At 34.2% G+C, this 69587-nt stretch overlaps 8 protein-coding genes and 4 non-coding genes across 20 annotated transcripts; 7 read left to right on the top strand and 5 right to left on the bottom strand.

Annotated features, from left to right (window-relative positions):
* Window positions 1–539: 539 nt before the first annotated feature.
* Window positions 540–8749, bottom strand: LOC25484052 (uncharacterized). 3 transcript variants are annotated; one of them, XM_024778696.2, is made up of 15 exons: window positions 8606–8749; window positions 7660–7771; window positions 7146–7273; window positions 6896–7043; window positions 6629–6738; window positions 6369–6452; window positions 6237–6285; window positions 5618–5709; window positions 5008–5140; window positions 4791–4861; window positions 4293–4546; window positions 3267–4214; window positions 2068–2169; window positions 1028–1944; window positions 540–825 (listed from the first exon to the last, which is right to left on the bottom strand). In XM_024778696.2, the coding sequence occupies exons 2-14, from the start codon at window positions 7750–7752 to the stop codon at window positions 1427–1429; spliced, it is 2730 nt and encodes a 909-aa protein (XP_024634464.1). In that variant the 5' UTR covers window positions 7753–7771; window positions 8606–8749; the 3' UTR covers window positions 540–825; window positions 1028–1426. The 3 variants fall into 3 exon arrangements, with proteins under 3 accessions (XP_024634464.1, XP_013468255.1, XP_024634469.1); XM_013612801.3 differs by having other exon boundaries at window positions 3267–4211; XM_024778701.2 differs by having other exon boundaries at window positions 4791–4855.
* Window positions 8750–13842: 5093 nt separating this feature from the next.
* Window positions 13843–15412, top strand: LOC112420093 (protein MAIN-LIKE 2-like). Its single transcript, XM_024778723.2, has 2 exons — window positions 13843–14508; window positions 14592–15412. Exons 1-2 carry the CDS (start codon window positions 14062–14064, stop codon window positions 14595–14597), a joined length of 453 nt encoding a protein of 150 aa, XP_024634491.2. The 5' UTR covers window positions 13843–14061; the 3' UTR covers window positions 14598–15412.
* A 1868-nt stretch (window positions 15413–17280) lies between these two features.
* On the top strand, window positions 17281–23316 carry LOC25484051 (probable LRR receptor-like serine/threonine-protein kinase At1g67720). The gene is made up of 15 exons (XM_013612800.3): window positions 17281–17772; window positions 18449–18980; window positions 19201–19712; window positions 19992–20124; window positions 20297–20368; window positions 20455–20523; window positions 20600–20671; window positions 20879–20947; window positions 21033–21187; window positions 21271–21506; window positions 21623–21749; window positions 21833–21901; window positions 21995–22181; window positions 22277–22412; window positions 22791–23316. Exons 1-15 carry the CDS (start codon window positions 17697–17699, stop codon window positions 23118–23120), a joined length of 2775 nt encoding a protein of 924 aa, XP_013468254.1. The 5' UTR covers window positions 17281–17696; the 3' UTR covers window positions 23121–23316.
* Window positions 23317–26169: 2853 nt separating this feature from the next.
* On the top strand, window positions 26170–36553 carry LOC25484050 (E3 ubiquitin-protein ligase UPL4). 5 transcript variants are annotated; one of them, XM_024778687.2, is made up of 18 exons: window positions 26170–26327; window positions 27450–28107; window positions 28192–28302; window positions 28446–28562; window positions 28662–28820; window positions 28935–29096; window positions 29917–30069; window positions 30148–30269; window positions 30354–31497; window positions 31659–31739; window positions 31861–33072; window positions 33178–33408; window positions 33501–33605; window positions 35295–35375; window positions 35485–35553; window positions 35655–35783; window positions 35881–35964; window positions 36077–36553. In XM_024778687.2, the coding sequence occupies exons 2-18, from the start codon at window positions 27484–27486 to the stop codon at window positions 36140–36142; spliced, it is 4650 nt and encodes a 1549-aa protein (XP_024634455.1). In that variant the 5' UTR covers window positions 26170–26327; window positions 27450–27483; the 3' UTR covers window positions 36143–36553. The 5 variants fall into 5 exon arrangements, with proteins under 5 accessions (XP_024634455.1, XP_024634447.1, XP_039683593.1 ...); XM_024778679.2 differs by having other exon boundaries at window positions 35482–35553; XM_024778682.2 differs by having other exon boundaries at window positions 26230–26429; window positions 35482–35553.
* Window positions 36554–38687: 2134 nt separating this feature from the next.
* On the top strand, window positions 38688–39987 carry LOC25484049 (riboflavin synthase). The gene has a single exon (XM_013612796.3). It carries the CDS (start codon window positions 38767–38769, stop codon window positions 39592–39594), a length of 828 nt encoding a protein of 275 aa, XP_013468250.1. The 5' UTR covers window positions 38688–38766; the 3' UTR covers window positions 39595–39987.
* A 5383-nt stretch (window positions 39988–45370) lies between these two features.
* Window positions 45371–45455, bottom strand: LOC112418748 (small nucleolar RNA SNORD36). The gene has a single exon (XR_003008838.1). It is a non-coding gene; the product is annotated as a small nucleolar RNA SNORD36 (small nucleolar RNA).
* A 590-nt stretch (window positions 45456–46045) lies between these two features.
* On the bottom strand, window positions 46046–46130 carry LOC112418745 (small nucleolar RNA SNORD36). Its single transcript, XR_003008835.1, has one exon. It is a non-coding gene; the product is annotated as a small nucleolar RNA SNORD36 (small nucleolar RNA).
* Window positions 46131–46687: 557 nt separating this feature from the next.
* Window positions 46688–46772, bottom strand: LOC112418747 (small nucleolar RNA SNORD36). The gene has a single exon (XR_003008837.1). It is a non-coding gene; the product is annotated as a small nucleolar RNA SNORD36 (small nucleolar RNA).
* A 78-nt stretch (window positions 46773–46850) lies between these two features.
* On the bottom strand, window positions 46851–46935 carry LOC112418746 (small nucleolar RNA SNORD36). The gene has a single exon (XR_003008836.1). It is a non-coding gene; the product is annotated as a small nucleolar RNA SNORD36 (small nucleolar RNA).
* Window positions 46936–48145: 1210 nt separating this feature from the next.
* LOC25484046 (pentatricopeptide repeat-containing protein At3g09650, chloroplastic) lies at window positions 48146–50580 on the top strand. The gene has a single exon (XM_013612793.3). The coding sequence runs from the start codon at window positions 48247–48249 to the stop codon at window positions 50404–50406; it is 2160 nt and encodes a 719-aa protein (XP_013468247.1). The 5' UTR covers window positions 48146–48246; the 3' UTR covers window positions 50407–50580.
* A 1821-nt stretch (window positions 50581–52401) lies between these two features.
* LOC25484045 (uncharacterized) lies at window positions 52402–55813 on the top strand. The gene is made up of 2 exons (XM_013612792.3): window positions 52402–52585; window positions 52699–55813. Exon 2 carries the CDS (start codon window positions 52712–52714, stop codon window positions 55496–55498), a length of 2787 nt encoding a protein of 928 aa, XP_013468246.1. The 5' UTR covers window positions 52402–52585; window positions 52699–52711; the 3' UTR covers window positions 55499–55813.
* A 6256-nt stretch (window positions 55814–62069) lies between these two features.
* Window positions 62070–68112, top strand: LOC25484044 (uncharacterized). Of its 3 annotated transcripts, none has more exons than XM_039827642.1 (13): window positions 62070–62281; window positions 62386–62544; window positions 63201–63470; window positions 64122–64156; window positions 64247–64333; window positions 64418–64555; window positions 64588–64678; window positions 65638–65672; window positions 65773–65859; window positions 65990–66143; window positions 66267–66919; window positions 67159–67618; window positions 67708–68112. In XM_039827642.1, the coding sequence occupies exons 1-12, from the start codon at window positions 62158–62160 to the stop codon at window positions 67609–67611; spliced, it is 2286 nt and encodes a 761-aa protein (XP_039683576.1). In that variant the 5' UTR covers window positions 62070–62157; the 3' UTR covers window positions 67612–67618; window positions 67708–68112. The 3 variants fall into 3 exon arrangements, with proteins under 3 accessions (XP_039683576.1, XP_039683574.1, XP_039683578.1); XM_039827640.1 differs by having other exon boundaries at window positions 64415–64555; XM_039827644.1 differs by lacking the exons at window positions 64122–64156; window positions 64247–64333; window positions 64418–64555; window positions 64588–64678.
* The last annotated feature ends 1475 nt before the right edge of the window (window positions 68113–69587 follow it).

Here is a 69587-nt window from a genome sequence, read left to right as displayed (position 1 = left end):
TGATTCTTTTCTTGTCCATTTGAATGGATACGCGAGTAAGAAGGTAAGATACAGGTAAAGGACAACAAAATATGTGGTTGTCTCTCCGCTAATTATCAATATGGAGGGAGAAAAATTCAAGATTTAAACTTATTAATTTAAAAACTGTAGAAAAATCTTGGCAGCTATAATTGCGTAATGGAATTTGAACTGAAGCTCTACTTTATTTTCCTGCTAAAACTACTACCTTAACAACATCCTATAAGACAACCACTGATAACTGATTACCATACACTTGAGATACGAGAAAATGAATGGCAACTTGCATACTCGGATTGACGAGTATTTAATAATTTAAAATTTTTGGGTTAAACTGTTATACGTCCACCCTGTTATAAGCTGTTATTAGCCCCAGTACTTAAAATTTGTTTTATTTGATCATTAGAAGGCATAGGATTGGTAAACAAAATTGAGGGAAGGATTGGTAAATTTTTAAGTACTGGGATTTGGTGCAAATATTGACTTGCCCTAAGTATCAACGGATCACCTTCTCATATAGATATATATTAAACTCTATTTGGTAAAAAGTTGGTACTTCTGTAAAACCAAAACTAACTTTGTACATACCACAGTATTAAAGTCATATTTGTTGCATATACTAATCAGTGAATAACCGAATACCGAGTTTGGAAACAAATTCTGAACAAAAAATTTCAGGCATGAAGAAAACGTCAAATCTAGATCACCTATTTCACCATTCATAGCATGAATTTCCCACCAGTAAGGCCTATAACTTCGATTGTAGTTTCTTTCGTTTGATGACAGATTTCTTGTAACCCAGTTTAACTGCAAAAATAGAGTAGCGAACAAGTTGTATCAGAAACTGATCATATAAAAGGCAAAATTTAAGGTAAATGGAGCAATCTTAGGGCAGCGATTTCAAAAGGAAAAGTACAGGTGGATTTCACAAGTGCTGGCTCCATCCTGCTATGTATGTTAGCACACATGCAAATTAATGATATTGTGAAATTACCAATTTAAAACTCACCATAATAACCGCCAAGGTCGGCTCTCCTGACATTTACCCCATAGAAAAAGTTGACACCGTTTGCCGGTTATGTCTGACAACCGTAACGCATAGGACCCAGATTCCAGTGCTTGGCAGTGAAGCTAAGCAAACAAGAGTGGGTGAGGATTGCCGTTGACCATTTGATGGCATAATTGTGATAGAATTTCAGGGTACTCAAATTCCAAACAGATTTGAAACAAGTCTCAAGGTACAGCCAGACTGCCATAGTAAAACACAATTTCAGCCACATAAAGGGATCTTTTAACATTTTGAGACAGGTTTGATCCACACACTGCCATCTGAGAGCCTATTAGTGCATTGAAGGGAAATTGAATTATAGTTGAGACGCAATCTCCACCATGAATATTAGTTGTTCAGTCAATTCAGGTGCTTAAACTTGATATTCTCATAACTAGGCATGAAATTGTTGAATCCCCCTATTTCATTATTCAATACTTCAGACATAGACAGGCCACTGAAATAATTGGAATCATTCCAACTTCCCCACTGGTTATTTGAACCAAGAATATTACTACTGAACTGTTGAGAATGCAGTTGTTCAGAAAATGGTGTGTTAGACTGAAATTGATCAAGAAACCTCGAATTAGTTCTATAAGCATCACTTTGAGGTGAAAACCTATTTCCAATATGATCTGAAAGTCTTAAATTCTGCGAAGCTGTAGATTGTTGTTGTATTAACAGCTTAAGTCTAGCATCATCTTCATTGCGATTGAATTGAGGAAGTAAAGTTTGCCCCAGGTTAAAAGGTGTACTATTCAGCCTTTCTTCCACTATTCCCCTACTAGGGTCCAATACCATAGGATTCTTGAACTCAACATTTCCTATCCTGCTGATATTTACAGATGGAGGAGCATACTGTGGCTGCAAATGTTCAACTGAAAAATAAAAGATTTATGAGAAATTTCTCTATAACATGTACAAGATGTAGCTAAGAAGCAGAAATACACAAGAAAAAGTTAAAATAAGTTAAGTAATTGCTAAACCATGAAGAGTTATACCAGAACTATTACAACTCTGTTCTACTCTCCCGCGTGAAAACCCAGGAGGTATTCTGTCCGACATTGCAAACCCAGGTGGACTTGAAGCATGAGCTTTTGCCACTGATGAAAGACAGAGGAAAAATATCAGTTTGATCAAGACTTATTTCAACAGAGAAGAAAAATCAACAACGATGAAGTATATCATGTTAAAAAGATACTTGATATGTCACAGACACAGGAGTAAAGTATTATTTCAGATTTAGTCGTAAACATTTCATGATACACCAAGGGACAAAACTTCTACTATTACCAACTAAGAACCTCGGCTTTATTCTGTCAAAAAAAAAAAAAGAACCTCGGCTTTATTAAAGATGCATTAAATACAAAATAATTAATAGCATGACTGAAACACATGACATTTATGATATAAAAAATAATATTTTTAATTGATAAATTTATCCAAATGTTCTTTATATTATATTTGCACTTTTTAATAGGTTAGCACTGTACAGTTGAGATCCTTAATTGGCTAGTTTTAAAGCATAGCTCCTTAATTCACAATCACCGTAAAGCTAAAGTTCATGCACACCACTATTCTGATTGCAGCATTGTCTTTTTTTTTACCAAAGATTGCAACATTGTTGATTACAATTAAAACCAAATAACTTCAAAAAGACATCCAAAACATATATACAGGAATAACAACCACATAATAAAATAAAACAGAACTACAGAAGAAAAAAATACCATCATATTCCATTTACAGGCAAATAACAGAAATCCTATGAACGTGAAATATTGATAAATCCTAAATTAATGTCTTAGCCTACTTACTAACAATGAATGACTACCTCTAAAAGAAAAAAACTAATCACTATAAACAAAGCCATCGACTATGAATGTGTGTCAAGTGCTCAAATTACCATTTTCTCCATCAACTAAGTGAACGAGAAAGATAAAGGTGAGAAGAGATTCTCCGGATTTTTAAGGAAAAATCCAATTAATTGAGCAAGCAGGATGCTACAAGAAAACTGGCATCATGATATATGCATATAATGTATAAACTCAATAAAGTAGAAGCAACTATGACAGCAGAGAAAACCTGATTGGAAGGAAAACACTTATCCTCCATACTCAAAGATGAAGTGCTTAAGTATGTTACTGATTAACACACACTGGAAAATTCTTAAAAAAAAAACAAAAACAAAAAAACTCACTGGAAAATTTAGAGGGCGCCAGAGACAGACTTCCATCAAATTTATCTGATAGCACATAATTGCTTGATGGGAAAGTGTATGGGTGTTTTACAGCGAACATGTCTTTGTTTCCATTACAACCACCAGATGCATAATTCCCTTTAGGATCATGTCCAGCAACCCCAAATGATTGCTGCAAATCAGAGGTTTTATTCAAGGAATCATTTTGTCTGGCAAAGGAAAACCTGGACTGATTATTGTCTTGGATTTTGCGCGAAGCAGGTGCTTTGAAGGATGTGTATGGCTCATCACTTTCATCCAACAACTTAACTATTGAATCTTCCCATGCATCTAGTTCCAAAGACAAAATGTTAGATATGATGTTGTTTTCTCCGACGTCTGAAGAAACCTTGTTATCAACATCGGAACCAGTACCCTCACTCTTCACGGTCTTCTCCAATCCTGCCCCCAAGGGTTCAGTAAAATATTCAGAAGGCTTCCCCAAATGATTCTGGTTACAAATTTGATTTTCCTGCTTCAGATGATGGCTTGATTGGCTTAGATTCTGAGGACAATGAGGTGAATAATGCCTGGATGCTAAATTATCGCTGCCTTTGCAGTGTTGCTGTTGATCACAGTCTTTGTTTAGCATATCATCCACAATTATATCTTCCCAAAAAGCTGGTGTGGTTGAATGATCTTTACAATACTCATTATCTTGATGCAAATGCTTCCCTGAAGAGGGATCGGTCGAGTTAGGAGTAAAAAGTATTCTGTCCGAATCACGGGTGAAATATGAATCTTCAACATGACTGTTGATGCTAACAGATGATAACTCCGAACATGAGCCAGGCACATCCCGATTTGAAACTGCCTTGTTAGTATTCAAATCATGTGGTCCGGTGATCTCCAGGAAGCTTGTACTCACAGAAGGTGCAGCCTTTTCTTGACCAAGGCCCACGGAAGCTGCTGAATAAGTTTCACAGTTAGACAAAATAATGCCAGAAAGTTTCTTCACAGTAACCTCATTGATAACAATTGACTCACATGTTTGAGAATTTCCACCAATGTGATGTTTGTTCAACTCTGAAGGTACAGATACACTATTGGTGGAATGCACGTCAGAGCTGTCTTTAACTTCCCCTGATTTTTTTGTATCACGAATAGACCTTTCGGTGCAAGCAACCCCTGGCAGGGCTTGGGAATCAATAGATGCTTCAATCTTTCTATTGACCAGATTACCAGCACGTAATGAAGATGAACTAGTATCCTTTGGAAGACTGCCAGATACACACCTTGCCCTAGTACAATATACCGAAAAGTCAGCGTTCACACTAAAAAAAATGCTAAAAGCGAATTTATGGTGGTTAGCTAACTGCCATAAAAATATAGCTGGTAGTGCAGCCTAAAGCAGAAGCATGTGGCTACTACACTATTTTTTTAAAAGAAAAAACTGTAGATGCTGTGACCACCATGAAAATAGCAGCCGTACTGCCATGCAAAACAAATTAATGTGATCATACCAAACATTCATAAATTCATTACCAAGAGTTGGCTGCAGGAAGTGCTGTTGAATTGGCAGCTCCATTGCTTGAACAGGATTCTTTAATCTGGTTCTTAATTGTCAAGATGGATAACAGACAAGTGAGTTAAATAAAAATGTCAGTTCACTGCCTAAAAAAACAAAATAGTAGAAAATTGAAGTATCATATCTCCCACAATAAATAAGTTTACCACAGAAGTAATGTTCATTAATACTTACATCTAAAGAACTTTTGGAAACTACTTTGGTGGCTGATGACACATGTTTAGGATCATCTGGTGGTGGAGGTAAAACACTCCCTGAAGGACGATTCAAATTATTTGTAGCACCAATGATTTGTAAGACCCTACTCCTTTAACACACAAAAGACAAAACCAAAACTACTATCAAAGAAAATATAACAATCAACATAAACATAGAATAGCATACTAAAAAATAAGAGTATGTCTAACTAGAAGGAAGAGAATGCAATCCAAGACAAATAAAAAGAGGTCATACAGAAGGAAGGTAAAAATACTAATGAACCATGATATACACATAATTGTTTGACATATTTGTGGAAATTATGGAGAAACCTAAAAGACTGTGTTATGCAAGATGTAGGTTTTTTTTTACTATATGAAAACTGAAAGCAATCAAACTTAAGAGGATCCAACACCAGAGAAGTAAAAAGACATTGATGTGTAACCATTAAAATTTGAACTACCAAATGAATACACAATATGGTCAAAAGACAACAACTAGCTGAGGCTTATATAAGCACGACAGCAAATTCAAAAAATCAATCAAAATGGAGAGACGGTGTACATGAGTTGAGAACCAATCATACCTTGCAAATGCTAATACTAATTCATCTTTGGTAAAGCTATCTTCGTGAGCACCATGATCATGTAGATACAAACAATCTCTATTGCTGCAAGGCTGGACCAGCAAGATAATTTATATAGTATGTGAGGAACCTATTACTATGGTCTATATTAGGATACAGCGGAAAGGAAATCAGGGAGAATTGAATAATTAAGTAGCAGATTGCATGGGAAACAACCAAGATACACCTAGTGTAGTGATTTACGTAAGGAAATAATTTAGTGGTTCAGGCGACAAAACAAAAAGGGAATCCGGGCTGGGGGCATCATTGACCTCTATTAGCTAAATAAAAAATGAGTTAGGGAGAAGTAATAGGCCGGAAATGAGTAGTCCTACAAGTCAGTAAAGCAGAGTGAAGGGTTCATCAAATACCCTGTGTTATCTTTTCAGTTTTCGTCATTAACGCTCTTGTAAATCTACGATTTCGACACTGCTTCCTACCGGTACCAGAATTATTTCCGGAATAATACTATAGATATACCCATTCTGCAAAGTTTAATCCAATTTCTAGCATAATAGCACAAAGATGTAGTTATGTGTCATAAAATATTCATAAATTCAGCTTATAGTGTCTATTTTACCACATTTCTGAGCCATGCATGACAATACTTTGTGGTTCCAAAACAAGCCCTGCAAATGAAAATAACCACCCATCATCACAAAATCATGAAAACCTCGCAAGTAACAACCCAATCAAAATGGTATATCCTTACCTCAATGATCTACCTTCTAATACAAAAAAATGAACTGATTGAATACATCGAACTGCTTCAGATTCTTTTGAGTAAGTTATATACCTAAAGATAAGAAAATTAAATCAACGAATACAAAACAGCCAAGAAACAAATTCCAACCTTCAAAAGTCAAATGATAATTAGGTAGAGAAAATAATGACATAAACAAGGGAAAGACTATAATTTCCTACTTGAGCAACAATTTGGTGGTTGCTTTAAAGACATTCATAACAACTTACACACAGCAGATGTTGTTTGCAGAATGTTGAATAACGCCCGTTGCTGTACGAGATATAGACACTTTCAACACCTTTCCATACCTTCCAAAGTACTCCCTACGTTGAAGTAGCTGGTGTAATCCAAAAAACATGTTATCAATTGAAGGGAAAAAATGGTTAAGATGATTTGCAATTTAAACAACACAAACTAATATGGACTATGCCTTCCATGCTCCACACAGTCGCATCTATCAACAGTTAGAGACAGAACAGAATTTAAGAACTCACATCTTCATCTGCAAGGTGAAGAGGCAGTCCAATTATGTACACGAGGTTGCGCTGAATGACTCTAACATCAGTAAGATGTTTCCTTCCATCTGATGATTTAGGCTTTAACTTCGGTATTTTCTTTTTAGAATTCATTTCAGCAACCAATCTGCTAAAGCAAGGCAAGCATATCAGTATTACCTAGAAATTGATTGCTTAATAATAACATTTAATATAAAAAAAAAAACAGAAATTCCAGCCATAACTCAACCTTCGACAGTTAGCTGCCATTGCCACAATGCGTTCTTTGTCGTAAGGTGAACGGCAGGCAGGACAGCGGCCTTCAGTTTCATCCTTATGTGCCATTTCCATTATATGATGCCAACACCATACACAGATCTGTGAAAAGAGTAAGAGCAAAAATTAACAAATATTGACCTGTTTTGCTTTTCTTGCTTTAAGATAAAGATTTGTTAAACAAGTTTTTAAAACTTTGTAAACAAAAGCAATCCGCCAAATAGGTTTTTTCAGTATCAAAAGACAAAAATATTTTATATAAGAACTCATAATGTCTTCAGTGAAATGCTAAGTACACTGCACAGTTTTAATTCTAACTTTTGATTTTCACAACACACGAGAGATTGAAGCATTATCGATGGTGAACATTAATTTCAACAAGCATCAAACCAGGGTATTCAACGATAAATTAGGATACACGTGTAAGAAAATGGACGACATTCATGAAAATACATTCATATTCCTTAAGTGAATACAAAAGCTTAAACCTCATAGCCACATTTGCACGGCTTCAGATGCTGATCAGTCAGGTCCATCTCCTCGGTACATATCGGACATGATTTCCCTCCTTTGTCGCCCATTTTTCTCCACGGTATTCAGCTACACAATAAATGAATTATTAAATAAAACCCTATCGACAACAAGAAAACAATTATGCGCAAACGACAAAAGCGCTACACGATAAAAAATACAAAAATTAATGAAATACAAAATAAAACCCTAAAACCAAGAAGAACAACAATCATCAACCAATGACCAAAGCTACACAATAAATAACTCGATGAGATATTAAATAAAACCCTAAAAACAAAGAGAGAGAGAGAGAGAGAGAGAGAGAGAGAGAGAGAGAGAGAGAAAAGTCAGCCACAAATGATAAACCTACTCAGAATGCACCATAACGAGTGAAACTCATTGGTCCAAAACACAGCACATCAACATTTTGCTACTGAATCACAACAAGCACTAATATGATTTTCAATTCTGTGTGAAAACTTCATCATTATTCAAATTCAAACCAATCATAAAAAGTGACGACAAAATTAAACCTAACAATTGCAACAAATTTCAACTAATTAAGCTTTTCAACAATCGATTAAAAAATAAAAACGCTAAACAAATTAAAAACCCTAACAGAAATGAACATTCCGTTAACTCTGACAACGTATACAAAAAATAAGCGGAAAAATCAATTCAACATAAACAAACACAGAATAATCGGTAATAATCTTCACATGTTGAAAATTGAAATCACGGAAAAAATTAAACGTTAAAATCGATTACATTGTGATAAACACGAAACTAACTAAGCATGTAGCAGAAAATGCGGTTGAATCGAAATTCGAAAAGTGTAACCCTAAGAAAAAGTGAAATGAAAGAAACGAGAGAAATGAAGAATCTCGAAATGAGGGTTAGGGTTTGGAGAGGAAAGCTTACAGTGAGAGCGGAGAAGAGAGAGTGGTGGCAGAGCAATGTGTGTGAGTGAAGTGACTAGTGAGTGAATGAGAGAGAGAAGGATAAAGAGAACGATAACGCGAGATACAAAACATATAGTAGTTAGTACTTGTTATTGTGTACGTGAGTGAGTGAGTGAAAAATCCTGTGTTTGGAAAAGGATTTTTACCTTTATTATCTCTTGTAAATTTTGTACTATTTGCTTCTTAAAATAATCGATTATTTTTGTTTGGGCAAAACACAAAATTATAGTAATCTAATAATTCATTCTACTATGTTACTACTAACACACCTTTTCTTTCTTAAAAAAAAAAAACTCACCTTTTCTTTTCTATTATACACTTATAAATTTCTTTTGATAGGAACAATGTATAATATATGTAAGATCCGAGGTTCAAACCCCGGTCACCACAAAAAAATACACTAATAAAACGCAAAAGAGCAAAAAACAAGGGAAAATTATATATAATTTTCGGAATCAAGTTCGCACAGAGTATGTAAGGAAGAGGTTCGATGAAAATGACAAAGGAGAGGTGTGAAACATTAGTTCCAAGGTGGAACTTGGAAGAAGCATCAAGCTTAGCTAAGAATTTAGTATAGTTGTTTCCTTCACAAATGTTGTGAGTCGTGGATGTATTTGCAAGTTGACATTGCATTGTTTAATTTTTTTTTAAAATATCAAATATTTATCAAGTTATGGACGTGGTCCTCCAAACCCCTCCCCTCCAAAAATCAACCCACAAACACACATTTAATGTTTTGAATCAAAGCAACGCATTTATGAAATCTAAGAGATGGCTCCTTAAGGATATGAAGATAGTGTAGGGAATCCTTATAGCAAATAACAAATTCAAAGTTCAACTCTTTGTCCAATAAAAACTTTCACATAATAGTATGAAGCTCGACAAGGAGTATGTCAGACGAGTCTACGATGTGGCCTAAAATATGGAGATAAAAAATCCAAAAAGGTGACAAAATAAGCCTTTGAATCCAACCATGATGGGTTACGTAAACGGTTGTCATCAACATTAATGATGGTGCGACTATGATTAGAAGAGTTCTACTGAACCTATCTATCCTCAAGGCTTGTTACATTAAGAGTGACAAAGATATTATGAGCTTCATTTGCTAGATCATAAGTAGGGATCCTGGTATTGTCAATGAGGGAAGACCAAAGCCATTGATATAATCCTTTAGGAAGTCCCAAATGATGTTGTTGAATGTTTTCTCCATATCAAGTTTGAAAGCAACATCACCATTCTTCTTATTATACTTCCACATGTCGTGAACGATTTTGCAAAATAATAGCATTGACATGGGTCCAATAATGGAGTCAAGGAGGGGGAGGAGACGGTTAGCAAAGACTTTGGTAATAATTTTTGTAAATTATGTTGCAAAGGCTTATGGGTCTTAGATCCTTAAACGTGGCGAGACGGTCATTTTCAAGGATGAGAGCAATGAGTGTGTTTATAGATAGTGGGATAAAAGTAACAAGATACAGAAGCGTTAAATAAATTGTTGAAAATGTTATCGCATGTTGTCTGCCAATATTACTTAAAGAAAGTGCATTTTAGGTTATCAAGTTTGGAAGCCATAAAAGATTATTTGGAGTTAAGGTCTAAGGAGACTTTTTTTTGTTACATGATTAGTGAGGAGAAAATGTGGAAATAAGTGGTCGTAGGGAAATGGATTCTTTAGTAGGTGTGTGTGTGTGAGACATGGAATAAATCTAGGGTTAATAAATCTTTACCCCCTGTAATATAGGTCATTTCCGGTTTTTTCCCCTGTAAAATTATTTCTGTTTTGATTTACCCCCTAATAGGCCAAGCAAAAACGAAAATTTCTTGAAAAAAAAAATTGGTTTTTGTTTGGCATATTAGAGGGGTAAATCAAAACAATTTTTTTTTACAAGGGGTAAATAAAAAAAATAATTTTACAGGGAGAAAACCGGAAATGACCTATATTACAGAGGGGGTAAAGACCTATTAACCCATAAATTTATTCCTCGTCTTATAGTATTTTTAAGATCACATTTCAAGGTATCAACCCAACACCACTGAGCCAGCCTGTGTGGGTTTACAAGTCTACTACTAAATAACCAAATCTTATGAATACCTAATCACACCAATATGTCTGCATTTATAAAGAAAACTTCAACAAAAATAATAAAAGAAATATTATATACAAACACGTCGGCCTGAGAGGCCTAATATGCTTTTTTTGTAAGCCTTAATTTAACCTAGTTGATTAAATAAGCTTTATAAAAAAACTTGAGTCTACCCTTTTTATTAATTGGTTGGACCGGGCTATGCTTTAAATAGTCGAGGTAGTAGGTCCATTGTTAGGCTGCTTGACCTATTTCCACCCGTATGAGCCGCCAATAATAAATAATAACACCATCGGTTTGAATTGATTTTCACCATTGTGGAAGCTACAAAATACCAGCTTCGATCAAGAATTGATTTTGAGGGTCAAAATCGATTTGAAGATTCGATAAATAGACACTTATTTTACCAATAAACTCAAGTTTCATATGTCAAACATGCATTTCATGTTCTTAACAAAGAGCCAGGCAAACAATTAACCTATCATATTTAAGTCTTAACTCCCTTTTAATATTGTTAATTATTAAATGCTTTCAATTTTGATTATTGAGTTAATGGATATTTTTCGTATTTTCTTCTCATAAAACAGTTGGTTAAAATAATCATTCGTGGATTTTAACCAAGTCAATCTTCGTGAGAATGATATTCTCTTATTACTTAATTACTTTTTTTGATTGTGTATGCTTCCACAAATGTTTACACTACACATATTAGAATTAATATTGTGAATATCAATTATGTTTGGTTAGTTTTATTCCTATCTGCTATGGTTTGTTTGTTTAAGACATGATATTTTTATCATCAGTTGTATTTCCAAAATAATCATATGACATAAGACGTTTGTCGTTGACTTGTTTGCTAATTTTCATGACTGTTCATCCGTATTTCTATTTTTTACGAGCATAGTCCTTTTTTATTATTAGTTTGAATGCTCATAATTTATAAGATTTCGATACTACTAATTTCTTGACCTCTTTGGTAATATAAACGGGGGAGAGCATGTCATAGTTGTAGAAAGTTTCTATTTGTCACAAACTAAAACAATAGGGGGGGGGGGGGGGGGGGGGGGGGTTAGACAAATATGCACACACTAAAGGAGAATGCTTCTCGAATATATTGAAATATCGATCAATAAAGATTGCCATCGTAAAAATATCCAAAAGTATGTGAGTGCATGTCTCACAGGTTTAGTCGTCTATGTCTAATTCATACCTGACCCAAGGGGTAGGCCAACAAAACAACATATGCCTTGGACCTCAATTCTGATCAACACTCTATTCACCTTGATCTCCAATTTAACCACCACTCTGACAACCACCAACCGCTACTTCAACCATCCTCAATCACCACTTTCACCACCGCTGTTCAACAATTTATTCACCTTTGACAACCACTAACTACCAATCCTCCAACCATCAACCACCACTTCAATCACCACCAACCACCACTCTGTGTCTCTGTCCATCTTTGACCACCATTCCATCCATCTTCGATCATCAATCTGACCACCACCAGTTACCCCACTCTAACAACCACTAAAAACCACCACCGACTAACACTTTGACCACTAGAAACCATAACTCTAGCCACAAATGGTCACCACCTTTCTAACCACAACTCTGATCACCGCACAAAACCAAAAATTATTGGATGTCCATTTGTGAAACCGCTTAGATCAGATCAAATTTTATATTGATTTTTCCAAACCGCACCAAACCACGTACATATATTTTAATATTTTATTAGTATGATATACTATATTAATAAATTGTTCATTGATTTTAATTTTTTTAATACTACTTATTCTCTTAATTTCATCTATTTTTTATTACTATTTCACAAGTCTGAAACACAATTTCATAATATTAATTTTTAATATAGTATGTGTTATATTTTGCGTCAAATCTATTAATTTGTTATGTTTTTATAATATTAATGAAAAAGTTTACACTTTATAATTTAAATATTCAAAAACAAATTCTAATTAAACCGTATATAATTGGATCAGATCAAATCTCTTTTTTTATTGACTATTACTTTTCCCAGCCTATGACCTTCTCGAACGCCCTATGCAAATTACCAAAATGCCCTTCGGATTTTATAATCCGGAACATCTATGCGTATTCCGGAATTTATATTCCGGACAATTGCGAAGTATAAAAGGGACTTTACCCCCCATTTTTACAGTTTTACAATTTCACATTCAACATTCACTCTCTCTCTCTCTCTCTCTCTCTCTCTACATTATCCCAAAATCCGAACACCACATATCTTGTTCAAATTTGGAGTTTTGTTGCTCAAAAGCACCACATTTCAACCCATGTCAACCAGCATGGAAGGTAAGTTCAATTTTTGTACATTTGCATGGTTAATTTGGTAGTTTTATTTTTGAAATTTTGGTCGGGTGCAATCCGAATTTCACTTTCCAGACTGGATTGTTGATGTCCGAAATTTGAAATTCGGACGAATGCATAATGTTTTTTTGCTTATGTTATGTGCTGTTTGATTGTGATGATTGATTATCCTAATTTGAATGTTACAGAAGATTCAACATCTAATACTCGGCACGTAAGGGAGGTAGGGCATGCTTCCCGTAGGAGAGCGCGTAGCCAACGGCTAGAGGATGAAGGTGGTGTTCCTCCGAGGCATCGGGGTGCTAGAGGACGCCGTGCTGATGTCGAGCCTGGTGTCGAGCATCAGTTGGAGCAGCAGGAGTATATGGACTTGCAGCAAGAGCAGCCTGATGTGGGCTTGCAACACATGGAAGAGCAGGAGCTTGAGGAGGAGTTGCATGCTATGGACGTGGAAATGGAAGATGCCGAGCCACAACAAAGGCGAAAGAAGAAGGAGAAGGTGGTGGACCCCGAGCCACTAGATGACTATCCCAGTGGCCCACACGAGATTGACATGATGTGGAAGTACCATGTGCACGTGGCCAGGAAGGCGGCTGATGGTGAGGTATTTATTAATGTTAAACTCACTTAATTAATGTTAATCTGTGTGAAAATGATGTTGATATTTGTGAAACTGCCTGTTTATGTAATGTTAAATTTGTTTGTGAAGCCATAAGTTTAAACTCACTTTGTTAATTTTAATTATTTGTAGTGGCGTGAAAAATTAAAATGCATCAACAACGGAAAGAAGATAGAAGAGATGCATGATGATGACACCAGACCTATCATGGCTGCACGGTGGTGGGAGAACAGATTGCAGGGCACCGACCTTGGTTGACTCCAAGATACCAGCTACAACATGATTGACCATGGTCTGATATGTGCCATTGTGTAGAGGTGGCACGAGGAGACTTCCAGCTTCCACCTTCCATTTGGGGAGATGACAGTCACACTTGATGATGTGGCCTCTTTGTTGCATATCCCCATTGACAGCATGCTCTTATTTGGGTCTGATACGGGTGATGCTCTTATTGAGGTCGACAAGACCAAATGTGCACATTGCCGATTTAGCTACCTGGAGAAGATCTTCAAGGAGCGTTTGAAGGAGCAGAGGGATTTGGCGGCTGAGTATGGTGAGACTGAGGAGGTGGAGAGGTTGCGGGACCAGGTTGTCCGCATATATTTGCTATACTTGGTGGGGATCACGATATTCACTAACAAGAGCCAGTGGGATGTTGATGTGGTCTACCTGAAGTTCTTCAGAGACCTTGATCTTGTTTCTAGTTTTTCATCGGAAGTTGTGGCACTAGCTCACTTGTATAAGGAGCTCAACAATGCTGCACGTTGGAACTGCAGTCAGGTGGCAGGATACCTGACTTTGTTGCAGGTATAAAATAAAAACTATGTTTTATTTTTTTAAATGTAAGTGTATATGGTTTGTATATTTATATGTGGTTATCTTTGGTGCAGACTTGAGTGTTTCATAACTTCCCAGGTATAGGAAGCAAGGATGTCTCGGAAAATTATGTAGAGAATCAGTATCCACGCGCGATGCTTTTTTTTACCATTGTCTGGTTTAGGCACAGTGGACCACTACAGAAACTATCTCGATACGTTGGATTTGACGAGCGTTGTCATGGCCCCATATGGAGTGCACCGTCAGGCACGTCAGTTTGAGCGGGTCAGCCTTTACTCTGGATGGCCATGACATATGGAGACCGCATGATGAGATATCTACCGGAGAGGGTGCTTCGTCAGTTTGGGTGGGTTCAGACCATACCGAGACATCCCGTTGAGAGTGCAGCTGTTGATGTTAATTTGGCTGAGATCACAAACCGCTTTCTCCGTGCACTTGATTATGATGACACCTCAACAGTTAGGAGAGCCTGCTGTTCATGGTGTGGAGGCAGAAGATGTATATATCGATTGGTTTTATCGACATTTCCATCAACACATGATTCTTCCAAACATGCCGGTACCGGTGCTGAGGCCACCGGAGCGTGAGATCCTTGATACGCGAGCTGCTCAGGAGGATGAAGACCTTGCATACTTACAACTTAGCAGAAGGATGAGCCGCATCAGAGACCACATCTATGCTGTGATGAGAAGTGGTCTGGTGCCGAAAGAGACTGAGGAATAGCAGCATTTAGAGGACGCGTTGAAAGAGGTGCATGATGGGAAAGTTTACCGTCGTCGGGGAGCTACTGATGGTGGCAGAGGTGGTGGCAGAGGTGCTGGGGGTGTAGTTATTAGGGATTGATTGTATTTTATTTACTTTCAATGTTTGAATATTTTGGATCATAATGTTATGTAACATTTGGATAATTATGTTTTATTAATGTTTGAAAATTATATTGTGTTGTTAATTTCGATTTTATAACTTGATTTTTTGGTTTGCATATGGTCAAAGGCCAACAACATTGACTAAATCTGCTCTAAAACGGAGGCTCAACCAAAACAGATGGCTTCTGCCTCTGTACTGATGCATTCCGGATTATATAATCCGAACATGTTTATCACTTTCTGGATTATATAATCTGGAACCGTCGTTCACCACTCACTTTTGTTGACTTTCAACGGGGTGATTTACACTATTCGGATTATATAATCCGGAAATGATATAAAATGTTCGGATTATATAATCCGAATTCATCTATTCATCACTGACATCTTCATCCATCATGGTGATGAAATGCCAAAATCCACGAATAAATCCGAAATTAATATTTCGGATTATATTTTCCGGACAAAGGGTATTTTGGGAAAAAATTAGGGCGCGCGAGGAAATGTATAGAATGGGAAAAGTAATAGTCTTTTTTATTAATCCAAAACAACCGAACTGCATGTAATATTTTTAGGCAAATTTTACGGTACACTCAAAAATTTGGGTGTATTGGTACACCAAGTCAACAAATTAATAGTTAAATGTGTTATTTTTTGAAGAGAAAAATTGTTTTCTATCACCTACAATTATAATAATTAAATCTTATTTACCAAAAACATCGAAGAAATAAAATTTAATTTTTCTGAATTTTTTGTACTCATAATAGAGAATTTTGATTATTTTTTACAATAAAATATAAAAAAAAAAGTAGTATCATTTTTATAAACAATGAAATGACGTTTTTTTTTATAAAATGACATTTTCTAAAATATAAATATCAACAAATAACTCTTTATTCTATAAAAATAATAGTTAATTTAAAGATTTTTGAAGTAGGAGTATCGATATACTTTAATTTAATCTACAGGTGTATCGTAGAAGTTCCCATATTTTTATGCAAATCCGATCCAAATACACCGAACATCCTTACTCTTATCTACTTCCTTTTTCAAAACGTCTCTTCCAAATCAAAGGCACTATGAATGGGGCGAATTGGTTAAAGAAAAGTATGAAACTGGTTCTCAGTTGTTTTTTAGTAGCTGTTTGAGTATTAGGTAGATAAAGCTAATTACTCCCCTTCTTTTTATCATCTACATACACACTTTATTTATATAGTATAAATACGTAGGTTTCTTAGTATACTTAAACCTTAAGAAAGTGCTCTATTATTAAAATAGCTTTGAATTTTCATTGTTGCCAAGGCATATCCAGTGTTCTTAATAAACTAAATTGCTCACCTAAAATGCTTTTGATTCCATCCGAAGTCCAAAAAGCAAAAAAGTATATAGGCAGTAAAAATCTATGTTAATTCTGTCATCTTTTTTTAAAAGTTAAAGGCACGCTTTTATCAAGGTGTTCTTTTTTATGTTTAAGAACAATATTTTGCCAATAACAGAGAAAATTGGGTGATTATCTTTTAGAAAGGTCATCTAACTAAAAAACCAAAGATGGCTGAAAGTCATGCGGGGATCTCGATTGACAATTTGGTTTCACTCTTGGAGCATCCATCTAGTATTGGGTATTGAGTTTTTTATCCGATAGTTAAGTAAGAGTAATAAAATAATCATAAAATATTATGTAAATACTAAAATATCTTTAATCTATATCTATATATTTTAATTTAAAGAAAGTTAGCTCTAAACATTTAGATTCATCAACCACTTTAGCTTAATCATTTGTTTGAATTATGCATAAATAATCATGTACATGATATGTTGTTATATGATTGAAGTTAGTCTTCTTGTAAAAGATAAATATGATTTGGGATATACTACAATACAACTATTACTACCACTGCAGTACACAAACTTTATGTGGGTCCTTATACGACCCTCTGTCGTCAAAGGCAAAAGTATAGGTACAGTGGTCCCACACACAGTATCTCTATGTCCTCAAATGAAACCTCTCTGCAAAGCCATGCTCCCCTCCCACATGCACTACTATCTCTCAACTCTTGCTTAGTCGCTTTACAACTTCAACAATATCCTAAATCCTAAATACATAGTCCAAATTATTTCCATTAATTAAAAAAACTCCAATATTAAATCATTAATCAATATATATATAACATTGGTTGTTTTGAGTGTGATTCTTGGTTTTATATAGCAGCACAAAACACAAGCTTCTATTCTATTTCAGCACGCTTGCTTTATGGTTAAGCTTTCTTACTGAAGAATTTTGCATAGTTTGAAATGGAACCTTTCTTCCTCTTCTCTCTCTCATTCATTCTTCTACTTTTCTTCCCTTTTTCCTATGCCCAGATGCCAGGTATTTACTCTTGCTCTACTCTCTTCTTTTTCTTCTGCACCCTTTTTTTCTCTTCCACTGGTTTCCATAAAGATTGAGTCCCTTTCTTCTCTACCAACCATTTTTGTATGCCTTGTTTTGTTATCTTGCATTGGTTCTTGATAATATCGATGCTTCTTTTCCATGTTGTGACTTCCTATTCTAACCAACTTTACCAGTTCCTTTGTTTTTCAATTTCCAAAGATTGTATCCTTTTGTATTCACTTTCACATGCATATAGCTTATTGTGATTTAGCATGGATATATCTTTACACAATGGAACATTGTGATTAATCTGTTTTAGTGTTACTTTGTTTACATGGTGGAACTTAAGAGATGTGTTTCTTGCTGTGTGATATTATTACAGTAGATGGAAAGATATTAGTGATGATGAACAATCCTTATTGAATGAAGATTATTTGATTCTTTAAATGGAAGTATGTTTGGAACCTGTAGTGAATCATTTCAAGATTAATATCACGATCATTCATATTTGTTTCAATTCTCAATTGGCCTTTTTTTTTTTCTAACAATTTTGTTGCTTGATTTGATTTCTTTGGTAAAATTTGCCTATTAGAGCTTATAATTGATTGCACAATTAATTCACTTCATCTATGTATTTTTTTTAATTTGTGATGATATTTGCCTTGTTAAACAGGTTTTGTAAGTTTGGATTGTGGAGGTGATAAAAATTTCACTGATGAAATTGGTCTTAAATGGACTCCTGATGATAAAATTTCTTATGGAGAAATAAGCAATATTTCGGTTGCTAATGAGACGCGGAAGCAATACACGACACTTCGACACTTTCCTGCTGATTCCAGAAAATACTGCTACACACTTGATGTTGTCACCAGGACAAGGTATCTACTGAGGGCAACATTTTTGTATGGAAACTTTGATAACAACAATGTTTATCCGAAATTCGACATTTCTTTTGGGGCTACTCATTGGTCTACTATTGTTATATCTGATGAAAACACTATAGAAGTAAGAGAGCTTATATTTTTGGCTTCCAGTCCTACAGTTAGTGTATGTCTATCCAATGCAACAACTGGGGAGCCATTCATATCTACACTTGAACTTAGGCAATTCAATGGCTCGGTTTATTTTACATTCTACGAGGAACACTTTTACCTCAGTGTTTCTGCGAGGATAAATTTTGGTGCAGAGAGTGATGCTCCAGTCAGGTAATGAGCCGCTCTATGTTGCTTTATAGTCTTTTCGTTTGCAAATTAGGCCCTGTTTGGATATTAAGCGTTTATAGTAGAACACTTATCAAATAAACGGTTATGTAAAACTCTTTTTATACGCAACAAAGGATAAAATAAAGTCAAACTGTTTTCATATAAGCTATAGTCATTTTCATAAATTGCATTACTTAGGAAGCATATGTTTCTGCAATATCAGGTATCCCGATGACCCATTTGACAGAATTTGGGAGTCAGATTCTGTCAAGAAAGCAAATTACCTTGTTGATGTTGCTGATGGAACCAAGAAAATTTCGACTAATGTGTCCATTGATGTTAGAGGTAATGGAGATGAAATGCCACCAGTGAAAGTAATGCAGACAGCTGTAGTAGGTACAAATGGATCTCTAACTTACCGGTTGAACTTGGATGGTTTTCCAGCCACCGGATGGGCATACAGCTATCTTGCAGAGATAGAAGAATTTCCGCGAAATGAATCTCGAAAATTCAGGCTAGTACTTCCAGGACAGGCTGATATTAGTAAAGCCGTGGTAAATATCGAAGAGAATGCTCTACGCAAATATCGTCTTTATGAACCAGGATTTTACAATCTATCCCTACCCTTTGTGATGTCCTTTAAATTAGGAAAAACAGCTGATTCTTCCAAGGGTCCTCTTCTCAATGCTATGGAGATTAATAAGTATCTAGAGAAAAATGACGGCTCTCCTGATGGTAAGCATCCACCTCATGATATGTTATAGAGTAACTATTTATAGCATGTTTGTTTAAATACTGTAGTCACTGCAAACTGAGAAATTGAGCTTCCAAATGCACTTCCTTAAAAAGGAAAAAAGTTTCTTCTTATAAAAGGTTGTTTAGAGTGCTTTGAAGAGCAAAATCAAAAGGACTTATAATAAGTATGTCAATTGCAATATAAAGAGTTCTCTGTTAATTTATTTTTTTGAAGCATCATGATTCATGTATTTAGTACTTGGGTTGGATGGTTTGCAGGAGAAGCTATATCTAGTGTACTTTCCCACTACTCTTCAGAAAATTGGGCACAAGAAGGGGGTGATCCATGTTTACCTGTTCCATGGTCGTGGGTCCGATGTAGCTCAGATCAACAGCCAAGAATAGTTTCAATGTAATTGTTCATATTTCTTGAGGTTTTTATTTTGTCTGTACATTCATTCATATTCCTGTTGGCTTCTTCATTCCTAGCTTAGCCTCAAAAGAAAAAAAGGTCAAAACTTGTTGTAAAGAATGCAAAATTTGGTGATCTGATGTCAGTTATGTTGCGTTGTTGGTGGTAACAGTTTGTTGTCTAGGAAAAACATGACCGGAGACATTCCTTTGGACATCACTAGATTGACCGGTTTGGTTGAACTGTAAGTTTATATTACTTTTTTATTTGGCTTCAGTGAAACTTCTGATGTCTCATGTTTTATATATCAAACTTGTGTTATGGTTTCAGATGGCTTGATGGAAATATGCTGACAGGCCCAATACCAGATTTCACTGGATGCATGGACTTAAAGATCATGTAATTGCTGAGAAATTCATCCCTTATTCATATTTGTTTAGTTTTGAGTTAACTAAAACCTTTTTTTTCCTTTCAGTCATCTTGAGAACAATCAGTTGACGGGTGTACTCCCAGCCACTTTGGGGAACCTTCCAAATTTGAGGGAACTGTAAGCAATCTCAAATGTACATGAGTTGTTTTATCAAATTGAAAATTGGCATACTTCAATACATATAAATATCACTTATGTGCGTAGAATTGGCGCGTGTGCGCACAAATATGACTGACTCTTATAAGTCATGTTTAAATAATAGTCAAGCTATTATGCTAAATACTGTTTTGTTTTGATATTAGATTATGCTTATTACTGATGCAGGTATGTCCAGAACAATATGTTATCTGGAACTGTACCGTCAGAACTTTTGAGCAAAGATTTGGTTTTAAAGTGAGCACTGTTTTTATATACTGAACTTAAGCATAATGTAGCATTGCACATGTATGACAGCTACTTTTATTTCTGTCCTCAACAGCTACTCTGGAAACAACGGTCTTCATAAAGGTAGAAGAAAAAAGAACCAATTGTATGTGATTATTGGTTCAGCACTCGGGGCCGCCATTCTGCTTTTGGCTACTATTATATCTTGCTGGTGTATGCATAAAGGAAAGAAGAAATATCATGATCAAGGTATGGTTCTAAGTTAAGTTTATACGTCATTTCTTTCTGAGATTTGAGATGATAATACCTTATGTACTTGTTTGCACTTGCAGACCACCTTATTTCTCACTCTACTCAAAACCTGGAATCTAAAAGTGATGGTCATGCAGAAATTGCTCACTGCTTTAGTTTTTCTGAAATTGAAAGCTCTACAAATAATTTTGAGAAGAAAATTGGCTCTGGAGGTTTTGGAGTTGTTTACTATGGGAAACAGAAAGATGGAAAAGAGATAGCAGTTAAAGTTTTAACTAGTAATTCCTACCAAGGCAAAAAAGAGTTCTCTAATGAGGTAACTTGCATATCATTAACCACTTTCAGTGATCTAACATAGCAGCCGTCACGACTTAATTTGCCGAGTTACATTTCCATGTAATAGTTATACTTGGTTTCATGCCTGTGATTCAGGTGATTCTTCTGTCAAGGATACATCACAGAAACTTGGTACAGCTTCTAGGTTATTGTCGAGAAGAAGGGAATAGTATACTTATTTATGAGTTCATGCATAATGGAACTCTCAAGGAACATCTTTATAGTAAGCCTGCATGATTTAAATCAAGTAGCAATAATGAGTTTCCATATGCTTAATTATGTTTTCTTGTGCCTAACTTCTTTCAGGGCCATTAACGCGTGGACAAAGTATCAATTGGATTAAGCGACTCGAGATTGCCGAAGATTCTGCCAAAGGTTTTTATCATTTAAGACTACTGTATTAAATACTAATGACCCTTTCTCTTACTTCAGATCACAATGTATTGACTGAATTATGTGTTTGTTCAGGGATTGAGTATCTTCACACAGGATGTGTCCCTGCAGTTATCCATAGAGACCTAAAAAGCAGCAATATTCTTCTTGACAAGGACATGAGAGCCAAGGTTTCAGATTTTGGACTTTCGAAACTCGCTGTTGATGGAGCCTCCCATGTTTCTAGCGTAGTTCGGGGTACAGTAGGATATCTGGATCCCGAGTAAGGCCTTAAACTATTTTTCCCCATTATTTTGCTTGTTTCCTTAAGTTGATTACATAACCAAAGTACTTATCATTTTAACTTTCACCTGTCAGGTACTATATTTCTCAGCAGCTGACTGACAAGAGTGATATATACAGTTTTGGGGTGATTCTTCTTGAACTCATATCTGGTCAAGAAGCAATATCTAATGACAACTTTGGTGCTAATTGTCGAAACTTAGTCCAATGGGTGAGGCTTAATTTCTTTGTAATCATATAATTATGCCACATAAATGAAATTATTCAGTTGTAAATTCCTATTTAATTTTACAACATAGGAAAATAAAAATGATAATCACACATGCACGTGTACTATATATATAGCGCACATGCAAATTTAAACGGTGGTAAGGTAGTAGAGTTAATGCTACATGTGTTGACGGTGTAAATGAGTTTTACACTAACATCTGATAAGAATTCACTGCTTTGCCATCTATCAAACCCAATGAACCATGTTTCCAGTTAAATATAGATACATGATGTAATCCATCTATATGAAGATATACATTATAGATTATGTTGAGTTACATTGATTTACCTAAACAATAAAATGTGTCATGTGTGACAGGCAAAATTGCACATTGAGAGTGGAGATATACAAGGAATAATTGATCCAGCATTACGCGGAGAGTATGACCTACAATCGATGTGGAAGATAGCAGAGAAAGCGTTGATGTGCGTTGCAGCACACGCACACATGCGGCCATCAATATCAGAAGTAGTGAAGGAAATTCAAGACGCAATTGGTATTGAAAGAGAGAGGGAAAGTAGCATTTCAGATGAGATGATGACAAGAAATTCAGTACACTCTTCCATCAACATGGGTTCTATGGATCTTGCTGCGACCGAGAATTACCTAGCTATTGATGATTCCATTGCTAGACCCACTGCACGATAGTGTGACCGTAATGTAATGCCACAATTTTGAGCTACCTTGTGCGACTCTTGCTTTCCATTGTTTAGAGTGTCACAAATTTGACTTGACAAAACCCCCATTTTTGGTTTATTACTTACTTAGCAAGTAACCAATTTTATATGCTCTTTTAGACTCTGGACTCCTAACTAGTAACTATCAAACATACAATATGTCAATATGATCTGAATTCCCATACGTATCTAACAGAATACTCTTCTAACGTACAAGCGATATGCAGTTAAATTATAGGATGTTACATAAGCCTTCATGTTTTGTCCTTTGTAATGGGTAGTGGTTTGTATGTGTTTATATATAAGCTACCCTAGCCTCGATTTCTCAAAAAATAAGAGACTTTTTTGTTGTATCAGAACAAGTGAACAACATATCCTCATTCGAGGCTAAAGGGATAAATGCTTGTAGCTTAGGCCCTACCTGACATGCCAACTCTAGTACGCAACCTTTTTATTTTTATTTTTTATGTATTGTTCATTTTGATCATTGTATAAGCCTCACACTTTTGTCCTTAGTTTAAAGGGACCAGATACTCTAATAATAGCACGCAGTTTTACACAGTTCTCAATCTCTGCCGTTCATCTCAGATCAAACGGTTGAGAATAAAAATTGTATTTTTAGTTAAAACAATCTTGGTTGTCAAATTGTGATCAAACGACTATTATTGGTTACAACATCCCGCTGTAAAAGCAAGGAATCGTATTCCAGTTTAAAGACGTCTTAGTAGACTGTCCTTAGTTTAAAGACGTCTCAATGGATAGAGGATTGGAAGTTTACAAGTTTTTGGCCTTGATTCTCAAGCAACATGAGGATTTTTTGTGTATCAAAACAATTAATGTTTCGACGTGAAAGTCCACACACTATCATGTTTTCGATGTATTTTCCATTTTTTTCATTTTGGGTCTTGAGTAGACCCTCACATTTTTGTCCTTTGTAAAAGATGGATTTATGGGCCGAGGAGTGTAGGTGTTTATAAACTATCTTTAACTTCAATTATAAAATAATATGAGACTTTTTTGTGTATCATAACAATACCCCTGAGTTTAGGCTCAAAGGACAAAAGGTTTGTAGCTTAGGTCTATCTGGTGATCAACTCAAGTTCGCTACATCGTTTTTTCGATGTATTACTTGCTTTGATCTTGCGTAAGCAATCACGATTTTGTCCTTAGCTAACAAGTGTATCAGTGTATAGATGAGTGTTCACAAACCATAACAAGTGTATCCGCGGATAGATGAGTGTTCACAAAACATCATTAACCTTGATTCTCAAGCAATGTGAAACTTTTTGATGTGCTAAAACAGTAACTCCGGTTAATGATAAACGGTTAGGGGGCATGTAAATTAGGCCCCTATGTGGCGAGTCAATATTCTGACCTCAAAGTATGCACCATTGCGTTTACCAAATATTGACCCTTTTGGGTATTTGGTAAGGTCTCATATTTTTGTCATTTTTAAAAGGAGTCTTTGTGGATAGAAAATGTATTTGTTTTTAAACAATTTTTAGCCTCATTTCTTAGTTTTTTTTTTGCCGTAGAAGTTTTGATGATTAGTGCATCAATGTATGAGGCTCAAATGCCCCCGAGACACTTGTTAAAAAGTTAAAAATAGAAAGGAAAAAAAAAGACGATTTTTACATTGAAAATAACTCATTTTCAACTTTCAAAGAGTATTATACATATTTTCCAAGGTAACATTTCATTTTTTAATTCCTTAACAAATGCCTATGAAACAATTATTAGCATTTCTCATATTTTATGTTATTTTTCAAGTTTTAGGAAATAGTTTGTTAACAGACAAATAAATGTAACATCCCATACTTTGGTAACAGAGACAGAGACTGCATCTTAGACCCAAAAAAATTTTACCTGACAACTATTTGTATTTTTTCTTCCATAATACGCCCTCCGTTCCAATTTTTTTTATTTTAATACCATTAATAAAAGATATTTTTGTAAAGTTATCCATAATTTCTTTTTTCCATACACAATTGATTACATTTCTTAATATGTGTGAAATGGTCAAAACAATTTATAATCTAAAATCGGAAGGAGTATAAGAAGTTTAAGTTAATTGGATTATAGGGCTCATGAGGGCTAAAACATGTTTCAGGACTCACACTCGATATGCATAAGCTGAACTCGAAACCTTTTTTAGGTACGAGCCATCACCTTATCGATTGAATCAATTTTTGTCGTGGTAACTAGAGGAGTCAAAACGGATTATCTGAGCCGTTTAGGACCGACCCTAACAGGCTTCAGGTTTTCTAGGTATGGGTAAAAAAATCCTGTTTAAATATGGACTTAAATGTTACTATCCGAGCCCGGTCCTTTACGGTCCGCGAACTAAACGAGCAAACCCTTAATTATTTTCAATTTTAAAACGCTATAAAGATTACCAAGAAATTTTTTATAAGCATTATTTTTTATTCACCCAAAAATTACTTGTGTGGCTAAAGAAAAAGTAAAATCTTTCGTGCTTCATAGATGTCACTAATTTATCCATTAATAAAATATTACTAATTTATTTAACAATTTTAATTATGTAGGCCAAACAAACTACCCGTGACACATACGGACTAGCCCTAATGGGTAGCATTCTATTTAGGGTCGGACTAAATATCCATAAAAAAATTTGGACGAAAATTTTAAGTCCCTAACCCTATATTTTATTCAGATTGACAAGCTTACCCATATGAACTAACCCATTTTGACGGCTCTAGTATTTGGTAACTACATGTACTAACAATGTTTTTTTTTTAAAGGATTAATGATATTTTTGTTGAGACATGTCATTTAAACAACCAACAATTTATGAGTCAACCGTATCTATACTAAGAATATAGATATTTACACGAAAATCAAAATAGTATAGAGAAAATAAAAAAAAAAGCAAACTATGAGAGAAATTTGTCTCAAAAATTGTCACAAACATTTATACCATTTTTCATTTTACCTCAAGATGATTTTTGATTTAGAAATGAAACAAATTGAGCGTATTAAACTCTTACTTCATTCTTAAGCTTATGAAACCCTATTCCCAAGTTACACCTAAGCACCTATATAGCCACGATCATAACAAAACAAGGATTATGATGGAGGCATTGCATCAAGCTTGACACACCTCTTAGGCACTAAATCCTCCCCAAACAATAAAAATCATCATCAAGGAGACTAATCGGTAATTAACCATATTAATCACCCTCTTAAATACTATTTACACTGTCATCACCACCCTCTTCCTTTACAAGCTTTCTTCCGTGTTCAATCATCCTCTCCTCTGGTTTTCATCAATATCTTTTTCTCTTTTTTCTTTTTTCATTTTTTATTTTCATCGTTTTTTCATTTCTCTTATATAAACATCAATTCAATCGCTTATTGTTTTTCTCTCTCGCCGATGATGAATAAAAATTGTTAAAATCATCATAAAATTGTTAACTTTTTTTTTTGGTACAAAAATCTGGTCTTCGACTTTATCGAACAACGATTAAGAACTATAACTAGGTATTTCATCGGATAAAACCATTCAAATTGTTTTTGTTTTGTTTTTTGTAGTTTTTTCTACTTCATTTGATTGTGTTTGTTCTGTTTTTCACTGATCCTAATTTTTGTTTTCTTTTCTCATTGTGTTTTTTTGTTTCTTTTTATTTCTATTATGGTTGCTTTGTTTGATATTTTGAAGCCTGTATTGTGATGCAACCAAAAGTCAAAGATGGAACCTTTTTGTTTGATTTGGTTATTTTGAGACTCAGGTTTATGGTATGTTTGGCATCACACTGAGTTTGACTGAATCGCGAGCCACCGTGATTTTGCAAAGAACTAAACTTTATAGCTTTTGCAAAAACATGGTGATTGAGTGATTCTGACTAAATCCGCAGTGATGCCAAACATACACTTACTCTTTGGACCGTAATGTGATTTTCGCTGTGTTGGGTTAAAGGAGGCTGTGGTTTGTAATGTTATTATGATGATGTTATGAGAATGCATCATCATGAAAGTGGTTTGTAGCACTATTACTTTTTTGGGAGAGTTAAGGATTATAATGACTAATTAACTGGGGTGATGTTGAAAATCATGAAAAATGGTTGCTTGTGTTGTTTATATTTGACAAAATTTTGAACAATAGAAAAGTTTGGTTGTTGTTATGGATTGGAGTTATGAACTTTCCTTTTCATTTTCTTTCCTAAAAAGAACATAAACAATATCAGTTTTTGGCTTGGAATTCCGACTTATTTGGTCTTTATATGGTTAGGAGTTATACTTTATTCATGAATGTGAATTGACGAGATTTTGAACGACGCAGGGTTCGGTTTCCAATTGGGGAGTAGAAGCAATTAATGGGAAGTAGAGGTCAAAAGCGTCCAGAAATGGTAGATGAACTGCCTGCTGATAAGAGAGCGTGCAGTTCGTTAGATTTTAGACCTAGTTCTTCAACCGCCTCGGTTCAAACCGATATAAGTTCAACACAATCGACAATGGAGCCCCATGATGACATGGATACTTCCTCGTCTGCTTCAAGCCATTCAGAGGAAGAGCCAGAGAAGGATTCAGCTGATGGATCATGTGATTCAGATGAAATGGAGCACTATCATAGCACTCTCCACGAATATCATAGACAGAGACTATCGAGTGATCATGGAAAATTTAAGACTATTATATCAAGCTTGAGTGGACAAACTGAACCTTCTGGTCAGTTGGCTGTACTCACTGAACTCTGCGAAGTTCTGTCATTTTGTACAGAGGGTTCAATCTCCAGCATGACTTCAGACTTGTTATCACCACTACTTGTAAAGCTTGCAAAGCATGAGAGTAACCCAGAGATAATGTTGTTATCTATAAGGGCTATCACTTATATATGTGATCTGTATCCTCGATCGGCTGGTTTTCTTGTTCGTCATGATGCTGTTTCTGCTTTATGTCAAAGGTTACTAACTATTGAGTATCAAGACGTAGCCGACCAGGTAATTGGTACTTCCTTGTTTGTAAGATATGTTTTTCATTTTTTTTTTAATAGATTGTAAGTTATAGCTATTGTATCTATCCAGTGTCTACAAGCATTGGAGAAAATATCGAGAGAACAACCACTTGCTTGCTTACAGGCAGGGGCAATTATGGCTGTTCTGAATTATATTGATTTCTTCTCAACAAGCATACAGGTAAGCATCTAATACAAAGGCATCATCTTCATAAGTATTGACAGTTCATTTTTGGTTCAAAAATTTGAAATAAAAAATATTTTAAATCATTAGATTGGAGAATAGTTTTCTCATTTTACCAATGTATCTTTTCCCTCTCACAGCGAGTGGCTCTTTCTACTGTGGTGAACATATGCAAGAAGCTTCCCTCAGAAAGCCCCACACCTTTCATGGAGGCTGTGCCCATATTATGCAATCTTCTTCTATACGAGGATCGGCAGGTACCGATGATTGGACTTTAGATATTACATTTACGTATTTGTTGTGGGTTTGATTTCCTTTTTTGTATTCTTTACTGAAGTGCAAATGTACTTCCACAGCTTGTCGAAAACGTTGCTACCTGCTTAATCAAAATTGTTGATCGAGTTTCTCATTCCTCAGAAATGTCGGATGAACTTTGTAAGCATGGATTGATTCAACAGGTCACACATCTCTTAAGTGTAAATGGCCGAGCAACTCTATCCCAATTAATTTATAATGTAAGCAATTTTTTATATGCTATTTTCATATCCTATATTTCTCCTTTTTTTTTTTTTACGTTTATGAACTTTGATGTTGTTTTGAAATTATGAATCTATTATTTTGCTTGACAGGGTTTGATAGGATTACTTGTCAAACTTTCATCGGGATCAGTCGTAGCCTTCAGAACTTTATATGAGCTAAATATAAGCATCACATTGAGAGATATATTATCTGCATTTGACCTCTCACATGGTGTATCAACGTCTCAGCTTGTTGGTGGACACTGTAATCGGGTATGAGGCTTGGATTTGTTCTGTTTTTGTCTTTGGTGTGCAGCTATAGGGTTTGATAAGTTTCCTGTTTACGAGTTGATTTATATTGTTATAGTCGTTATAGTTGTTGTAACGAGTTCAGTAGTTGGCAATTTTTTCATATCGATTGTGATAATAATGCAAGACTATAGTTAAATGTTCATTTGTGAGAATCTAAGCCAATATCCCTATGTAGCCCCTAAAAGTATCCTTTATCTACACATTAACAGTAACTTGGTACTTAAAAACTCTCGTCATGATAGGGTATAGGGAGGGGTCTGATTCATTGTGAGTCTGTTGTAGGAAGTCTTACCTTGCTTTTTTTAAGAGGTTGATTTCACAACTCGAACATGGGACTTCCTAGTCACATTGCAGTAAGAAAGAAATTTAGGATAAAGAGAAATTTAGGTCTGATTGTCATTGGATATCTGAAGTTTAGGAAATTTAGGAAGTCTTTATGGTTCAGTGAAAAATGTATCTAGAAGGCTGCAATAAGACACGTTGAAATATAATACTTGTTGAATACAAGTGGTGGATTGCTTTATTCTGTTTCAAAATTATACCATTCAATTCTATTTTGAGTGTCTTTAATTCATGACATGAACTACACAGTAAATTTGTTAAAAGCTTTTGGAGTTAAAATTACTATGTTGGTAGCAATTGTTGAATTTCGATCTTTGTATTTATCTAGCAGTGTCAGTCTGAAACAAGGCAAGGTTTTTCTTGTAATTGATTCTTGTTTGTGTGTTTTGTAAGATTTGAGCAGTGTAAAAGGTTTTCTTATTGTTTGTTGACCTTCTAGGTATATGAAGTACTCAAATTGCTGAATGAACTTCTCCCTGGCCTGGAAAAAGATCTGAATAATCAACTAGCATTGGACAAAGAATCCTTCCTAGCTAATCATCCAGATCTCCTGCAGAAGCTTGGGATGGATGTGTTTCCCATGTTGATCCAGGTTAGCTAATTTTCTTCTAGTTAGCTCAATACTCTACCGTTTTTATTACAATTAAATACCTATCTCATCTTTGCACAGGTGTTTAATTCTGGTGCAAGTTTATCCGTTTGCCATGGATGTCTATTTGTCATGTACAAGTTTGTTTGTTTGACCAAATCCGGCATGCTTGTGGAGCTTCTTAAGAACGCCAATATTTCAAGGTGAAACGGGCTTTCTTATCCTTGGAGTTGCTATATTATTTATATTTTGTTTAAGGTATTGACTTTATCTGGTTAATGTGACAGTTTTTTGGCTGGAGTTTTCACTCGGAAGGATCATCATATGATAATGTTAGCCTTACAGATTGCTGAGATAATCCTTCAAAATTTTTCTGATATTTTCTTGAAGTTATTTATAAAGGAGGGTGTCTTTTTTGCCATTGAGGCACTCTTAACACCAGAAAGATCATCAAAATTGGTGTACCCTAGTGGCATTCAACTGTCGTTAGACTCTGGTCAAAGGTCTGCTTCTAGAGAGGTCCCCAAGTGCCTGTGTTACACTTTTTCAACTGCCCAATCTCCTACATCATCCGAAACCAAAAAGTGCAAACTTGACAAAGACTCTGTTCATTACCTTGCAGAGCATATTAAAACAAAATACTTGGCACCAGAATTATATGATTCTGAGAAAGGATTGACTGATATTTTGAAGAATCTCAGAGCACTGTCTAGTGATTTGTTGAGCATGTCGACTGACGTAGGTGCTCTTACTGTGCATGAAGAGAAGATCAATAGGGTACTGGATCAAATTATGGACAAGCTCATTGGCAAGGAAGAAGTTTCTACTTTTGAATTTATTGAGAGTGGAGTTGCAAAAGCACTTCTTAATTATTTATCACTTGGCCACTATATGGGGGAAAACAAGGGGATGCATGGTGTTTTTGGTCATAATGCTGTGATAGAAAAACGATTTGAGGCTTTAGCTAGTATATGCTTACGTACTTTTCAGCCTCTCTCTGGCGACACACCCCTTTCTATATTAATCAGGAATCTGCTGAGTGCACTGACTTCATTGGAAGCTTTTCCTATTATTCTGAGCAACGTACAAAAAATGAGAAATTCGTTTGCTACCGTTCCTAATGGATGTGCCGTTCCTTACCCTTGCCTGAAAGTACGTTTTGTCAAGGAGGAGAAAGAAACTTGCTTGAGTGACTGTGCTGAGGATTTTTTTACTGTCGACCCTTTTTCTTCTTTGCACTCAATTGAAAGATATCTATGGCCAAAGGTCAGCGTAAAAAGTGCAGAGGATGAGAAATTTTCATCTAGTCAAGTAGTGTTGCAACCTGAAAGTCCACCGCTTCAATTGCCATCAAATACAAGGTCCTGCGTAGATGAAGTTCCAGCAATCTCAGAACGTGCAGGCATGTCGACAGATCTATGTGAAACACAGGTAATATTTGTAACCACAGTCAGTGGTTTACTGAAGTGGCAGCCTATTTATGCGTTTTCCCCTAGTAAATTTATCTTGTTCTTAGGGAATAAGGGGTTGTTTCTTAAATTAGTGTTTTGTTTTTAAAAAAATGAAGAATTTCAACTATACTGGTTCTGCAGGGGGAAGAGCCAAAGACAGCACATCCTAGACCTGATCAAGCAGTCAATGTGAATGCTGGGGAATCATCTTCAGGAATTCAGGTTTAATCTTGTTACCAGTTAGTTTATAATGAAGAAATTTTTTGCATGTTAATTGTGTCAAAGTATGTTTATAGTTATGTTACACTTGCATATATTTAAATTTTTGTGTCTTATCTAACAGATTGCAGAACAAGAAATGCATTTTGTTGCAGAACCAGACTCAAAACTAGGAAAAGAGCATCCTGCATCTTGTAGCAACAAAGCTGCTGATAAACTTATTTTTTACCTTGAAGGACAACCTCTGGATCATAAATTGACTCTATATCAGGCAATTCTTGGCCAAATAATAAAACAAAATGGTAGTGGTGTTAGTGCAAAATTGTGGAGTCACGTGCATGCATTAACCTATAGAGCAGCTGTGAAACCTGAGGACATAATGCCTTCGGATTGTCATTCTTCATCTCAAGATTTTCCTCATGATAAAGTTTTAGCATTTTATCAGCGGACACCTTTTTTATCAGACATGTTCTATAGTGAACTTGTTTCTGATTTGGAGAAGTCAAGTCCAACTTATGATATTCTGTTTCTTCTTAAAAGCTTGGAAGGCATGAACAGATTTATTTTTCATCTCATGTCACGCGAAAGAATGTGTGCTTTTGCTGAAGGTAAAGTTGATAATCTAGATAGCCTAAAAATAACAGTTCCTTCTGTCCAACTAAATGAGTTCGTGAGCAGTAAGTTGACAGAGAAGCTGGAGCAACAGATGAGGGACTCTATGGCAGTCTGCATTGGCAGTATGCCTTTCTGGTGTAATCAGTTAATGGCATCTTGTCCTTTCCTATTCAGCTTTGAAGCAAGATGCAAGTACTTCAAACTGGCAGCATTTGGTCAGCCACGAATACCACATAATAACTCTGAAACAGTAAATGACAGGCGACTGAGCCATGGTGCATTGCCTCGAAAGAAGTTTTTAGTTTACCGCGACCGGATCTTGGAGTCTGCTACACAAATGATGAAACTACATGCCAGTCATAAAGTGGTTCTTGAAGTGGAATATGATGAAGAAGTGGGCACTGGTCTTGGACCAACTTTGGAATTTTATACCTTGGTGTGTCAGGAGTTACAGAAGTCTGGTTCGGGCATGTGGAGAGAGGATGCTTCTTCATACACCATAAAGACAAACTTGCAGGCTGAGGAAACAGGAATCCATTCTCTTTATGGACTCTTTCCTCGTCCATGGTTGTCAACACAAGATACATCTGGTGGCATACAGTTCTCTGAAGTAACAAATAAATTTTTCCTTTTAGGTCAAGTTGTTGCTAAAGCACTTCAAGATGGAAGGGTCTTAGATCTCCACTTTTCTAAAGCATTCTATAAACTTATTCTTGGAAAGGTAATTGATTTTGGGTGCAATTAATGAAACTTCATACGAGCTTGCAACTTGTAGTAAGATGAAAACTGACTTAACCTTTCTATTTGCTTATAACTTTTTTTTTAGGAACTTTATCTTTACGACATACAGTCACTTGATCCTGAGCTTGGTAGGGTACTGCATGAGTTTCAAGCACTAGTTAACAGGAAATTTTGTTTGGAATCGGTCTGTGAAGGGAATTCTGAGTTGGAACAGGGACTAAGCTTTAGAGATTCCAGAATTGAGGATCTTTGTCTTGATTTTACTCTTCCTGGGTATCCTGATATTGTTCTTGCTTCAGGGTCTGATCACACCATGGTAAAATATTGCTTGATATTTTTGCATTGCAATTTTTGTTCCAACCCTTTTATTGTTGGAATATAAACTTAATATTTCATCCTGTTTGGTAGGTAAATATGAGAAACCTGGAGGATTATGTTTCACTTATTGTTGATGCAACTGTCAAGTCTGGAATTTCAAGACAGGTGGAAGCCTTCAAATCCGGCTTTAACCAGGTCTCTCACTTTGTCTTGATAATAGTTGGAATAATTTAACCATAACCTTTTTGGTTGTGTTATATTCACTGTCACTATAGAAGTTTAAGAGAATAGCATCTAACGTGAACAAAAAAGCCCCAAAAGTTGGGGTTTACATAATAATACATGATGAACAAAAAAATGAATATGGGCTTGAAACTAATTTCTATTTATAAGAAGCTTTTTCAATCAATTGCATGGTCTGAAGGGCCACATCACATGAGGTCATGGGTTCAATTTGTGAACTAAATAAGTTTATAGAGAATATTAATTTAAGGGATTGTTTCATTCAAGGAAAAGTGTTCTGTTTAATTTCTTATTTTAATTAAGAATTACAAAATTGCTGCTCAACTTCCAACCTTGTTTTCCTTTATTCTCTGTGTATGCAAAGTTTTATACAGAAAACAGTGAAAATAAATTGTTATTTTCATTATTGCTTGTATTAATACTTAAAAACAAATAATAAAGTGAAAACAAAATGAACGCTTTTGCAATTATTAATGAAAACAAAAATGAAAAATATTTTCTCAAATCGAACAGTTAGACTTTGTTTGGGAGTTTGGAGGGGAGGGGAGGGTTTTGGAAAAAAGAAAGTAGCATGTGGAAAAAATTGAAGACATTGGGAGGAGAGGGTTATGGAGGTTAATCTTTTATTCACAATACAAAATCCCCCTTGTTTGGGGGGAACTAAAAAATTGTATTGGGGGGTTTTGGAGGGGTTATATGATTTTTTCAAATCCAATCAATGCTGTGATAATATTCTTAAAATTTAAAATATATTAATCAATAAACATTAGTTTATCATTCTCTAAAAAATTGTTCTTTCGAAAAATGTGGATAAGATTTTTCCATTTTTCTATATATTTCCATCCCCCCAAACTCCCAAACTAAGCCTTAGAATCGCAACAAGTTTCAGAGCCGGATGGGAAAGAAAGAAAATAGAAGCATTATTGCAATTTTTTTTCGTTTAATAAGAAGTTAGATTGATTATTTTAGGGAAATGCTAACTTGTGCCCTTAAGGCACAAGTTAAAAAGCTAAAGATGGAATTACTTTTTTGTCATCAAAAGGTTAATTATTTACTGTAACCTTTTGTCATTTTCGTCCACTGGAATAATTTGACTTAATAGAAGGATAAAAGTCCACAAGTCCTAGTTACATCTTACCGTTATATGTGCTGTCTGGTGTTGATTGTGTTCTTTCATTCTGTGGTCTTATTTATATTTTGGGATCTGCAATCAGCTGTTATGGTGTTTACTGTTTAGGACCATTACCGGTTTTATAATTTCTGCCTATGTTCCCAGGGTCATTACACACAGCTGTTAAATTTTATCGCTTATCTTTGTCTATGTTGTTGGCATCGACATTTTCTTGTACTTCATTTTGTGCTCTTGTTTTCTTTACGCTTTTAAATGCTGAAATATATTAATAGTTAGAACTGGGATTCTGCACTGGAACTTGGGAAAAAATGGGATATGTGAGAAGTTTGTTGCTTAAGATTCGGAATCTAATTGACTAATTCAATGCAAAACCTTTGTTTAATATATTGTCCGAACTAGGTTTTGTGTCTTTACTGCCAAAGTCATTTCTTATTTATATATATAAGACCGCTCATGAATTTCTTATCTATCATCGTTGGGATTCTCATTTTTTTTTTTTAAACTTGTAGGTTTTTCCCATTGAAAATCTTCAGATTTTCTACGAAGAAGAACTTGAGCGTATTCTTTGCGGAGAGGATGATTCTTGGGCTGTATGTATAATTTATTTTAATCAATTTGTATATATGTCATTTTCTATTAGAGCGGGATGAAACTTTTTGTTTGAAAAATGGTTTGATTATAGTAATGCCTTGTTAGCAGATCAATGAGCTCGCAGATCACATTAAGTTCGATCATGGTTACACAGCTAGCAGTCCTCCCATTGTTAATGTAAGGATACATGTAACTTTAAATATTCTTTCAATCTTATTATGTTCGGAATTCTTTTTTTTTTTTTTTTTTGGACTGAATTTCTGTCGTCAACAACTCAGTTGTTGGAAATTATCCGAGAGTTTGACCATGGCCAACGACGAGCATTCCTCCAGTTCGTGACCGGCACACCTCGGCTTCCTCCAGGAGGATTGGCATCTCTCAATCCGAAGTTGACTATTGTCCGAAAGGTGTACAGATTTTACTGATACACTCTATTTTTTACCTTTTTTACACTTAACATGTCCTTTTTCTTTGTAACATCTTATATTCTTGTGTGTTCAACAGCATTGTAGTAACCAAGCAGACACAGACCTACCTAGTGTGATGACTTGTGCAAATTACCTTAAGCTACCTCCGTATTCGTCAAAAGTACCGCATCAGTTTTCTTTTCCTCTGCTTCTAACTTTTAAACACTAAAAACACTTTTTATTTTTATTTTTTTAAAAAGATCTATATATTCTGACACTTAATTGAATTTCAGGAAAGGATGAAAGAGAAGCTCTTGTATGCCATAACAGAGGGTCAAGGATCTTTCCACCTTTCATGACTTCATTCTCTTGACTGAATCAGCTTATTTGGATTTTGAAGGTGTAATTATTAGGGTGATTGGTAGCAATGTAGATAAGGGTATTTAACTAGTTGCTAGCAGTGCTGATCACAGCAAGTTACTTTCTTGGGGACAAAGCTTTCTGTCTTCACTGACTACAATTGTTGGGGGGTGTATATAGCCTGCTGAATGCTGATGGTTAGCTGTTTTTTGGATTGTGTCCGCTGTATAGAAACAAACGGAGTGCAATTTAATTAGTCATGCTTTTTGATATTTTTTGTACAGTATTTAGTATTGGGACCTTAATGATTAATAGCCGTTTACCTGGTAGCTTTGTTCCCTTTGGTACATCTGCTGTTACTTTATTATATATGATATTATTTTCGATTCGATGAAATTTCATTCTACCTTTTTACTGATGTATTTATGGATTGTGACTGCAGTATAAACACTTTAGAATATTGTTTTCGAAAGCTTGAGTTCTACCTCTTGTAGTCTTGGGTAATGGAAATTTTGATGCCAGCTAATAAAAATGTTGGGATACTCGGACCAAGTACTAAGTTCTGTTCAGAACGGAGAAACTTTGCTGAAAGATGTTATTATTTTTTTTGAAAATCATGTATGTAACATACAATTTGTTTTTAGGGTGTGTTTGGATGGAAGGTTTAGGAGGGAAAAGGAGTGGAGGGTTTATTTTTTATTTTTAAATTACACATTATGAAATGTTTTATAAAAAATTAACATATTAACATGATAATATAATACTTCATACACCTTCAATCCAAACACATCCTTAAAAAAATCTATTTGCAGTAAAACCCAAGGTTCTCAAGCCATTTTCTAGGAAATGCAAGGTATTTATTTAATGTTGATGTGATATGTATGTTAGCGTGGGCATAACTTACAAGCCAATCAATAATTAGTATTTTGTTAATGATTTCAGTTGTAGATTGTAAAGACCAAATTGTGTTTAATTATACGAAGACATTGTATTCTAATTGAATTTAATTTTTATGATCTGTTTGAACAAAAAAATTATATATCATAAGTAGCGATATAAGATGAGGTATCTGTCTTTCAAACTCACCTGATGTTTCACCCTATCTCTTGAATAAGAGTGATATTTGAATAAGTTACATGATGCTGGTAATGAGCTAATATTACTTTTGGTCTCTATAATATGAGTTAAATTTGATTTTAGTCTTAGCAAAAATGATTTCACCTCTATCATTTTGTATTTCTTTACTTTTGGTCCTTGTTAGAATATGAGTCATGACCTTCAAAAAAACTCAAACATTTGAAGACTAAATCCATATTAATCACCATATATATATAATTTACTCTGCACCTTCCGGTTGATTATGCATGATGCATGTTGAAAAGCATGCATTTTAGAAAACTTGCATGATGCGTAAAAAAAATAAAAAACTTGCATGATTCGCGTTTCATATGCATTCCTCTTTTTTAATTTTAAAATCATTGAAAACATGTTACCATGCCTCTTATATGAATTGAATTAATATAGTATGTATTTAGGGAGCTTCTCCGGTACATAGGAAATTGATTTTTTTGAAAAAGTTAATTTTAATTTTAATGTTTGATTCATTTTTAAATTGTTGATTATTAATTAATGATCAATAGTAATTCATCTAGCAATGTTTGCAACATCTTGGACTTACAGGTACTATTTTATCGTTGAAATCTTTAACATGCAAACAGAGGTGATGATATTATGTGATAGTCTTAAGCGTTACACTTTGTGGGGGTGTTACGTTTATAACAAGGTATGATAAAATTAGATTAAGTGTAGTCTTGTTAATATGATGAATTGATGATACTATGAGGACCGAACCTTTGATGCCATTGTACAAACGGTGGGTGTTACTCATTACATTTTTGATGTCATAGTGTTAACTTCACAAAAAAAGTTATTTTTATGACTTCACCATAGAATTTTTCATGTATTTAAGGATGCTTTATCACATCAATTTATGAATATTTTTATTTGAAAGATTGTTAACTAATGAATATGAGAACAATTGTCATATTTATTAATTGACGCGTCAACATATTATTAAATATATGTGCAAAATAAGTGTACATTGATAAAACATATTAATTAAACTCCTCTTATTTATTATCAAATTTAATTTTATTTGCACACACCGACAATAATTTTTTTTACGCATACGTTCAATCAAATCACGTAAATTTTTAAAAAGAAATTTTAGAAATTAACATATAAATAATTTTATCAGAAATATACTATGATGTGATTTGATTAAATATATACATAAAGTAATTTTATTAGAAATTAATCTCAACTAAGAGTTTAATTGATATGCTTCGCTAGTGTATATCAATTTTGAGTCGTGTTAATTATTTATAGGAAACTTTTAGAACAATTATATATTTACAAAGAAAATGATGTATTGACACAAATATTAAAACAATCGAGGGAAAAAGTAAAAATAAAATGATAAAAGATAAAGTTGCTATAAAATTGTATAAAATGGTTGACAAATATTATTTGTCTTATTTATAACCCAACATGAACAATCCACAGTTGCTAGCCTGAATTGAACCATACGAAGGAAGTCAAACACAACACAACCACAACTAAAATGGCTGCTTCTTCTGCTTCATTTTCCGTCACCTTAACAGCAAAAACCCTAACAATCACTTCTCACACCCCCCATTTCCGATTCAAACCCTCCCCTCTTCGCATCTTCCTTCAATCCACCCGCAAACCCATCACCCTCCGCACCAACGCCTATATCCCAATCCAATGTCTCTTCACCGGTCTCGTCGAAGAAATCGGCACCGTCAAAAAACTCGGCGAATCTCCTAACGGCGGTTTCGACTTACAACTCAACGCTAAAACCGTCCTCGACGGCGTCAGCCTCGGTGACAGTATCGCTGTCAACGGCACATGCCTCACCGTAACAGAATTCGACCAAATCGCTTCTGATTTCACCGTCGGTGTAGCCCCAGAAACTCTGAGAAAAACATCTCTCCTCGAACTCGAACCCGGTTCACCGGTGAATCTCGAAAGAGCGTTAACTCCGTTGAGTAGAATGGGTGGACATTTTGTTCAAGGTCACGTGGATGGCACGGGGGAGATTGTTTCGATGATTCCTGAAGGGGATTCGTTGTGGGTGAAGATTAGGGTTGAGAAGAAGGAGTTGTTGAAGTATATTGTTCCTAAAGGGTTTATTGCTGTGGATGGGACTAGTTTGACTGTGGTTGATGTTTTTGACGATGAAGGTTGTTTCAATTTTATGTTGGTTGCTTATACTCAGAATAAGATTGTTGTTCCCATGAAGAAGATTGGTCAAAAGGTTAATCTTGAAGTTGATGTTCTTGGTAAGCATGTTGAGAGGCTTCTTAGTAGTGGTTTTGTTCCCTCCATTGCGCCGAATTCTTTATGGTCTTCATCACAGGAGCAGTAGCTTATTTGATTTCTGTTTATTTTTATAAGCTCGAGTATAGTTTACTAAGAAAAGCTTTTAGCTTATACGAAAATAGTTTGATTTTATTTTATCTTCTGTTATCAAAATAATTTATATATAAGCATTTACATGATAAGTGCTTATACTATAAGTGTTAAATTAAATTGTTTATCCTAACAAAGATTATGTATTGTTCTCCTTTTTTGAAAAGCAAAATATAAACAAAAAGGGTGGTTTTGTATGTTTGTGTGTGAGGTTAATTGTTTGTTATACAAGAGTTGGTGGTAAATAGTGAGTTTGCATTTGGTGACTTTGTAGTGAAGCTTTAAAAAGGTGAGCTTGATTACGCTGATTGAGCTATTATAAACTATAATTGGAGGTTCTTATTCTCAATGTATGGTTATTTGTTAGTATTATTGATATTGACTCTGGTTTTTGTCTTTGCGATTCAATCTATCTATTTTTTTTTTCTTTATCATTAATAAAAAATGGTTCAATTCACAAAGCTTTGAAGCTGCTTCTTTTTCTTTTGAAGATTATAGTAATGTGCGATTTCTGAGATTACTTTCATAAGAGACTGAATACCCTGATATCATTAGCCACTTGTTGGTGGATGTTTTTTGATGCCATTGGGGATGTTAATTTGTATGATTGTATCAGTTAATGATTATGAAATGTTGAGATATATGCAAGTTATTTGTAGGGCAGCTTCAACTTCCATAGTTATTCAACATTCTATTATGATTCTCTTGGCAATAGCATTTGCCTGTAACACAATTGGATGCCGTGTAAATTTTGTGGTAATTGCAGGATTGAGGGAGGCAGTGTATAGAAAGATTTGAGTCTCTTGAAATCTATTATGTTTCTGTGTATTTAGCTTTCATGTGTGTTATAAATGATGTACAACAATTGATCCTGGAACGTGCATACTGATTTTATAACTTACACAAGTCTGACTGGTGAAGATTACATTAACTGTTAGCAGCTTTAAATGTTGGATTTCATATACAGTAAATAACAACCAGCTTGGGGTGAATGTGTTTGTTTCACATGTTAAACCAGGGTAGTTGATTTTCTTTTAGTTAGCTAAAGTAATCTCAAGATTTCTCCCATGATAAAGTTTTAACATTTTATCAGCGGACACCTTTTTTTACCAGACATGTTCTATTGTGAACTTGTTTCAGATTTGGAGAAGTCAAGTCCAACTTATGATATTCCTTTTCTTAAAAGCTTGGCACGCATGAACAGAGTTATTTTTCATCTCATGTCATGCGAAAGAATGTGTGCTTTTGCCGAAAGTAAAGTTGATAATCTGGATAGCCTAAAAATAACGGTTCCTACTGTCCAACTACTAAATGAGTTTGTGAGTCGTAAGTTGACAGAGAAGCTGGAGCAACAAACGAGGGAGTCTTTGGTAGTATGCCTTTCTGGTGTAATCAGTTAATGGCTTATTGTCCTTTCCTATTCAGCTTTGAAGCAAGATGCAAGTACTTTAAACTGGCAGCATTTGGTCAGCCACGAATACCACCTCACAATAGTGATGATAACTTATCTCTCATATGCAAGTACGCATTGAAAGATGCAAGTCTCTCGAAATCTACTATGTTTCTGTAGGCTTATCTTACATATGTGTAATAAATTATGTGCAATAATTGATCCCGGAAGTGGAACGTGCATAGTGATAATAACTTATACAAGTCTGTCTAGTGTAGATTACATCGGCTCTTAACAGCTTTAAAGGTTGGATTCCATGTCAGTAAACAACAACCAGCTTGGGATGGATGTGTTTGTTTCACATGTTAATCCAGGCTAATTTATTTTCTTGTGATTAGCTAAAATACTCTTTCACTTTTTATTACATTTCATCAGTGTTGTCAATGGCAGAAGGCCAAAATTTTGCGTTATAAACACGCAACGGTGGGCATTCCTTCACAAATTGCCTATGGCGGTTGTCCAAAAATCCGCCATTTTACAACACTACGTTTCAATGCGTACTTAATATTTGCACACATGTTTAATTTTGCTGCAAGTTTATATGTTTGTCGTGTGTTTTTTGTGAGCAATATGTTTGTCATGGATGTCTATTTGTCATGTACAAGTTTGTTTGTTTGACCAAATGTGGCATACTTGTGGAACTACTTAGGAATGCCAGTATTTCAAGGTGAAGCATGCCATTGGTGTACCCAGTATTTAGCGGTATTCAGCTGTTGGTAGAATCTGGTCAAAGGTCCTCAAGTGCCTATGTTACACTTTTCAGCTGCCCTATCTCCTGCATTGTCAAATTTCAAACATGCCTTTGTTTATAATCTTGCAGAGCATATAAACAAAGGAAAATGCTTAGAACTGGAATTATATGATTCTGAGAAAGGATTCGAAAAGGATAATATAAAGAAAACGTTGTCTTAGATGCATGATCTAAAACTGTGCATTCAATTGCACAATTACCGCATGTTTAACATAAGCGATATATTGATATATGAATAGGAAAATGCTAACAAGTATCCTTGATGCACTTGTTAAAAAGTTTAAAGAGAAAATTTTGCCTTAGAAATGATGTATTCAACACATTGAAAGTTTAAAAAGTAATTTATTCTGCGTAAAATTTGTAAATTACTTCTATTTTTTAATCCTTAACTAGTGCTCTAAGGGTATCTGTTTACAAGACGCATATTAATATATGCTACGTATCGGAATAGATTTTGTGGTGTCCCAGACAGTTAATTATTGTGTAACGTATAAATAATTGATGCTATTAATTAATATTAATTAATGTTATTAATATAATTGATGTTATTAATTAATGTTATTTATATCGTTTGAGGACGAGCAATGTTTAAGTCTTAGATCACCCTTAGTTTAATGAAGCCTTTGAGTGAAATGCATGACCTACTTATATGTGTCTATTTAGTTGTTGTGATAATAGTTTTTTTTTTTTTTTTTTTTCATTACTCGAGGCTGAGGAATGATTCAAGTTTGGAGGTGTAATAACGGACAAATATGTCACTTATTAATTGCTTTTATCTCCCATTATCAGTGATCCTCGAGTGCATGCAAAGCCTATTTAACATTTAATTTTATTAGGATAGCTTCATGGAATAACCAATAAGCAATTAACAATTTTATTTCATCGTCTGCTCAAATGATCATGGTTCAAACTATAAAAAATAGTAAATTTTTTTACAAATAATACCATAACTCACAATATCTCTTCAATATATTTCATGAGATTAAAAATCATCACAAAAAATTTCTACAATAAACTCAATCAATTGATTAAATTGAATATGCTTCAAATAATTAAAAATAAAATGAAGTGTCTCTGATAGTTTAAGAATCATAAGGGATTCCCAATAATTTGTTTCTAAATTATAAAAAAATTCTAAGAAGATTCACAATATATATTAGAAGGAGTGTTTTAGCAACATGCATCTTTGAGTGTGTTTAGCCACTTTTTAGTTATGACTTGCTAAAACAATCATTCTAAAAAATAAGTGGATGTATTTTATCCAATGCTCGTGGGAGTTGATAACTTACACCCACTTATTTTTTAGAATGTGTGTTTTAGCAACATTCACATTAAGGTGTATTTAACAATTTTTTAGTTATATCTTTGCTAAAAACACCTTAATAAAAATTAGTTGGTGTATCCTAGCAAACCCACATATATATATATATATATATATATATATATATATATATATATATATATATATAGAGAGAGAGAGAGAGAGAGAGAGTGTGTGTATCAAGTGAGAGGACATTTTATAATGAGAGGGTGAGAGGAAATAATCTGGACTGTTGGATGATGAGTCAATAATTAGTGTTTTTAATATAATATTTGAGTCCGTTTTATTTAGATTTGATTTGATTTTATTTAATATTATTTCCTTTTTAGAACTATTTTACTTCAATTGCAAGTTATTTAATTTCAGGAACAAATAATTGAAAGATTGAGTTTTGGAGCAAAAGAAAGAGGATTTGGGGCTGATTCGGGTTGAAAATACGAAGAATGAAGACAAAAATATGATTTCCCCAAGTCATAAGCTTGGCACGGCTCGTGCCACCAGCCACACGGCCTTGCCACCTCCCAGGACACTCTTTTGCTGCTTCTGCTTGAAAGACAAGCTACCTATTTCTGACCTAAAAGCCCGTGGTTTCTTGTGGAACATTATAGTGATGTATTGCTTAGGTTTTAAGTCGTTATATACTATAAATAGAGTAGTTAGCTATCATAACAATCCATCTTTTGTTCTTGAAATTCAATAGTGACAATTGTTTTCTCTTAATAAAAGTTATCCTTTTCTTTATTTTATTTTATGTTCTTCTTCTTCTTCTCCTCTATGTTTACGATGAACATGAGTGAGTAGACTCTTCTTGTCTTGGGATTGTAGGGTAAGTCTAAATGACATAACCCTAATCAAACCAAGCCTTGAACCCTAATTTTATATAAATATACTTTCTAATCTAATTTCACTGTTATCATAATGAATTAACAAATATCAAACTCATAAAGCGAAAGTGGAGGGCTAATATTTGTTAATTCATCATCTCAAATATCAATTCATAAAGCGAAAGTGGAGTTTCGATATTGGAACAAGTGAAATTAGACAAGGATTACAAAACATGAGAATAGTCTAGCAAACCTTGAGACATATAAAGTTTCGTTCTTCAAGGATTCTATTAGCAATCAACCATGATAATAGGCTTGATTGCTAGAGGAACGCACTCACTGAAACCGAAAGAAGATGTGATAGGCTTATGAGAAACTTGTCTTTAGAAAGTAAATCCAATATAAAATTATGGTTTAGGGTTTGTTTGTGAAGGGCTTGTTATTTAGATGAACCAATAAATCCCAAGGCGCTTTTTATTAATTGTTATTTTAAATCTCTAAAAATCCAAACTTTGCAACTGAACTTTTCTCTAATCACCCATAAAAGTTGATTGAATTAAACAACTCCCTGTCGGAACGATACTCTCCTTTATTACTACTTCGATAAACCGTGCACTTGCAAATTTATCACATCATTGGATCAAAATCAACGCCTCAGATTAAATTGTTCTTTAAAAAGGGTCACATACTACATCCTACACCTTTCCTCTTCTCTACTTCATCGTTCTCTCTCTCTCACTAGTGATTTCTCTTCCTCCCAATCCCATGTACTGTTTCTGTGTTCCATTTCTTCCATTTTTTTCTTAAAAAATCTGTATGTATTTAAATCAACTTCCCAGAACATGACGTTTGAAGATCCATTTTTTTTACCAACCTGAAGATCCAATTGTTGGAACTTAAAAGCATGAAATTTCTTTAAAAGGGAGAAAAATCATGGAAACGAGAAAATTTACTTGTGATCTTTTTTTAAGGTTGTTATTCCTTATCCCTAGTGTCTTAAACTTCTTCAATTACCAAGTTGCAATTGAATCGAGATCCATTCAAATTGGGTTTAACACGATGATAGTTAAGTGCATCCAACAGTGAGAAAATTAATAAACAATAAATTCATCTAGTTTCGATTAATTTAATTTTTAAATAAATTTGGATAATGTTGTTTGAGAATAGGCGGTGATGGAAATTTAGTTTGAGTGCAGGAAGAAAGAGGAGTGGGTCACGATGAATGCTTGGAGAAGAAAGACAACGTTTCAATTTCAGCTTGGGAAACGAAAAAGAGAGTCTCACGTGAGTCATTAAAAGTAACATTTAATCGTAACCATCTCATCTCTCATTCTAAAATGTCCTCTCACTTGATAGACCCTCTATATATATAGATTAAGTATGATTTGAGCATCAACTTTAAAAAGCTCGATTAGAATAGCTTCATGGAATAACCAATAAGCAATTATCGATTTTATTTCATCATCTGCTCAAATAATCATACTGTCACAGTTTCAAGCTACCAAAAAGAATACCATGAGTCATTCACCCTTTTTTAAATATTAACTAAGTATGGTTTGAGCATGAGTTTTAAAAAGCTCGATTAGGATAGTTTCATGAAATAATCAATAAGCAATTAATGGTTTTATTTCATCATCTGCTCAAATAATCAAAGTCTTGAGCAACCAGAAACAAGTAAAAAGAAGCTACATATAATACCATAGTTCACAATTTTTCTTCAAATATTTCATGAGATTTAAAATCATAATAAAAATATTGTTGACGCAAACTCAATCAATGGTTAAATGGGATAGACTCCAATACTTAAAAATTCAATGAAATCTCTCTAACACTTTAAAAAATAAAAGGGACTCCCAATATTTTATTTTCAAAATATATAAAATTGGTTTCTATAATAGATTTATAACGATGTGCTTAGTTGACTACTAAAGACAACAATTTTGTTTAGGATAAAATAAATCTGCTTATAGATTTATTCTCATTGAAATAATTTTCAATTTACATCATTGTAATATTATATACAATGGGTCATCCACCATATTTGTTATATTAAGTATGATTTGAGCATCAGTTTTAAAAAGCTCAATTAGGATAGCTTCATGGAATAACCAATAAGCAATCAATAATTTTATTTCATCATCTGCTCAAATAATCATAGTTTAAAGCTACCAGAAACAATACTATGGGTCATTCACCCTTTTCTTATATGGACTACCTATGGTTTGAGCATTAGTTTTAAAATGCTCGATTAGTATAGTTTCATGGACTAATCAATTATCAATTGATGGTTTTATTTCATCATCTACTCAAATAATCAAAGTCTTGAGCAACCAGAAACGAGTAAAAAAAGCTACATATAATACCATAGTTCACAATTTTTCTTCAAATATTTCATGAGATTAAAAATCATAATAAAAATATTGTTGAAGTAAACTCAATCAATGGTTAAATGGGATAGACTACAATACTTAAAAATTCAATGAAATCTCTCTAAAACTTTAAAAACAAAAGGGACTCCCAATATTTTATTTTCAAAATATATAAAATTGGTTTCTATAATAGATTTATAACGATGTTCTTAGTTGACTATTAAAGACAACAATTTTGTTTAGGATAAAATAAATTGAAATAATTTTCAATTAACATCATTGTAATATTATATACAATGGGTCATCCACCATTTTTGTTATATTAAGTATGATTTGAGCATCAGTTTTAAAAAGCTCGATTAGGATAGCTTCATGGAATAACCAATAAGCAATCAATGATTTTATTTCATCATCTACTCAAATAATCATAGTTTCAAGCTACCAGAAACAATACAATGGGTCATTCACCCTTTTTCTTATATGGACTATGTATGGTTTGAGCATCAGTTTTAAAAAGCTCGATTAGCATAGCTTCATGGAATAACCAATAAGCAACTAATGGTTTTATTTCATCATCTGCTCAAATAATTATTGTCTCGAGACACTAAAAATAAATAAAATTAAAGCTACAAATAATATCACAATTCACAATATTTCTTCAAAGATACAAATCCTAAGACCATGTCATAATAACAAGCACATCCACGATAAAGATGAAGACCTTTAGTCGAAGTTGTTGGACTTGGACAATAGGCAAAAATCATAAATATAAATAGATGGAGCATCATAATGTTAAAACATTGATAAAGATCCTGTACCTAACATGGTTGTGCCTGTTGAGTTCGGGTAATCGTCATCTAAGGAGAAAACAATATCTTGCTAATCTTCTCCCATGTATGTTGATTGAATATCTACAAAATCATCATCAAATGAATGTAGCAATGATGAAAGTAAGGATTTGAAACAGAGGCCGCCGTTTCCTAAGACATGAGAAGATGAGAAGAATATAAAACATTGATAAAGATCATGTACCTAACATGGTTGTGCCTGTTGAGTTCGGGTAATCGTCATCTAAGTAGAAAACAATATCTTGCTAATCTTCTCCCATGTATGGTGATTGAATATCTACAAAATCATCATCAAATGAATGTAGCAATGATGAAAGTAAGGATTTGAAACAGAGGCCGCCGTTTCCTAAGGCATGAGAAGATGAGAAGAATATGAAACCAATTAACAAAACCTAATCTTATAAGGTACCCGATTTTTTCATTTTTGGGCTTAGATGGGCCAAGAGCTATAAAAAAAGGCCCAAACTCTCCAAAAATACAAAGACCTGCTTATTAAGCCCCCTACTAAACCTCTTAAGTATGAGCCTATATTGAGGTTGCAAAACCAACACCTTACTTTTCGATTCGGGACATGTTGCAAAACCATGCCAAATTTTGTACACCCTAATTGTTGATAGAAAAATGCTAATTGATGCTCTTAAAACATAAGTTAAAAAGTCAAAAGTAAAAATATTATGTTGTAAAATCAATGCATTTGAATTTAACTTTTGATTAATTCTAAACATTCACGGATTTCAAGATAATAAGAAATACTACTATAAACAAAATTTAGTTTGTACTCAAAACCATATCAATATATGGTGTGGAACAATTTTTGGTTGTGAAATTATGATTTCTCATTAACATTTGTCACGTATTAGTCACACTCACACACTAGAAAAATGGACAAAAAAGGAAAGAGAAAAACAAGAGGATGGAACACAAAAACGTAGCTAGTTTCACTTCCATCATTTAGAATTAGAACAACACATCACTAACTTCCTTATCCTATCCATACAATACAAACACACTCACAAGAACTTTCCCAAATGGAGAAGAAGCAACAATGAACATTACTCTTCTTCAACCTCCATCATCATTCAACTTCACCAAAACCAACAACATCAACTCTAACTCTAACTCTAACTCCTTTGTCTTAAACTACACAAACACAACATCAATAACACCAACCTCAAAAACAGAACCACGCGACCAAAAGCTTCTAACACTCTTACAACAACGTAAAACCGAAGAAGCTTGGATTGCATACACTCACTCCCCTCACCTCCCTAACCCCACTTGCCTCAGCCGTTTACTCTCTCAGCTTTCTTACAACAACACTCCCTCTTCTCTCACGCGTGCTCAGTCCATCCTCACGCGCCTCCGTAATGAATCCCAGCTCCACCGTCTCGACTCCAATTCCCTCGGCCTCCTTGCCGTCGCCTCTGCTAAAGCTGGTCACACTATCTACGCTTCCTCCGTTGTCAAATCCATGCTCCGCTCCGGCTACCTTCCTCATGTCAAAGCTTGGAGTGCTGTCGTAAGCCGTCTCGCCTCCGACGATGATGCTTCTGGTCCGGCTGAAGCTATCCGTCTCTTTCGTGCTGTCACGCGCCGGCTTAGGAAGCTCCCTGACCTTGAAATGGCGGCGGAGTCGCGGCCGGATACTGTGGCGTTCAATGCTGTGCTTAATGCTTGTGCTAATTTGGGTGATGGTAAGATGTTTTTACAAGTGTTTGATGAAATGCCGGGGTTTGGTGTTGTGCCTGATTCTTTGAGTTATAATATTGTTATGAAGCTTTGTTGTGGAAATGGTAGAAAAGATTTGCTTGTGTTTGTGTTGGAGAGGATTCTTCAGCTGAATATACCTTTGTGTATGACTACTTTGCATTCACTTGTTGCTGCTTATGTTGATTTTAATGATTTGGAAACTGCTGAGAAAATTGTTCAGGCTATGAGGGAAAAAAGGAGAGATCTTTGTAGGATACTTAGAGAGTCCAATTCACAATATTCTTATGTTGATGATGATGTTGATTCTGTTTTTCATAAGTTGCTTCCAAATTTGATCATGGATAAGAGTGCGAATCACAATGTGAATGATTTACCTTTGTTGCCAAAAGCATATACACCAAACACTAGGATTTACACAACTCTAATGAAAGGTTATATGAAGGCGGGGCGGGTTGCGGATACTGTAAGAATGCTTGAGGCAATGCGTTATCAGGAGGATAGTTCCAGTCACCCTGACCATGTTTCCTATACTACCGTGGTTTCGGCACTTGTGAAGGCTGGTTTCATGGACCGGGCACATCAAGTTCTTGCTGAAATGACAAGAATTGGTGTGCCTGCGAATCGGATAACCTACAATATTCTGCTCAAGGGTTACTGTAAACAACTGCAGATGGACAAGGCAATGGAGTTGCTTCAAGAGATGGCTGAGGATATTGGGATTGAGCCTGATGTTGTGTCGTATAATATACTTATTGATGGTTGTATATTGGTTGATGACAGTGCTGGTGCTCTTTCCTTCTTTAATGAGATGAGGGCAAAAGGGATAGCTCCCACAAAAGTTAGTTACACTACTTTGATGAAAGCTTTTGCATTGTCTGGTCAACCAAAGCTGGCTCAAAGGGTCTTCGACGAAATGGTGACTGATGCTCGAGTGAGGGTGGATTTAATTGCTTGGAATATGTTGGTGGAAGGATATAGTAGGTTAGGATTGGTTGAAGAGGTAAAGAAGGTGATTCAAAAGATGAAAGAAAATGGATTTTACCCTAATGTGAGCACCTATGGAAGTTTTGCCAATGCAATTTCATTGGCAAGAAAACCAGGCGAAGCACTTATACTTTGGAATGAAGTGAAGGAAAGGTGTGAGTTGGCAAAGGAAGGAGGGAAAACTGATTCTTCTGTTCCACCTTTGAAACCTGATGAAGGGCTTTTAGACACACTTGCTGATATATGTGTGAGGGCTGCTTTCTTTAGAAAGGCCTTGGAAATTGTGGCTTGCATGGAAGAAAATGGGATATCTCCAAACAAGACCAAGTATACTAGAATATATGTGGAAATGCATTCAAGAATGTTTACCAGTAAACATGCTTCAAAGGCTAGACAAGACAGAAGAGTGGAGAGGAAAAGAGCAGCTGAGGCTTTTAAGTTTTGGTTGGGTTTGCCTAATTCTTATTATGGAAGTGAGTGGAGGTTAGAACCTCTTGATGGATATGAGTGATACTGCCTCTCATTAGGTTTGATCTGCTACATCAAGTAGAAAAGAGGATATACGTATATACACTAGTATACCCTAGAAAGTAGAAATCAATGTAATAACTTCAAATAAACTAAAGTGGCTATTTTTATTTGAAAATGGTCTTTTTTGGATTAACTTATATAGAATTTTGGAACAGCAAGGCTGATGAAACATGAATAAAAATGAAAGTCATGTTAGTGTAAAATTATTTAAGTAATTGTGGTTTTGTTCAGTTTTTTAAAATTGATTAATATAAGACTTAATTAGACATTTGATCCCTTAATTAATTTTCAGGTTTTATTTTGGTCCCCTAATTAATAAAAGTTACATTCTGGTCCTTTAATTTCATCTTTGTCTGTCAATTTGGTCCTATTTTATTAATTTTAACCCAAAATTAATAAAGTGGATCAACATTATAGGTGATCCACAATACACATTATTATTTAGTTTTAACTTTTTGATCATTCTGAAACAAAATAGACCATTGGATCATGCAAGACCATTAAATCTAATAGTAAAACCACCAACACATGATACCTGCTGAGGTAACAAATAATCGTGGGTGATTTGGCTTGAAAGGAATGCTCGGGTTTTTCACCAAACAGAAGCTTCGATTAATCAATTGTTAGATAAAGTTAAGCTTCAATCTTACTGGTGGCTGAAAGCAAATCATCCTAGTTTTGTTTTCTCCTACCATTCTTGGTGGTTAAATCCTTTACCTTGTTTGGGAATTATTATGTAACAGAGTAGCTTTCTTTTTTGGTTTTTCCTGTTTTTGTTCCCCGTATTTTTTGATTGTATTTGATACTCTTTCAGTTGAGTTTTTAGCACTCCTTGTGCTGAAATCTTCAGGCATTCAGTAATATATTTCATTTTAGCTTCTTAAAAAAAAAAAGGATTATTTTGATGGAAAAATTATACTCCCTCGCGTCATTATTATAAGAAAAAAATAATTATTATATTTATTAAATAATTGATTTATCTTAAGTTGACTTTCACTTTGTTAAGGAAAAAGTAGTGAAGAAAACTCATATTGCTTTGACATGTTCTCGTGGTATATCAAATGGTTGACCCCCTGCGAAGTCACACTTTTGGGTCTAAGTTTACCAAGCCATGTGAATTGAGTGTAATTTATCAATATTGAAAACAAGTTAATTACATCAAATATTTTTTTAAAAGATACATAAAAAAATGATATATTCCATTTATTAATAACATAAACCAACTAATTTTTGTACTATAACCTATCTGTTTATAAAAATTATCCTAATAAATTTTAACTAGAGAAGCAAAATTAGATAAAAAAAAACACATATACATAACACCTAAAAAAACGACACGCAATATACATAAAAATTAAAAATCACTTGATTGGGATCGACTATGATAGTTTATTCTACATTTTCTATCTTATCTAACATCACTGAAGCTTAATACTTTTTTTCATCAAGTAGTTTAGAATTTCACATCTAAGATAAATAAATGAAAAATTGAGGATTAGAAACACAATCCCAATTGAGTTATGTTTTTGTGACTTAATAGTGTATTTATTGATAATAATGAATTGATAATTCTTAATCAAATACACATTCATATATTCTTCTACAAAATCTACATATTTACAACTTCAATAATTTAATTATAGTAGTACAATAATCCCTAGTTAAGTATCATGATATCCTGTCGAAAAAAGTAAAATATCTTGATACCAAGAATGTACAAGATGTTTTTGTCAAAAAAGATTGTATAAGATTTTGTTTAAAAAAATAATAATTTATAAAAAACATAAAAAGGTACCAAGGACATTTTTTTCCTTGACCAACCAAGTGTTTAGAAGCAGAAAGATTCGTTCCAAATTTTACAATAAAACAAAAAAACGTGAAATTACTATAATAGCGTCCCACGCGTCAAACAAAGAGATTGCCATGACACAGAGCTATAACTACGTTTTTTCTGGTACACGAAGCAAGCCAAACCATAACAACAAATTATGGCACGCTTCACTCCAATTTTTTCTCTCTCTCTAAATCCCTCGAGATTTTCTCACTCTATTAACGTTTCACTGTCCTTCATTAAATTCACAAACAATAACAACAATCTCTTTCATCTCAAACTCAAACAAACAACACAACAAAGCCTCTGTCTCTGTATCTGTTAACAGGTTTGAATTTTTCATCCTTCATCTTTATACTATTTTATTACAAATATTTTTACAATTTACATTGTTAGAATTGTAATATGAATCCATGCACGTGTTTTTGTTTTGTGTTTTAGGTTTTGTGTTACAATGGCTATGAATTCAGAACAAATTGATTTGAATGCCGATACTGTTTTATTTGATCGAGAGAAGGATGTTTTGGGATTTAAATCTTTAAGGTCTAATGTTGGTGTTGGTGTTTCTTTTGATGAAACCCTAATTAGTGATGTTGGAGGAAACAATGATGGTTTTGTTGACATGCTTTCTGGGACTAATGTGGTTGGGTTTCATAAGGATTCAGGGTGTGGAAAAGAGGGTTTTTGTGATGAAAAAGTTAATGGTTTTGAGGATGGCGGAATGTTTGATGTTGTTGATGGAGGGTGTGATGGGAAAGGAGGAAAATTTTCATGTGGGTTGGTGAAGAATGATGATGAGAAAAGTGTGATTCAATGTTCTGATGGAGGTGCAGAGTCTGATAAAGGTTTGGTTTTTGGATTGAATGATGGTGTTCAGATCAAACAGGAGGGCGAGGATGTGGAGAAAGTTGCATTGAGTAACGAGCTTCAAGGAGTTAAAGATGATGTGACTGAGGGTGATCACAAGGTTAAAAAAGTTGCTTTGCCGAATTTAAGCGCGGCTGTGGAGGATGAAGGTGTGATAAAAGCTGCTGATTGTTTTGTTACTAAAGATGATCCTGAAGATTCTAGTGTCTCTGATGTTGCAACCTACCAATTGCAGGATGGAATTCCATATGTGGAAGGCATGGATGTTAATAAAGAAGAGTATTTCAATGTGAAAGACTTGTTATCGAAAAATTGTCATGGTCGTGAAACTTCGTGTGAGTTGAAACAGCCAGTCTTTCTATCAGATGCACAAGTAAATGTGATTCAGAATCAAACCACATGCATCAATATGTCTGGAGCAGCTATATCTGAGAATATTCAATATGATTGTTGCGGTTTTGATCTTGTTGGTCTTAATTCTTGCAAAAACGCTCAGGAGGATAGCGTGCCTAGGGAATCAGAGTCATCTGAAGCTAATTACCGTGTATCTGATTTAGTATGGGGAAAGGTTAGGAGCCATCCTTGGTGGCCTGGTCAGATCTATGATCCCTTGGTTGCATCGGAGAAAGCAAAGAAGCAGCGTAAGGAAAACTGTTACCTGATAGCATATTTTGGGGATCAAACATTTGCTTGGAATGACACGTCAATGATAAAGCCATTTCATAAACATTTTTCTGAAATGGAGAAACAGAGTGATATGGAAAATTTCCGCCATGCCGTTGATTGTGCTTTAGAAGAGGCCTCAAGACGGGTTGAGTTTGTCCTGTCTTGTCCTTGTATGCCTGGAGAAACGTATCCTGAGCTGAAAACGAAAGTAATTGCTAACAATGCGGCATCTTTTGAACCGATGGAACTTGTCAATTTTGTTAAATCGTTAGCCCAATCTCCACTTACTGAATTTGATAGATTGGATTTTGTAAGTGCATGTGCTCGATTGTCAGCTTTCTATCGCTCAAAAGGCTACTCTCAACTGCCTGAATTTGCAATGCTTGATCGGTTGTTTGAGAATGATATGGAAATTCTACTTGTAAGGGAGCATGAGCAGTGCGATGATCAAATTAATGAACAGCACATCTCTTGGAATACGAAGCAGACTGGCAAAAAGAAAAAACTTTTGTCAGATTTAATGTCTGAGGAGAACGTCTGGACTCCAAATGGTGAATGTATACCAAAAAAGAAAGCTGGTGGTAGTTCAATTTCACGACGTGGCAGGAAACGGAAGGCAGCGTATGATACTTCATATGATTATTTTCATCATTCCCAAATTGCTGATGATATATCAACTTCACGGCGTGGAAGGAAACCAAAGGCAGCTTATAATACTCCTAATGATTGTTTCAACAATTCCCAAATTGCTGCTAATAATTCAACTTCACGGCGTGGCAGGAAACTGAAGACAGCTTACAATACTTCTAATGGTTGTTTCAATAATTCCCAAATTGCTGCTAATAATTCAACTTCACGGCGTGGTAGGAAACGGAAGGTACCTTACAATACTTCTGATGGTTGTCTCAATAATTGCCAAACTGGAAACCTTGCCCAATTACAGAATGTATCGATTGGTGAGATGCAGTCTCAGATTTGCTTAGCTGCCACAGATCCTGCAGGAGAAAGTTGCTCAAGTGACATGATATATTTCTTTGCTGAATTTAAAAAATTCACCGGCTGCAACGATTCTGTTTTTCTGGAGCTGGGATTATCTTTAGAACAAGAGCATGGTGGTGAGACTGAAGTGGTAACCTCTATAGAAGCTGCTGCTACAGCTTCTATGTCAACACCAACACCAATGGTGCTTTGCAATGATTCTTATTGGACTGATAGAATAATTCAAAGCATTTCTGATGAGGAGACACTGTTAAAAAACCAGAATGAAAGAGAGGAACTTTTGCCAGCTGCTGAAATTAGCCCAAATTTGGGTTTAATGCATCAAGAATCCAATGGAAATCTCGGATCAGAACCTTCCAACTATGTGGAAAATGTGAATGAGAGTTCTCCCACTTCTCTTACCCTGAAATTTACAAACTTGGATTCAGTTCCTTCAACAGCGGATCTCAACAAGATCTTTGGCCGCTTTGGGCCGCTAGTTGAATCAAAGACTGAGCTTCTAGAGAGGACTAACCGTGCTAGAGTTGTTTTCAAAAGACGCTGTGATGCAGAAACTGCTTTTAGTAGTGCTGGAAAGTATAGCATATTTGGACCTTCACTACAAAGTTACCGCCTCAGGATTTTGCCCCGTACACCAAAGAAAGGAACAGGAAAGCGAGGCAGAAAAAGCAAAAAAGAAAAAAGTTCTGTGGATGCCCCCACAGTTTGATGCCTTGACAATTAGTGGTAAGTTTTATGTGAATATCGATCGACACTCTTAGTTTTAGTATTTTGATGAGTTACTAACTTGGCTAGCATGCTAATCAATAGAATTGAGTAGCTCACTAATTGATGATTTATATAGAAATCTTTTGGGGATAGTACCAATTCCATTTAAATATGTTGATGGATATGTTTTGGGACTAATATGAACAAAGTTCGAAGTTTAAGTTAGTATATGACTTTGTTTGACATGTTATATCTGTGAATACTGGTGCATTATTATTCTGAAACTGAAGGTTTTGATTACTGCTTTTTCTAGTCACATTTTAAAATCATTCAAAATTGCATGATTCATACTTCATATTTCTTTCATGCATGCCATACCATATTCTCCACAGGTGCTGATTTGAAGCACATAATGTACAGCGACATTGCTGCTAATTTGAAACCTTACTCTTGCATTCTTATATTTTTTGGTTGAATCTATAGGTCTCCTCTTAAGAATTTGTTGCCATACACAATTATGTTCCATGAGTGTCACTTTAGCCATAATGAAAAAATGAAAAATATTGAACAATTATGGTTGAATCTATAGATTAACAAATTCTTAAGGGGAGAATTACTAATACACATATAATAATTGGATTCAATGATTTTTTTCATTTTCAACGTTAGCACTCTCTATAGGTCTCCATCCGTTTCAAAATGAGTGTCACTTTAGCCAAAAAAAATTATTTCAAAATGAAATGTCACTTTACATTTTCAATACAACTTTAATTTTTTTCTTCCAACTTTACCCTCAATAAATACTCAAACTTTTCTCTCGCACAATTTTCAATGTAACTTTAAGTTTGTCCTTTTCTTATAAAGTAAGGGCAGTTTAGTAAAAATGTTATGTCTAATGATTATTTTATTTCATTCCTTAATCTGTGTGCAATTGGCTAAAACGACACTCATTTTGAAACAGAGGGAGTAATATTTTTTTTTTAAGGAAACTAGTTAAAGAAATTAAAATGAAAAGTTTAAATATTTATAGGGACCATCCTTAACAAAATATTTATAGGGATAAAAAATACAGATAACCCTAAAACTATAATTATGGAGATATATTTTTTCTTAAGAAATAGAGATGATCTGTGCTCTTAAAAGCTCTATTGGTTGCAAGTTTGTATCACGGCCTAAATAATAATATATTGGTGGAATTAATTGGAAAACAATCATGAAGACTTTGTTAATTCTTTCTTTAAAAAAAATTGCAGACTTTGTTAATCTCCTTGGTCATTCTTTAACCTATTTTTATCAATTTGGATCCAACTAATTTATATTAGAGACTTTTTTTGTTGAAGGAAATTTATATTGGCAACTTAACAAATTGTTTAAAGTGAAGACCTTTTTAGAGGAAAAGAGACTTAATTTGGTAATATTCTTGGTCATTCTTTTAATATAATCTATAGAGCAAGCTGTATTGAATTATTCTATACCGACAACTTTTTTTTGAAGGGATCTAAATTGACATCTTAACAATTGTTTAAAGAGACCAAATCATTTTTTTGTCAAGAAAAAAAAAGACCAAACGCTTTGAAAAAAATAGATTTTAGAAAAAGTTAATCCTAATAGCTTTTAATTTTAGAATTAAAAATAATATTATTTTTTTCTAAAAAAAGAAAAAGCACCTAAGTCTCCAAACGATATTTGGGCATGAATTTTAAATTTAGGTTTAACTGCATTTTTGATACCTTTAACTTTTAAAAAGTTGCGATTTTAACCCCTTAACAAAAAAATACAATTTTGGCTTATTTCGTTTCAAAATTGCTGAAAAGTCATCACGTGTTCCAAAAAATGGTCTATAATCGCAACTTTTATAAAGATAAGAGGCCAAAAAACATTTTTCCCCTTATGTTAGAGGGTCAAAAGAGCATATTTTTCTAAACATGAGGGGTCACTTTTGCAATTTTTTTTGGGTTAATTAAGTTTTTAGTCTCTATAAATATACGCAGTTTTGTTTTTAGTTCCTACAAAATAAAATCACACTTTTTAGTCCCTGTGACATTTTCCTTAAGCATTTTAGGGACTAAAAATGTTGATGGAAAAATTTTATAGGACTAAAAATGTTGATGAAAAATTTTATAGGGACTAAAAATGTTGATGGAAAATTTTATAGGGACTAAAAAGTGTGATTTTATTTTGTAAGGATTAAAAACAAAATTCTGATTATTTATAGGAACCATTTACTTAATTAACATTTTTTTTTAAAAGAGGGCTAAAATCGTTACTATTGCAAACTTATGCAGCGAATATTACGTTTAAGCATTAAATTTATTACAAAGTAAAATTCTTACAATTGAGCTCACACTTCCTAGATGTTTAAAGGAAAGAAAGATTCGTTCAAAAATAGTATAAAAGGAAAACATGGGGTTAATATACAAAGCAAATCTTTTGGAATAGAAAACATACTAAAGTAGTAACTAACCTCTCTATATAGAAATTGTCAACAACAAAACTTCTGTATATAGAAGCTGCTGCTTCTATGTCAACGTCAATGGAGCTTTCGGAAGCTGCTGAAATTAGTCAAAAATTGTGTTCAATGCATCAAGATACCAGAGGAAATGTGGAACATGCTTACCAGTGTTCTCCAACAGCTCTCACTATTAAGTTTACAAACTTCGATTCCATTCGTTCAACAACGTTTCTTAACAATATTTTTTGTCACTTTGGACCCCTAATTGAATGGAAGACTGAACTGCTACCGAAGACTAAAGGCACCAGAGTTGTTTTCCAAAGACGTTGTAATGCAGAAACTGCATTTACTAATCTTGCAACCATATTTGGAACTTCACTCAAAAGTTTTCGTCTCAAGATTTTGCCCAATACACCAAAACAAGGTACAAAAAAGCGTGGAAGAAAAAGAAAAATAGAACAAAGTTATGTGGATGTAGGAGACTGTTGACATAGATCTTTCTTCAACCTTAAATTCTTGCTTTGTTTTTTTTTACAACAATTGTTAGTTTTTATGTTAAATGAAGTATCTATCAACATTCTTAGTATTAGTATATTTTGACAAATATGTTCAATGAGTTATCTGTGCATATTTCCTAATAGAGTTTAATATGCTTTTGTCAACTGTAGTGAAAGATAGATTAGTACTCCCTCCGTCTCATAATATTTGTCATTTAAGATTTGTGCACGATTATTAAGGAAATGATTAATTGTGTTGATTTCAATGGTAAAATTAGTAGCATTTACTAAAACACCCTTATTAATTGTAATTAGTAGAATTGTTAAGTTGGATGAAATTTTATAAATAAGGGTATAATAGTGGGAAAAAATAATAAATGCTGCATTGCTATTATAAAGTGATAATTATTTTGAAAAAAATAATTGTGAGAAGGAGGGAGTATATTTCTATAAGCTCAACCAACATTGATATTGATGGTCTTCAGTGATCCTGCTTACTGGTTGTGGCAACATTTTCAGAAGCAAGAGATGTTAGAGGAATTTTTTTTTTTTTTTTCATAGCAAAAATATAGCAATTGATGTTAACATGAATTATATCTTTGATTTCACACTAATAAAGCGATTCTAGTTTTCTTGACCATAAAAAAAAAAAAAAAAAAAAAAAAAAAGAGAGAGAGAGATCAAATGGTTGTATGCTTTATATCATTGTTTAGAGCATACTTAAAATATACTTCAAGCTTAAGATTTTGATGTTGTCAATTAACTAAAAGCAACATATAACCTTGTTAAAGATAACTTGAGTCAAAGCTAAATTACATGGGATCAATTTACTCTAAACAAAGACTACTTAAATATACTCCAAGACAAGTTAAACATTAGAATAAAAAAATTGTCTTTGTTTGGGAGGGTGGAAATTGAGCTAGTACGATTTTGGATGCAGGAAATATACAGAAAAATTGAGAAATCTTTCGTATTTTATGAAAGAATAATTTTTTGAAGAATGATAAACTAATACTTATGATTAATATATTTTAAATTTTATGAATATTATAACAACATAGATTGAATTTAAAAAATTCATATAAACCCTTAAAAACTTTCATCCAATACAATTTTTAAGTTCCCAAGTATGAGGGAGATTTTGTATTATAAATAAAAAAATAACCTCAAATCCTTCTCCTCTCAATGTCTTCTATTTCTTCCAGTTGTTTCTTCATTTTTTCTCAAAACCCTCTCATCCCCTCCAAACTCACAAACAAAGCTTAAATGATTTTTCTCGAGTAGCATCTTATTATATATGAGTTATACAAATAAGAGATATTTTTATAAGAAGTAAAATAAAAATAAAAATGTTTTTACAGAAACTAAAAGGGAAAAAAATTATCTGTTAAAGTTAAATTTATAGAGCTTCATATCAGTACAAACAAAAAATATAAAATTTGTAATTTGTTTTTTACCCTAAAAAATGTGAATCTTGAATTAGTCTCTGTTGATTTTTAAACAAGTAATTGGACCTCCTCCCTGGAGGCAGAATTCTATGCTTGCTTGCCATGGAAAAGGCTCAACATATGAATTTGACCAATATATGCTTGGAAACTGATTCCCTAAGTGTTGTCTCTGCTTTTTATAAAGATGTTGGGGTCCCTGGGCAGTTGAGGGCTAGATGGTATAATTGCATGAAGTATTATAAAAGCATTTGTTTGTTCTTGTGTGCACACTTTAAGGCAAGGGAGCATGGTGGTAGATTCTTTGGCTAAAAATGGCCAAGGACTTTCTTTATTCACATCTCAATGGTGGTCTTCTCCTCCCACCTTCATCCACTCCCTTCTCTTAAGGGATAGTCTTGGCTTGCCCTTCTCAAGACTGGCTTTGATTTGATCTCTCTTCCTCCTTGTCTGTAGCCTTAGGAGGTTTTTCTGTTTGTTTGGATTGGTGTTTGTATGAGGTTCATGCTTCACCTCATTTTTTAATAAATTTTTAACTTTATCAAAAAAAAAAAATTAAACAAGTAATTGGACCCAAGTGTTCAATGAACTTCCTTTAGAATAAATCGTTCAAGAGAATCAGAGTTTAATTTTTGGTGAAAATAATTTTTAGCTATATTTTACTTACCTTCTGACATAACTCTAAATTACTACTACTAGGTTCCATTCCTCTAAGAACCAAAAGATTAACAGTTAACACATAAACAAGTTTTGACTAATTTTTAAAATTATGTAGATTAGTCTTTATATGTTTTAAATTTACATATCATTATGCTCGGAGTTTGAACCCTGCCACCATATTTTTTTTTTTTTTTTGCATATAATTGCCGATTTATTTTTCAAATTATATGCAGATTGGTCGAACAACTTTTCTGAAATTTCTAATTTGATCGAGTGTTTTAAAATTTTTTCATTTTGAACCAATTCAATTAATTTATATTTTTATCTCCACTTTTGAAATTATAAAAATAACCCACATGTAAATAAGGTATATTTTATTTGGTTAAACTATCGAAACAAAAATATTTAACAACGATTTCTTAAAAACAAAATTAATAACGAAGCATTTTAATTATTTAACAAACCAAAATATTTATAGAAGGGAATTCAAGTAAAACATTTAAATTTTCTAAATTCTAAATTTTATGGAATTTTTTAATTATCTCATTCAAACACATATGATTGAAAATAATTAATGTCCCTTTGAGCAAAACTCAGTTGGTATAAACACTACATTATATATATAAATAAAGAGACAAAATTCAAACCTTAAATACTATTTAGTCACTTTAAAGATAAAATTATGATCACTAGAGTACTTAAAAATCGAACTCTGAATTTCCTACTTAATTACCTTAAATGTGAAATTATGGTCTCGACCATTTGAAAAAAAAAAAAAAAATTATTCTCCCATGAATCAACATTTTTGTTTCTTTTATGTTGTTTGGAATTGTAACAATAAACTCTTTTAGTTATTGTCAAAGACCATTGCCACTAAGAAAAAAATTGTCAAAGACCAAGCTATCTTTTTGAATTATTATCAAAGATCTAATTATCTTTTTTAAGACGATAATATCATAAAAATACAATTTTAAGTTGTTCTGGTTTATTTTTCTAAATGCTTATATATTTTTTTTAATTACCGAATTGGTCTCCAAAATTTTCTTGAATATTAAAAAAAAAAGATTTATTTTTTTTGTTTAATAATCTAGTGGCAAGATCATACACTTTTTTTTTAAAGTGTGGAGAATCTGGGATTCGAACCCCGATCTCTACAAATATTGTCCTTGATAACTACCAATTGAGCTACGTTTACTGGACAAAAGATGATTCATTCTATCATATTCATATATTACTTTAATCTAAAAGTCTTGATTAAACATGATCAAACATTTTTTATGATCTAGTGTTTGGATGAGAGAATATTTTAAGGGAATGTAATATTTTGAGGGAATTCAACTATTTTGAGGTGAATTCAAACAATAGAATTCACCTTAAATAATTGAATTCCCTCAAACCATTACATTCCCTCAAAATATTCCCCCATCCAAATACACTATTTTGAAATTCAATTTCCAATCCAAATACACCCTACTTTACAATATTTTGGCGCGAGGGTTTCACCCTAATTCAATTATCTCAGTCTCAGTCAGTTACAAATATTCAAGCAATAGCGAAACCGCACTTCTTCTTCTTTCTCTCTTTTTCTTTTCACAGCGAAACGACAATGACAATCTCTCAAAACGACGACGACGATTCTTTCACAAACGATGATCGACGCATGAGTCTCATCGACTTTTCTTCCGCCGACGATTCTCTCATCGCCAATCCCTTCCACCATCATTCATCAGGTTTCTTTTCTTTTTCTGAATTTCTTTATACATTCTCCGAATTTCTTTATACATTCTCCGAATTTCATTTTCTTCTCACGCTTCCATTGTTCTTGTTTCATTAGAGTTGTTTTCCACTTCAAATTCGAGAGACGAATTCGATGATGCTGCTACCAAATTCAAAGAGTGGGAACGGGAATCTCAACCAAATGAGATTGATGAAAACAACAAGTTTAATTTGCGCCAGAGTATTGCTTGGGATACTGCTTTTTTCACAAGTCCTGGTAATTTATGCTTAATTATTATTATTAGGGTTAAACAATTTTAGTCTGATAATTTTGTTGTAAATTACAAAACAGAGGACTAGAAATGTGCAATTCCGTAATTTTTAGTAAAAAGGAAGAAAAAAAATGTAAATTTTATAGGGAATAAAAATATATTTAGCCCTTGTTATTATTGGAGGAAATCACGAATTCTCCCCTGAAAATGTAGGGGTGGGCATTTATGTCACCAAAATTTGTGAATAGGCAAAAAAGACCCGATTTTAAATGGCGTCCACCAACTTAGTCATTCTGTTAACTTGTAAGGACTAGTTTGACGATAAGTGATTTAATGCAGCCAGTGACTAATTTGCGAGTAAGCGGTATAATTGATGGACTAATTTACTAGTAAGTGCTATAATTCAGAGACAAATTTGACAGTAAATTAGATACAAGTTAGCATAAGAATTAAATTGCTTGAAATAATTCAAAATCGGTTTTTTTTTTTTGCTTATTCAGAAATTCTAGGGGTGTAAATGCTTGAACCCTACAATTTCAGGGGTGAATTCATGATTTACTCATTATTATTTTTATTTTGATTAATGATATCATTGTTGTTATTGCTATTACTACTGTTTTTTCGTTGAGTGTGATTCACTGTAAAAGAAATGTATGTTCAGGTGTTTTGGATCCTGACGAGTTAAGTTGTATGATTGAGGGTGTTGAGAAGGGAGATAAGCACACATCTTCGTTACCGGCGATTCAAGAGGAAGTTTCCGGGTCATGTGAGTCTATCTCTACCTTGAAAAGCGACAATAGCTTGACTCAGGAGAGTCTAGAGGATGTTGATTTGTTTCAAGATGTAAGAGCTTCGATTCAGAACTTCGGCAGGATGTCCGATTTGGCAAGGGCAAACAGAAATGTTCTATCTAGGTTCCAAATTGGTGACTGTAAGTCTTCCACTGCACCTTGAACTCTGTAGTTAGTTGGTATTGGTTGGCATCCTTGCAATCTGTATATTTCTCTTTGAATGTCCAAGTTTTGAACTGTGATGATAAATGAAGCATGAGTTTACAGAGTTAGATAGATTGTTTTTAGTAGATTTTTTCTCAATGGAGAATCTTGTGTGTTCTATGCTTTGGCCGTTTGGCTGCCTCAATCTCCACTGACTAATAATGGCTAATGTCAAAAGAAACACATGTATTTATCATAAGTATCAGTTCCTTTTGCTGCTACCATACTATTCAGCATTGATAAATAGTAATTAGAGGCTCTATACCACTATGGCATAGCAGAATTTGGAGAAACTACAATTGTTCCGCTATAGCATTGTTGTGTAGCAGACTTTTAACAATCCGATATTTTCTGCTATCCGCAAGAGACCATATTATCAGTAGCTCATCTTTTTGCAACTACCAATTGCCATGTAAAAGAAAATATGTCTCAACTTGAACACAATGAAGCAGGCCAAGGAAGCTTCTTACTTTCTGATGAGTTCAAAGCTACTAGGTTGAATTTTATTTAATTTACTCTGCCTACACTCTAATGCATTGACTTATCTTACATTAGTCATATTAAGTTTTTCCAGCTGCTCCTTTCAGCTTCGAAAGAGGTTGGCATGACTTCTTGTAAGAAGGTAAGTGGATTAGTTACAAACCAGATTTTTTGTCAAAGGAGTTTGGAGTAATTGAAAAATACCTGTAATGACTATGAGTTTTGGATGAAGGCCCCAAGTTCTAGGAATCCAATTGCAGGGATGCATGGCACAGGGAAGTTGACAAAGAAGATTCCTATTTCTCCACACCTTTCACGGGTAAGCAGCTAAAGAGAAATTTCAAGAGAACTTGTGTTTCTGTACTGATGATTGCTAATGCATTTGCATGGGAGGCAATAGCAGTTCAAGGAAGGTGTTGAGAAGGGTGATAAGCATTTACCACCGATACAAGACGATGTGCATGGGTCATGTGAGTCTATCTCTACCTTTAAAAGCAACAATAGCTTGACCCAAGAGAGTCTAGAGGATGATTTGTTTCAGGATGTAAGAGCTTCGATTCAGAACTTTGGCAGGATGTAAGAGCTTCGATTCAGAACTTTGGCAGGATGTCCGATTTGGCAAGGGCAAACAGAAATGTTCCATCTAGGTTCCAAACTGGTGGCTGTAAGTCTTTGTCTGCACCTTGAACTTGGTACTCGTAGTTAGTTGGCATCCTTGCAATCTGTTTATTTCTGTTTATATGTCCAACAGTCCAAGTTTTGAACTATGAAGATAAATAAAGCATGGGTTTACAGTGCTAAATAGGTTGGTTTTAGTAGATTTATTCTCCAAGGTGAATCTTGTGTGTGCTTTATGTTTTGGCAGTTTGGCTGCCTCATCTCCACTGGCTGATGGCTACTGTCAGAAGACGCACAAGTATTTTATCATAAGTATCATCTCCTTTTGCTTCTATCCTATTCTTATTCCTTCATTGTTGTTGATACCCTCCCTTCTCAGCAACCAAAAATAAAAAATAATTAGAATAGCCGCTCACACGAACACAGATACATATAATGTTATCATTTTCATCCAGAGACCATATTATCGTTCATCTTTTTGTAACTTACTGATTTCCCTGTTAAATAAAATATCACTAAACTCAAACTGAATGATGCAAGTCAAGGGAGCTGCTACTCAGTGTTGTCAATTGCGAATCGCAAAAATAGATTTTCATTCAAATTCCACTACACAATAAGTGTTATACCGTCATTATAGCCGCTATTTGATACTGTTATGTACTAAATAGTGTAATGCAGAACAATAGCATTTTGTTCAAATTCTGCTACCATATAGTGCTATAGTGCCTCTATAGCCACTATTTAAGAGCATTGCTTCTACGTCTATCTTCACACAGAGCTGACAGTGATTTCATTATTATCATTTATCACTATAGTTGGAAATTGGTTTAGGACTTCTAGTTGCAGGGACATGAAATGATTTTATTATCTTTTATCTTGCCCTGTCACTTTCTGATGAGTTCAGAGCTAGTAGGTTGAATCTTATTTAATGTATTCTGCATATATTCTAATGCATTGATTTATCTTACATTAGCCGTATTAAGTTTTTCCAGCTGCTCCTTTCAGCTTCGAAAGAGGTTGGCATGGCTTCTTGTAAGAAGGTAAGTGGTTTAGTTAATAGTTATAGACTACATTTTTTTTTGTCATAGGAGTTTGTAGTAATTGAAAAATAGCTGTAATAACTATGGATTTTGGATGAAGGCCCCAAGTTCCAAGAGTCCAAGTGCAAGCATGCAAGGCACGGGGAAGTTGACAAAGAAGAATCCTATTTCTCCACACCTTTCACAGGTAAGCAACTAAAGAAAACTTTCAAGATAACTTGTGCTTCTTTACTTATGATAGCTGAAGTCATGGATCAGGAAATTGAATTTTAATTGCTTCATATATGTCATTTTATGTTTTTTTTTCTTTCTCAAAGAAACCTGTTGCTAGAAGGGAAGAGCCATGTATTTCAAAGCAACGAAAGACACTAGGAAAGTCTAGTCCAAGTTCAACAATATCTTCCAATAGAAGTTCCCTTGGTGATTTTCATGTCAAAAGTGAAAAGGACAAGGCAAATAAAAACAATTGTGGTTAGAATTTGCTTTAAGCATGATTCTTTTTTCCTCTTCTTTTGTTATATTAGCAAATTCTGTGATGGTCAATTTGGCATTGTTCTCAACTGTTCACTTTTAATTTTATTTTGCCTTTTTCAGGTAAGGTCAATTCTGTGATGAACACAACTGTCATTAAAGGTTCTCAAGTTAATGGACTTCAACCCATCACATCATCCAAATCCCCATTAGGTCTATCAGTTGCTACAAAAACAAAATCAACAATTTCCCCATCTTCCAGCAGCAACCTATCCAGTAATATTAGCAAATCACCATTGAATTCCTTAAAAAGAAAAGTTGATGCTGGAACAAAAAAGTCACCCTCTTCTTGCTCAGTTGTCAGAACACCACCAAGAATTGCTTCAAGAGATAAAATTGGGTCTAGCAATTCTAGTCTTTCAGGCTTGGTTTCTGCCACCAAGTTCTCTTCTAGTGTTTCGCCCGCAAACTCTATTAGTGATTGGTCTTCAGAGTCATCATCATCAACTTCTATGACTAAATTTAGGTCTAAAAGTTCAAGGACTACCTTTCACAGTAGCTCTAGTAGAATGCACATACCAAAGAAAGGTGCTACACATGTTTCAAATTCTCAAAAATCTCAAAGTGGTTCATGCTTAGAAGGGAAGGAGAGTAGGAATGCGGGATCCATTGGTCAGTGTGTAATGGCTACTGCTAAAGGAATGGTTCTTACCCCCTCTCCCAAGAAACCATTAGGCCTCCGACAGCCATCACCCAAGATTGGCTTCTTTGACAGGGTGAGTGTTGTTTTATTTGTGTTAAATAGACTTAGGAACTGATTTTGTCTGTATAATGTTCATGGACATGTTATCAATCTTTGTATGGCTAAATTTTAATTAAGCCACCTAGCTTAAAAGTCAAAAGCAATGTATTGGTTTTGCAAGAGTGGAATAAATGTTTCTGGACATGGTGTTTTTTTCCCTCATTGCTTTCTTCATCTCTATTACATCTCAATCTGTATAATTATGTTATGTAGGGGAAATCATCAATCCGCAGTCCATGTGAGAGGATGCAACCACACACTGTTGCGCCACAAGGAAGGGTCAGTCCTTCTGAAGCACAAAACAAAGCAAGGCTTGGAAAGCTACAATCACCAAGATCAATTATACCAACTGAAAGCAAAGAGTTGATTAACCGGCAAGATTTGCATCCAGTTCCTCTTAATAAATCATCAGATGTTAAGACTTCTATGGCTTTGCCGTGTGTCAAAAGCTCTGCTGTTGCGCCCATGGAAGTTCAAAACCTAATGCATCTTAAAGCTGGTGTGGGTAACTTGGATGCTAATAGCACCATGGTCGAAGGGCATATTAGAGGTGTACAAGATCTAAATCTTGGCTTTACGCAGGGAAATTCTCAGTACGATGATCAAGTTGATTGTTTGAGCAGACAAGTTGAACTTATGGATATAAATTTGAAGACACAAACATAGCACAATGGTGATCATGTTTCTTTCTCTTAGCCTGATAAATATAACAGGATGGTGTTGTCAAATGCTAACTCATAAGGTGATTAATGACTCTCCTAGGTGGGAGGAAATCTTGAAGGGTCATTACTTCATTTACTCGACTTATTTCCCCAGCCAATTCTGATATGCAAATTGCACAAGGAGGTCCTTTTTTGTGTGAATCAAGGTCATTTGATGTCAATAACAATAGGCAAGTATAGATGGCTTGGCTATCACTTCTATAGAATCAGTAAACATTTTGAAGAACCTAGGATTAACAAACTCAATCGTCCCACATAGACCAGTAGCATGCATTTTATTTTTTGTAAAGTAGCACATTTGAAATAATCATTTTTTTTTCTTAAAAAAATAGCCTTATAAGTTGGAATAAAGTGAATGATATATTTATTTTTTTACGGGTGAATGATATGTTTTTTGACAAAGAATCAACTGGGTGATGAATATTAATTAGCTGAATTAAATGTACATTTGGTCTCCTTATTGTTCTTCCATATATTTTTTCTTTTTATTGAAAGGTAGCCCCTTCAATTTTTGAATTACACTATTTTGGTCTTCATCATTAACATTTAACTTAAGAATTCAATCTACCACAACAATAACTTCTTAAGAAGTCAATCAACCACTATTTTGGTCTTTGTGACAACAATCACAGAGAATCACAATTTTTGGGTAGCACTTGGGTGACATTGTGGTTGGTGACATTGGCCAACCACAATGTCACATGTGGCTTTTTTCTTTTTCTTTTACAAGATTTTTTTGTTATTTTGCACACTTGTAACATTGTGGTTGGTAATGTCACCAATATCACCAACCACAATATCACCCAAGTATTATCCCAATTTTTGTGATTAAATTTTTTGCGACTACAATCCAAAAATTTAACTTAAGAATTCAATCAACCACGACAACAATAAATTCTTCAGAATTCAACTCTCCAGAAACATGTGTATGTAGCCTACTACTGAAACAACTCCCTACATCTATTTTCATTTTTTTTAAATAACTACATATATTTTCATAAATGCATATCTTATGAATTTTATATAAAATTAAACTATACCACCTAATTGATAGGCACAGATCGTGTAAATAATTTTTATTAGTGATGTTATATCTCGCGACGAATTTCGCTCGCGAACATCACGAATACCCTTATTGTTATATTTCTTTTTCTATATTCATACTATTAGCATGCATTTTATAAAACAGAAGAAAAAATAGACACGTCCTCAAAAAAGATAATGCACTGTCACACCGTCATTCTAAGTTCACCTTTTTAATCATGGTCTAACTCAATCAGGAAATAGCATCACCTCTTGATTACATAGCTTCATGTGAAATACACAAGAGGTGATTCCAGTTTGGAGGTGATGGTAGCTACCATGGAATCGTAGTCAGTGAAGTGAGGTTATACTATCATGGTCTTGAAGCATAAAGAAGGTGTGAAATAATATTGAAGAGAGAAACTCCTCTTTTGATGAGAAACTCCTCTTTTTTCTTATTGTTTTAAATAATTAATGAAAAAGAAAATAGGCAATTTGGTTTGTTGATTTAATTCCTGATTTAATTTTCATACTTTCAATCAATTATAATTGTCGAATTACTAAATGTTTTGACTTCAATCAATTTCTATACCACCTAATGTTTTGACATTAAAATCTTAAATAATGAACTTGTAATTGTTGACCGATAAATGTTTTATATTGACAATATATAGTATAATTTAATTAAAGGGTATTGTAGCGTCCCTTAATTCAGTTAATAGAGACATTGCAAGATATATGCAGAGGTTGCAGTTCGAACCCTATACATTCCAGTAAATTATGTGATTTCTACAAAATAAAATTTCTGATTGGAAAACATTGCTTATGAAGCACAAATACAGACACTCTTGTCAATGTTGGATGCCGACACGTTGTCTGAGCAGAGGAGTGTTTGTG

Source organism: Medicago truncatula, chromosome 1 (genome assembly GCF_003473485.1).
Source record: "Medicago truncatula cultivar Jemalong A17 chromosome 1, MtrunA17r5.0-ANR, whole genome shotgun sequence".
Taxonomy (NCBI): domain Eukaryota; kingdom Viridiplantae; phylum Streptophyta; class Magnoliopsida; order Fabales; family Fabaceae; genus Medicago; species Medicago truncatula.
The sequence above is the reverse complement of the archived record's forward strand: the minus strand, read 5'-3'. Positions and strand labels throughout refer to the sequence as shown.

Bases quoted from the DNA above. Each gene is read 5' to 3' on its own strand.
- LOC25484052 (XM_024778696.2), bottom strand. From the start codon at position 7,752: ATGGGCGACAAAGGAGGGAAATCATGTCCGATATGTACCGAGGAGATG. The intron at 7,274-7,659 runs GTTTAAGCTTTT...CTCTTTTCACAG, and splicing joins CGTGCAAATGTGGCTATGAG to ATCTGTGTATGGTGTTGGCA. The intron at 7,044-7,145 runs GTTGAGTTATGG...TTGCTTTAGCAG, and splicing joins ATGGCAGCTAACTGTCGAAG to ATTGGTTGCTGAAATGAATT.
- LOC112420093 (XM_024778723.2), top strand. From the start codon at position 14,062: ATGACAGTCACACTTGATGATGTGGCCTCTTTGTTGCATATCCCCATT.
- LOC25484051 (XM_013612800.3), top strand. From the start codon at position 17,697: ATGGAACCTTTCTTCCTCTTCTCTCTCTCATTCATTCTTCTACTTTTC. The intron at 21,750-21,832 runs GTAAGCCTGCAT...AACTTCTTTCAG, and splicing joins TCTCAAGGAACATCTTTATA to GGCCATTAACGCGTGGACAA. The intron at 21,902-21,994 runs GTTTTTATCATT...GTGTTTGTTCAG, and splicing joins TGCCGAAGATTCTGCCAAAG to GGATTGAGTATCTTCACACA.
- LOC25484050 (XM_024778679.2), top strand. From the start codon at position 27,484: ATGGGAAGTAGAGGTCAAAAGCGTCCAGAAATGGTAGATGAACTGCCT. The intron at 30,070-30,147 runs GTTAGCTAATTT...ATCTTTGCACAG, and splicing joins TGTTTCCCATGTTGATCCAG to GTGTTTAATTCTGGTGCAAG. The intron at 33,073-33,177 runs GTAATTGATTTT...CTTTTTTTTTAG, and splicing joins ATAAACTTATTCTTGGAAAG to GAACTTTATCTTTACGACAT.
- LOC25484049 (XM_013612796.3), top strand. From the start codon at position 38,767: ATGGCTGCTTCTTCTGCTTCATTTTCCGTCACCTTAACAGCAAAAACC.
- LOC25484046 (XM_013612793.3), top strand. From the start codon at position 48,247: ATGAACATTACTCTTCTTCAACCTCCATCATCATTCAACTTCACCAAA.
- LOC25484045 (XM_013612792.3), top strand. From the start codon at position 52,712: ATGGCTATGAATTCAGAACAAATTGATTTGAATGCCGATACTGTTTTA.
- LOC25484044 (XM_039827640.1), top strand. From the start codon at position 62,158: ATGACAATCTCTCAAAACGACGACGACGATTCTTTCACAAACGATGAT. The intron at 62,282-62,385 runs GTTTCTTTTCTT...TTGTTTCATTAG, and splicing joins CTTCCACCATCATTCATCAG to AGTTGTTTTCCACTTCAAAT. The intron at 65,673-65,772 runs GTAAGTGGTTTA...TTTTGGATGAAG, and splicing joins GCATGGCTTCTTGTAAGAAG to GCCCCAAGTTCCAAGAGTCC.